Below are 72,089 nucleotides of genomic sequence, written 5' to 3'. Positions count from 1 at the left end.
CTAAGAAACGGGTAAGTGCACACGTAAAACATTTGCCTTTAATATTTTTAGACTTTCCTTTATCTGGGTATTAGTCTAATTCCCATGCATTTGGAACGGGGGTGATTAAATCCTGCACCAATGCAGAACTCACGGATTTCATCAACGTTACTACTAATTTCCATCCTGCACTCAAATTCACTTGGACTATCTCCGATATCCCCCTCCAGTTTCTTGATCTCAGCGTTTCCATCACAGGAGATAGACAATCGACTGACATCTATTATAAACCTACTGATTGCCACAGCTATCTAGACTACACTTTTTCCAACTTGCCTCCTGCAACTTGCCTCCCACTCCCAATTCGTCCGTCTATGGCGCATCTGCGCCTAAGATGAGCCTCGTCTGTGATGTCATTCATTAGGGATCGGAGGTTCCTCGCTTGCATTATAGATAATAATAATAATAATAATGCATTTTATTTATATAGCGCTTTTCATATACTCAAAGACGCTTTACAGAGATTTAGAGAACATAGGGAAATGAATAAATAGATAAATAAGTAAATAAGTAAATAAGTAAACGAACAGAGAAAGGAGACAGAAGGTGAGGTGACCTTCAGTGGTTGAAGGCAGTACTGAACAGGTGAGACTTCAGCGATGTTTTGAATGTGGTGAGTGTGGAGGAGTCTCTAACGGTTTGGGGTAGTGAGTTCCATAGGGTGGGAGCAGCGATGGAGAAAGCCCTGTCCCCCCAGGATCTGAGTTTGGTCCGGATGTGGGGGGATAGGAGATTGGCAGCAGCAGAGCGGAGGGTGCAGGTGGGAGTGTGCCTGTGGAGGAGGTCGGTCAGGTAGGATGGGGCCAGGTTATGGAGGGCTTTGTAGGTTATGAGGAGGATTTTGTACTGGATTCTCTGGGGGATGGGGAGCCAGTGGAGTTTGTAAAGGACGGGGGTGATATGGTCACGGATCGGGGTGTGGGTGAGTAGACGGGCAGCGGAGTTTTGAATGTATTGAAGTTTACTGATGATTTTTGAGGGTGCGCCATAGAGGAGTCTGTTGCAGTAGTCCAGACGGGAGGTGATGAAGGCGTGGATGAGGGTTTCTGCAGCTGTGGAGGAGAGGGATGAACGGGGACGGGCAATGTTTTTGAGGTGGAAGAAGGCTGTCTTTGTGATGTGTTTGATGTGTTTGTCGAAGGAGAGGGTTTGATCAAAGATGATTCCAAGATTCCGGATGTGAGGGGAGGTGGATACTGGGAGACCATCAATTTTGAGGATGAAGTTTTGGGTGGATTTGGTGAGCGTTTTTGGACCAATAATGATGATTTCAGATTTGTTGCAATTGAGTTTGAGGAAATTTGATTGAAGCCAAGATTTTATTTCAGTGATGCAGTTTGTCAGTGTAGAGTGTGTGGTGGGGGAGATTGACTTAGTGGAGATGAGGAGCTGGATATCATCGGCGAAGCAGTGGAAGTTGAGACCATGACGGCGGATTAATTGACCAAGGGTGAACAGGTAGAGGATGAAGAGGAGGGGGCCAAGGACAGAGCCTTGGGGGACACCTTGGGGGAGGGGAGCGGTGGGGGATTTACAGTTGTTAATGGAGATGAACTGGTGTCTGTCAGAGAGGTAAGATTTGAACCAGGATAGGGCTGTGCCGGTGATGTTAACGGAGGTTTCAAGTCGGGTGAGGAGAATGGAATGATTTATGGTGGTCAAAGGCGGCGCTGAGGTCAAGTAGGATGAGGATGTTGAGGTTGCCAGCGTCGGAGGAGAGGAGAATGTCGTTTGTGATTTTGAGGAGCGCAGTTTCAGTACAGTAGTTTGAGCGGAATCCGGATTGGAAAGTTTCATACAGGTTATTGGTAGAGAGGTGGTATTTGAATTGGGAAGCTACAGCACGTTCCAAAACTTTGGACAGAAAGGGTAGGTTGGAGATTGGTCTGAAGTTGTTTGGGGTGTCAGGGTTTAGACCAGGTTTTTTCAGAATGGGGGTGACAGCAGCGATTTTGAGGGATGGCGGGACGATGCCAGTGGACAGGGAGGAGTTTATAGTTGCAGTGATAAGTGGAGAGAGAGCAGGAAGGCAGGCCTTGACAAAGCTGGAGGGGATGGGGTCCAGAGAGCAGGTGGCAGTTTTTATTCCTGTGAAGAGGTCAGAGAGGTCGGTGGTGGAGATTGGGGAGAACTGAGGCAGGGGTTGACAGGATAAGGGGGGGCAGGTGGTTTGAGGGGGAGCAGGTGCGTTGGTGGTTAAGGTGCTGTAGATGTTGTCTATTTTGCTTTGGAAGAATGAAAGGAAAGTGGTGCATTTGTCAACTGTGAATGATTGGGAGCTGGTGTCCAGGGGGCTGAGGAGTTTGTTTATTGTAGAGAAGAGTGTTTTGGGGTTTCCGGAGCCAGAGTGAATTATTTGAGAGTAGTAGGTGGAGTGGGCGCGGGAGAGGGCATCTTTGTAGTGCTGCAGGTGGTCTTTGTAGGCTTGGGAGTGAATTGTGAGACCTGTTTTGTTGCGGAGTCTTTCAAGTTGGCGGGCATGAGTTTTCATCATGCGGAGTTCAGGGGTAAACCAGGGAGCAGAGTGGGTGAAGGAAACTGTTTTGGTTTTTATAGGTGCAAGCTGGTCGAGGCAGGAGGAGAGAGTGCGGTTGTAGTAGTCAGTGAGGTCAGAGGGGCTGTGGAGGTCAATGAAGGGAGAGGCGGACATTATTTCAGAGAGGGAGGATGAGAGCGAGGTAGGTGAAACAGAGTTCAGCGTACGGAAGTTGATTTTGCGTTTTTGCTTTGGAGCTGGGGTGGGAATGTTGACAGACATGGTGATGGCTAAGTGATCAGAGAGGGTGGGGTCGGAGCCAGAGAGGTGATGTGGATTTAGTCCAGTGGAGCAGACAAGGTCCAGAATGTGCCCACGGTTATGGGTGGGAAAATTGACGTGTTGAGTGAGGTTAAAGCAGTTGAGTATTTAAGTGAAGTCAGCGGTTATTGTGGAGTCAGTGGAGTCCATATGGATGTTGAAATCACCGAGGAGGAGGATTGAGGGGGAAAGAGAACCGAACTGGGTCAGAAAGTCAGAAAGGAATGATGGGTGTGGTTTGGGAGGGCGGTAGACAACTGCCATGACTAATTGCGTGTGGCCAGAGAGTTTGAAAGCCAGGTGTTCAAATGAAGGAGCAGGTGAGATGGAGATGAGGTTGATCTTGAAGTCCTGTCGGTGAATTACGGCAATCCCACCACCTCAGCCTTCCGAGCGTGGTTTATTGATGTAGGAGTATCCGTTGGGTGTAGTGAGGTTGAGTGGGAGGTAATCCAGAGGTTGTTGCCAGGTTTCTGTCAGACAGAGGAAGCCCAGTTTATTTTCCAGGATGAAATCATTCAGAATGTGGCTTTTATTGTTGAGGGACCGGATATTGAGCAGAGTGAGCTTCATGTTGCTTTGTGTGGTGTGGATGGACACGGGTGATTTAGCCAGGGCTTGTAGACAGGGGGCACGATCGTGTGCGTCGTTGTGATGACGTAATGGACGAGTGGAAGTCTGATCAGCTGACCAGAGTGCAGGGATGGAGTGACCGGTCTGGGAGTAGACAAACTTGTGACCGGAGCCTCTGTGGATGTATCTGGGTCGTCGTAGAAGTCCGTGGTTGATGATGGCAGAGATGCATGGCGGAGTGGAGTGGTTGTTGAGCTGGAGCAGCCTTACTGATGAGGCCCTTATTAGGGTTTCCTTGATATCCCGCAACTCTGCTCTTTGTCCTCGGTCCCCCCACCCACTGTCGCTACAGGGACAGAGTCCCCCAAGTCTGTACCTTTCACCCAATCAGCCTTCACGTATGGCAGATAATTCTCCGGCATTTTCGCCACCTTCAACGCCATCACACCATAAGCCACATCTTCCCATCTCCACCCCTTTACACTTTCCGCACAGGACGTTTCCTTCGCAACTTCCTGTGTAACTCGTCTCTTCCCACCCAAACGCCAGGTACTTTCCCCAGCAAATGCAGGAGATGCAACACCTGTCCCTATACATCCTCTCCCGACAACATCCAAGGACCACGACACTCTTTTCAGATAAGGCAGAGGTTCACTTCCTCCAACCTTATCGATTGTGTCATCTACTGACATCTGTGATGTCCTCCTATTACAGGTGTGGACTTCTATATATCAGCGAGCCCAAGCAGGTCTCGGCAGGCTCGGCCATCGTTTTGCAGGATACCTCCGCTCAGTCTGCCTAAACCTACCGGATCTCCCAGATGCTAAACACGTTAACATCCCCTCCTATCACTGCACTGACCTTTCTCTCCTGGGCCTATTCCATTGCCAAAGTGAAGGTAAGTGTAAATTGGAGGAATAGAGCCTCATATTTTGCTTGGGCAGCGTACACCCAGCGCTATGAATATTGATTTCACTATCTTCAAGTAACCCTTGCTTTCCCTCCCTCCATCTTTCCCCCTTCCCAGTTCTCTGACCAGTCTGGTGTACACAATTACATTTTATCTGTTTGCTTTGTTGTTACCTTCTCCTAGCTAACACTGATCTATTCTACATTTTCCTTGAGCTCAACCCTCTTTAATGACTCGTTCTCAGACCTGGCACAACCTTATCTCTGTATCACCCTCTCTCCTGACTCTCCGTCAGAAGAAGGGTCTTCACCCGAAACATCACCCATTCCTTCAATGCATAGCTGCCGCCTGTCCCGCTGAGTTACTCCAGCATTTTATGTCTATCTTCAATGTAAACCAGCTACCGCAGTTCCTTCCTGCACAATTCGTGGACTTCGTTCCTCGTGGACTTTGCAATGCAACAGTGGAAACAATGCGAGGGTTTGCAGGTGCATTGAATAAAAATGGACGCCAGCTCAGAATCATATTCAAACGGATTCGCTAAATTTAATGATGAACTGAACATATATTAATACCGGTCGTGCAAATACTGCTATTTACACTGAGCTGGAATCTGATTCATATCTGCTTTCAGAAATTCTAACCCTTAATGCGACTTTGCAAGAAAATGGTAAGAGAAAATATTGCTCAGATGATAGATCCAAAATTATGTTTGTACCAGAAGCTCGTAAAATATGCGAGGTAGAAACCCAACGCAGGAGATGTGATAGTTACTTTAATGGACTTCAATTCCAGGTCCACGCAGTAGTTTAAGTTTAGTTTAGAGATACAGTGTGGAAACAGGTCCCTTCGGCCCACCGGGTCCGCGCTGACCCCCTCACATTAACACTATCCTGTCTACACCCACTGGGGACAATTTTTATATTTACCCAAGCCAATTAACCTGCAAGCTCTTAACTAACTAACTTTACAATCTTTTATCAAGACATTCTGTGTAATGAAAATTCCCCTCATTTGGATAAATACAAAAAGATCCTTATACTTTCAGACTACAGAAACAAACCAGATCAGAAAAAAATAGCCGCGTATTTAGCTTCATCCACGATGCCCGATCAAATATCCCGGTAATTCCAATGAATAATGGATAATATGACTATATAAAAAAACATACACAAACCGATCCAAAAATTCTCTCCATTGACACTTGAGGATGGTGAGATGACCCAGCCGATTAATGCAACAATGTCGGGACACCTAAGTCCCAAGATTCTAGCTGATTATACTTGATGGTGACCTTTCCGAATGTTAAGGCAGATGTGGCAAATGTGTAATTTTATTTTTAGGGAATGCTTAATGTATTTAGAATGAAGTACTATTATTAGCATTAGTAATGTGTTAATGTATGATGGCCAACCACTGTTAATAATTCCAACACTGAAATATTTCTCGTTGTGATGTCAGCAGTAACAAATCCTGCTAATTAACATGTTTAATTTACTTTAGAAGATGATTGTGTAAAACAAAATTCATGTCAGTGGGAAAGAAAACATCAAGAAAAGAAAACGGAATTTAATGTGCGGTTGACATTTAATGCTCATAATATGAATGTTCTCAGTTTTAGCACCAATAACCAACTCGATTGGTACATGCTATATGCCTCGTTCATTAGCGAACTGAGACGGCTGTCGGTTGCAATTATTATTAAACTCACCTGCTGCTACCTGCTTAAAAACTACCTGCTGCTATGGCATTCACAGACAGCAGCGTTTGTCGTTGCCTCCTCCTCTGCAATTGCAACAAAAATGGGTCATTCCAACAGCTCAAATATGGGTATGAATTTTGTGACCCATCTGGAAGACGACAAAATTCGATCACGAACAAGATAGATCTGCAGCATATCCCTTATTTGAACATAATCAAGTAGCGAATGTTTCACCGGTAGTTTCGTTCAATTGCAGAAAAAATGTACGCGAAAGCATAATCTGCATTTTGTATCAGCGCAGTCTGATACTGCAAACTGCACAAGACAAAGTCCAAAGTAAACAAACCCAATGCAGCACCTCAAGATTCACGCTTCACTTTGTCTTCTTCAATCTTCGTGTTGCATCTTATTGCAAAGATCAGGAAAGAAATTTGCACTAGTTAGCATTAATGTGACCCGCCAGAAATGTGACCCGTGCGCTGTCAGAATATCAAAAGCGTCATTGATCATTTATTTTGGATATCGAGCTTTGTCGTGAGAATTACATCCACCTTTATTCGGAAATAAATAATTTGTATTATTTATATGCCAAAACGAAATAAATTGCTGAATCGATGTTATTCTGCTCAGTCTATTACACATTAGAATAATCACATTGTCACCTTGACCTTGGCAAGAAGTCAGTCGTTCATAACCTGGACCACCTTGTCCCCTCTTCCGCCGTGCAAAAGTGCAAAAGATACCGCTTACTAATTGCATATGTGTTTTTGAATTCCTAATGACTAGGTTGTAAATGAATGCATATTATTCCATTGATGAACAATCTTCATTATGATAATTAAATGCTTGCTCTTTCTGTCCTTCCTCGAAACTCAATGTGACTAAGAAACGGGTAAGTGCACAGCAATCTGTCCCCTGGAAAACATGTGCCATTAATAGTTTTGGACTTTCCTTTAACTGGGTATGCTATGCATTTGGAATGGGGATGAATAAACCCTGCACCTATGCAGAACTCACAGACTTCATCAACTTTACAACTAATTTCCATCCTGCTCTCAAATTCACTTGGACTATCTCCGACATCTCGCGACCGTTTCTTGGTTTCACCGTTTCCATCACAGGAGATAGATGTCCGTCGATATTCTATTAGAAGCGTACTCACTCCCGCAGTTATCTAGACTACTCTTCATCCAACTAGCCTCCTGCAAAAACTATCCCCGACTCCCAATTCCTCCGTCTACGCTGCGTTAGCGCCCAAGATGAGGTGTTCCATACTGGGATATCATCTAGGTCCTCATCTTTTAGGGAATGAAGGTTCCTCGCTTCCACTATAAATGAGGCCCTCACTAGGGTTTCCTTGATATCATGCAGTTCTGCTCTTTGTCTCTCACCCCCCACCCCCCCCCCTCCCCGTCGCTACAGGGACAGAGTCCCCCTCGTCCTAACCTTTCACCCAATCAGCCATCGAGTACAGCAGATAATTCTCCAGCATTTATGCCACCATCAACGGCATCCCACCCTTAGCCATATATTCCCATCTCCACCCCTTTCCACTTTCCGCAGGGACAGTTCCAATAGACAATAGGTGCAGGAGTAGGCCATTCGGCCTTTCTAGCCAGCACCACCATTCAATGTGATCTGGCTGATCATTATCAATCAGTACCCGGTTCCTGCCTTCTCCCCATACCCCCTGACTCCGCTATCCTTAAGAGCTCTATCTAGCTCTCTCTTGAAAGCATTCAGAGAACTGGCCTCCACTGCCCTCTGAGGCAGAGAATTCCACAGATTTACAACTCTCTGACTGAAAAGATTTTTCCTCATCTCTGTTCTAAATGGCCCACCCCTTATTCTTAAACTGTGGCCCCTGGTTATGGACTCCCCCAACATTGGGAACGTTTCCTGCCTCTAACATGTCCAACCCCTTAATAATTTTATGTTTCAATAAGATCCCCTCTCATCCTTCTAAATTCCAGTGTATACAAGCCTAGTCGCTCCAGTCTTTCAACATACGACAGTCCCGCCATTCTGGGAATTAACCTAGTAAACCTATGCTGCACGCCCTCAATAACAAGAATATCCTTCCTCAAATTTGGAGACCAAAACTACACACAATACTCCAGGTGCGGTCTCACTAGGGCCCTGTACAACTGTAGAAGGACCTCTTTGCTCCTATACTCAACTCCTCTTGTTATGAAGGCCAACATTCCATTGGCTTTCTTCACTGCTTGCTGTACCTGCATGCTTCCTTTCAGTGACGGATGCACTCGGACACCCAGATCTCGTTGTACGTCCCCTTTTCCTAACTTGACACCATTCAGATAATAATCTGCCTTCCTATTTTTACCACAAAAGTGGATAACCTGACACTTATCCACATTAAACTGCATCTGCCCACTCACAGACTGTCCAAGTCACCCTGCAACCTCATAGCAACTTCCTGGTTATCTGATCCCTTCCCACTCAAACCCCAGGTACTTTCACCAACAACTGCAGGGGATGCTATACCTGTCCCAATACATCCTCCCATTACACCGTCCATGGACCCCAACAGTCTTTTCATCTGAGGCAGAGTTTCACTTCCTCCAACCCCATTTACTGTATCCGCTGTTCCAGGTGTGGACTACAATATATTGGCGAGACCAAGCTCAGGCTCGGCCATCGTTTTGCAGGACACCTCTGCTCAGTCAGCCTAAACGTACCCGATCTCCCAGTTGCTAAACACATTAAACTCCCCTCCTATTCCCACGCTGTCCTTTCTGTCCTGGGACTAGTCCATTGTCAGAATGAAGCTCAGTGCAAATTGGAGGAACAGAGTCTCATATTTTGCTTGTGCAGCTTACACCCAGCGGTATGAATATTGATTTATCTATCTTCAAGTAATCCTTGCTTTCCCTCCCTCCATCTTTCCCCCTTCCCAGTTCTCTGCCCAGTCTGATGTCCCCAATAACATTTTATCTATTTGCTATGATGTTACCTTCTCCAAGCTAACAATGATCTGTTCTACATTTTCCTTGTACTCCACCCTCTTCGATGTCTCGTTCTTACACCTGGCACTTCCTTAGTCTCCCTCTCTCCTGACTCTGTCTGAAGAAGGGTCTTAGACAATAGACAATAGACAATAGGTGCAGGAGTAGGCCATTCAGCCCTTCGAGCCAGCACCGCCATTCAATGCAATCATGGCTGATCACTCTCAATCAGTACCCCGTTCCTGCCTTCTCCCCATACCCCCTCACTCCGCTATCCTTAAGAGCTCTATCCAGCTCTCTCTTGAAAGCATCCAACGAACTGGCCTCCACTGCCTTCTGAGGCAGAGAATTCCACACCTTCACCACCCTCTGACTGAAAAAGTTCTTGACCCGAAAAGTCACCCATTCCCTCTATGCAGAGATGCTGCCTAGAATTACTCCAACATTTTCTGTCTATTTTAGGATTGGATAGGGATAGTCAGCATGCCTTTGCATGTAGGAGATCAGCTGCAAACAATAATGTGGAGGAGCCAATATGTCACTTTCCCTGTGAGCAGGGTAGAATATGAATTAAATTAGTTTAAGCAGAAAATTACTGAAACTTGCACAAATAGAAATGGGTAGTATGCTAGAGTATTGCAATAACAAAACTTTTTTTTTTTTAGAAATGCAGAAGCTTAGGAAAGCTGTTCGTGACATGGGTAAGGCAGCATAAATTGGCACTTATACTACATTTTATTTCCAAGTAATTGCAGTAAATTGTTGTAATTAAGATAACATCAGATGCATTTCTATTACAATACATTTTTAATGTTAGTTTTTGTGAATATAATATTGTTGACTGTGAAAATTACCACGTATCCATTCTACATGCTTGGTTTTTAGTTTGTCATACGAAACGATTCATGTTCCATAGTTGCCATCTATTTCGTTGCAATCCATTCTTTAAAGTTTCAAATTATGTTGCCAACTCCCTGTCAATTGCTCTCACATCTTTAGTCTAAAGTAACCTGGTCGAATTAACCCTTACAAATTTAGACAAAAGGAATATCAGTGCAGTTTTAAATATTCTGCAGGCACATTGATGGTCAATCTTTCGTAGTAGGCGCTGCATATGAACAGAGAATAGAATTCCAAGTCCGATGAGTTTGTGGAATTTAGCACCACAGAAAGTTCTACAGTGGAAGTTCTGTGAATGCTTTGGAAGGAAACAGATTTCCAGTCATTGAAACCTTAGGGTAGTATCGGAGGTAGCGATGACATAAGTTGGGAATGAATAGCAGTTGAGTGGATGCTGGTCATTTTTCATTGGGAGAAAGATTGATGTTGAATAATGAATTTAACTAAGTACAAATGTACTAAAAAATTGATGAATTCCTTTGATTTTCATAACAGGGAGGAAACTGCGTCAGAGTGAATTTGGTACGTCCAAAAATATTTCACTGCTTTCTACCACCACGTTTGAAATGTTCATCGTTTGCCAGTGCCTGGTATTAGTGCTTTATCCATGAATTTTATTGTTTCAGAACTGGGAGTCAGTCAAGGCAGTGGTGAGTGATTGCGCGTGTTCCATCTCCTGAACATGCAGAGCGAGTTACATCTAGCTCTTAGAGCTAACAAAATCAATGGATTTGGGGAGAAAGCAGGAACGGGGCACTGATTCTGGATGATCAGCCATGATCATATTAAATGGAAGTGCTGGCTCGGAGGGCCGAAGGGCCTACTTCTGCCCCTACTTTCTATGTTTCTGTTTCCCATGCATTGAGTTACATTATGTTGATATCGATATACATAGTTTTGGATTTGCATGAGTCTTGTAACTGCATGCACCAAAAAATGATAAAAACTTTGGAACTATAAGAAACATAATTGTCATACTGATTAATAACTTTGCATCAACAATTCCAAACCTCGACAGATTGCTCTGCGAAATGTGATTTTTTTTTTTCAGATCTTAAGGAGATGGCAGATATCCGTGAAGAACTAGGTTAATTCTTAAATTCAATTCACCAAATATTTATTTTAAGTACCATAAATAACGGTGGTGCGTATTGCACACGTTGTTGATAGAACATTGGTCTTCAAGGACATCATAATTTGCATTTCATGTGAAAAAAATCAGAAATTAAAATTGTTTCTAAATTACTTTGTTTTCAACGTTATGTGACTAAACCGATAAGTTATGTGACTAAACCAATGTCCTTGGGGGAGTGTTTGCTAGCGCTGTCGGGGAGGATTTAAACTAATATGGCAGGGGGATGGGAACAAAAGCAGAGAGACAGAGGGGTATAAAATGAGGGTAGAAACAATAGTTAACAAGGTGAAAAGTAAAAACGGCAGGCAGACAAATCCAGGGCAAAAATCAAAAAGGACCACTTTGCAACATAATTATATAAGGGGCAAGAGTATTATAACAACAAGCCTGAAGTCTTTGTGTCTCAATGCAAGGAGTATACGCAATAAGGTGGATGAATTGAATGTGGAGATAGTTATTAATGATTATGATATAGTTGGGATTACGGAGACATGGCTCCAGGGTGACCAAGGCTGGGAGCTCAACATCCAGGGATATTCTATATTCAGGCGGGATAGACAGAAAGGAAAAGGAGGTGGGGTAGCGTTGCTGGTTAGAGAGGAGATTAACGCAGTGTAAAGGAAGGACATTAGCTCGGAGGATGTGGAATCGATATGGGTAGAGCTGCAAAACACTAAGGGGCAGAAAACGCTAGTGGGAGTTGTGTACAGGCCACCTAACAGCAGTAGTGAGGTTGGGGTGGCATCAAACAGGAAATTAGAAATGCGTGCACTAAAGGTGCAGCAGTTATAATGGGTGACTTCAATCTACATATAGATTGGGCGAACCAAATTGGCAGAGGTGCTGAGGTGCCAGTTCTTGGAATGTTTGCGAGATGGTTTTCTAAACCAACATGTCGAGGAACCAACGAGAGAGCAGGCCATTCTAAACTGGGTATTGAGTAATGAGGAAGGGTTAGTTAGCAGTTGGGTTGTGTGAGGCCCCTTGGGCAAAAGTGAGCATAATATGGTGGAGTTCTTCATTAGGATGGAGAGTGAAAAAGTCAATTCAGAAACAAGTGCTCTGAACTTAAAGAAAGGTAACTTTGAGGGTATGAGATGTGAATTGTCCAAGGCAGACTGGCAATTTATACTTAAAGGGTTGACGGTGGACATGCAATGGAAGGCATTTAAAGATTGCATGGATGAACTACAACAATTGTTCATCCCAGTTTGGCAAAAGAACAAACCAGAAAAGGTAGTGCATCCATGGCTAACAAGGGAAATCAAGGATAGTATTAAAACAAAAGATGAAGCATATAAATTAGCCAGAAAAAGTATCATACCAGAGGACTGGGGGAAATTCAGAGTCCAGCAGAGGAGGACAAAGGGCTTAATTAGGAAACGGAAAATAGATTATGAGAGAAAACTGGCAGGGAGCATAAAAACTGACTGCAAAAGCTTTTATAGATATGTGAAGAGAAAAAGACGATTGAAGACAAATGTAGGTCCCTTGCAGTCGGAAACAGGTGAATTGATCATAGGGAACAAGGAGATGGCAGACCAATTGAACAACTACTTTGTTTCTGTCTTCACTAGGGAAGACATTAAAAAATCTGCCGGAAACAGCAGGGGACCGGGGGTCTAACGAGATGGAGGAACTGAGGGTAATCCAGGTTAGTCGGGAAGTGGTGTTAGGTAAATTAAATGGATTAAAGGCCGATAAATCCCCAGGGCCAGATAGGCTGCATCCCAGAGTGCTTAAGGAAGTAGCCTCAGAAATAGTGGATGCATTAGTGATAATTTTTCAAAACTCTTTAGATTCAGGAGTAGTTCTTGAGGATTGGAGGGTAGCTAATGTAACCCCACTTTTTAAAAAGGGAGGGAGAGAGAAAACGGGGAATTATAGACCAGTTAGCCTAACATCGGTAGTGAGGAAAATGCTAGAGTCAGTTATTAAAGATGTGATAGCATCACATTTGGAAAGTGGTGAAATCATCGGACAAAGTCAGCATGGATTTATGAAAGGCAAATCATGCCTGACGAATCTTATAGAATTTTTCGAGGATGTAACTAGTAGAGTGGATAAGGGAGAACCAGTCGATGTGTTATATCTGGACTTTCAGAAGGCCCTCGACAAGGTACCACATTGGAGATTGGGGTACAAACATAAAGCACACGGTATTGGGGGTTCAGTGTTGAGGTGGATAGAGAATTGGTTGGCGGACAGGAAGCAAAGAGTAGGAATAAACGGGTCCTTTTTGGAATGGCAGGCAGTGACTAGTGGGGTACCGCAAGGCTCAGTGCTGGGACCCCAGTTATTTACAATATATATTAATGATTAGGACGAGGGAATTGAAAGCAACATCTCTAAGTTTGCGGATGACACGAAGCTGGGTGGCAGTGTTAGCTGCGAGGAAGATGCTAGGAGGCTGCAGAGTGACTTGGATAGATTAGGAGAGTGGGCAAATGCATGGCAGATGCAATATAATGTGGATAAATGTGAGGTTATCCACTTTGTCGGCAAGAACAGGAAAGCAGAGTATTACCTGAATGGTGGCCAATTAGGAAAAGGGGAGATGCAACGTGACCTGGGTGTCATGCTGCACCAGTCATTGAAAGCAAGCGTGCAGGTGCAGCAGGCAGTGAAGAAAGCGAATGGTATGTTAGCATTCATAGCAAGAGGATTTGAGTATAGGAGCAGGGATGTTCTGCTGCAGTTGGACAGGGCCTTGGTGAGACCGCACCTGGTATTGTGTATAGTTTTGGTCTCCTAATCTGAGGAAAGACATTCTAGCCTTAGAGGGAGTACAGAGAAGGTTCGCCAGATTGATCCCTGGGATGGCAGGACTTTCATATGAAGAAAGACTCGATAGACTAGGCTTATACTCGCTGGAATTTAGAAGACTGCGGGGGGATCTTATTGAAACATATAAAATTCTTAAGGGGTTGGAGAGGCTGGATGCGGGAAGATTGTTCCCGATGTTGGGGAAGTCCAGAACCAGGGGTCACAGCTTAAGGATAAGGGGAAGTCTTTTAGGACCGAGATGAGAAAACATTTCTTCACAGAGAGTGGTGAGTCTGTGGAATTCTCTGCCACAGAAGGTAGTTGAGGCCAGTTCATTGGCTATATTTAAGAGGGAGTTAGATGTGGCCCTTGTGGCTAAAGGGATCAGGAGGTATGGAGAGAAGGCAGGTACAGGTTACTGAGCTGGATGATCAGCCATGATCATATTGAATGGCGGTGCAGGCTCGAAGGGCCGAATGGCCTACTCCTGCACCTATTTTCTATGTTTCTATGATATTGATTGCATTATCAAAGGTTCAAAGGTCAGTTTATTGACACATGTACCAATTGAGGTACAGTGAAATTTTGAATTACCATACAGCCATACTAAAAAGAGCAATGACACACAACTACATAAAAGTTAACATAAACATCCACCACAGTGGATTCCCCATATTCCTCACTGTGATCGAAGGCAACAAACTCCACCCTTCTTCCTCTTTATTCTCCTGCAGTCAGAGCAGTCGAACCTTGCGCACTCGAGGCGATAAAAGCTCCCGGGGCCTGGAGCTCCCGAAGTCGGCCTCTAACCAGGGACCACAAGCTCCAAGACGATAAATCCACAGGCTCCCGTGCTCCAAAGTCAATCCCCAACAGGGATCGCAAGCTCCATCCACGATGTTAAGTCTCCAGGCTCCGCACTTGAAGCTACCGAAGTCAGTGTCCAGCAGAGGCCGCCAGCTCCTCAATGTTAGGCCTTAGTTTGGACAGATACGACACGGAACAAAAAAAACACCAAAAAAAAACAACAATTTTAATCGCATCTCCGTCAAGGCAACACTAAAAAAAGGTTTCCCCCCAACCCACCCCCCACATAAAACAAGCTAAAAAACACTAAAGCATACATTTAACACATACTAAAAAAACAAGTGAAGGGACACTGTTGGCGAGGCAGCCATTGCTGGCGCCACCCTGTGCAAACACTAAACATTTCACATAATTCACAAAGGCATTGACAAAGCACAATTCAGAATTGGATATTAATTTTCACAAGATGTTTACATGCTCAACTTGATGTAGTTGAAAATGCCCTAATTTCATCTCCACACCATATTTTATCATTCACTCTGGCTTAATGCTCAACTTCGTTTGTGCATTTTAATAACCCCCCCACAATCCCACTGAACAACCATTTTCAATAGTTGTTCATCCAGAGCATGTAATATCCTTGTTCATAGGTTTTGATATGACCTCATTTAAGGTAAAAAGGTAGGCTGTAATGGAAAGAATGAAACTTGTAGCTGAACAGCAGTGAAACACATTGATGGGTGGATGTGTTAGAGATGGAGGAAAACCAACGCATAGCTCTTAAAGGCAGAATTCTATGGTTATCTGTTAGATTACGATCTCTCAAAATCATCTTAACCATTCCTAACTTTAATTTTATCGTGTGTGCTATCATCTTCACTAACTTTCCGGTGACATTGATTGTGCACCAGAAACAATGTTTATTCCTCATAGAGGGAACACTATTTTAACTCTCAAGCCGACATGTATTACTTCAGAAAACCGATTAAATAGAAGCCTTATAATGAGCAGGAGTATTAGCAGTGAATTATATACAATATTTATCATAGGGAATTCAAATAGGTCTGAGTTTACACATTGGAATTTGTTTCTCTTAGAACTTTTTCAATGACAATTTTGAACATTTTACAAAGATTTGGTTACTTATGCTGTATATCAATTTTGTGCCTAATCATTTTGCACAGCCATGCTAATGATCAACATTTAATCTTTCATCAGAAGAAAAATTACGTGAAAAGGAGTCAGGTAATGTACTTAATCACAGTTGAATTATATTTTCAGTGGTATTTTATGCATTGAAAAGAGCACTAAAATTATTCTCAGATGAGAATTATGTCCTGGCTTCTACACTTAATGATCTGCAAATAACGTTGGAGATTTTTTGTCACTGTAAATCTAAGCAGCGCCGCATTCTTCGCGACGGATATAGTAACTGTTTGTAGGGAGAGCATAATGTATCTTTTTATTCTAAGTTCCAAGAGATAAGCATCAAAACCAGGATGCTTGGGTTCTAATACAGTTCATAATAAATTCATGAAAATCAAACGAAACGATTGCAAAACGGTTGGGGTTCTGGCGGAAATATGAAATCACAAAAAATGCTTTCCAATATGCCAAAATATTTGAAATCCAAAATCTTGCACTTGCAAAATGGCATGCGCAGTGGTGAGAGTTCAGTTTATTGCAGCTAAAGCATCTTGCCGTTCAAAACAAACTGCGTATGAAAATACAATCGAGACACGAGTATGTCAGCTAGTGCCATAGTTTAATACAGCATGGAAACAGGCCCTGTGACCGAACTAGTCTATACAGACCCAGATCCCACATCCAAGCGAAAGAAAAAATAAAGAAACTGCACAGCATAGTGTTGCAGTTACAGAGAACCTGCAAATGTCAACAAGTGCAAGGGCCATAATGGGGTACATCGGAAGATCGGGCATGCTTGAAATATCCTTGGCCTTCAAGACTCGACTAACAGCGGAGAAGATATTCCCTAATCTGCAGCTACGAGTTTTCAAACTTTGCCCTTCTTATGCCCGAGAGAAGAAGGGAGATGACAGATGGTCGGGTAGCATGTCTTAATACAGACATGAAGACTTGGAATAAATGAGGTTTCCCTAAATAATGACATTGATGAGGGAGTCTTGTTCTGCAGATAGACTGTGTAATTCGAACTCAATGCAGCAAACATCGTGTAACAGATTGGCAAAGCTATTTGAAAGTCTCAAAGGCTGGGGAGTAGATAGAATATCCTTTCTTTTGGTTGAGGGTTGAAGAGTGAATGCCAAAAGTGATACCCTCCAAATACACTGTAATTTATTGGACTTTGATAGTAACTTTAATGTGCGAATTGAAATGCAGCGCTCAAAAAGCTGGATAGTTATCCCTTAGTACATCTTTCTCAGGGTAATGAAGTGGCTGAATGGGTCTATCAGTATTTTACATACATAGAGCAAGCTTGAACTCAACAATCCAAATAGCCTCCGATAATGCCGTAACCCTTGTGGTCCTCTTCATTCAGCTTACAAATAAAAACCAGATCAATTATTACAAGTTTTACATTTGCATTAAACACAGGACAAAATCATGTCACAAATTATTTGAAAAATCTCCAGGTCATTCATCTCTGCCATATTTATCTTTAGAGCTGAATTATCTTCGTGCTATTTGCAGTAAGTAACAAGTCTTATTTTCTGATTACATGTTTACATATCGAAGACTGTAAAGTTGCAATGTTCTCAGTCACATCTGATTTTAGTAAAACATAAAGATATATAGTTCCGCGCTTCGCACTTTTTTAACTTGTCGGTTGAAATGCAAGACTGACCTCAAAGTCCTGCATAGGTAGAATTGTAATGCACCCGAGCAGAGCGTAATGTAGAGTTTATCAGAATAACTGCAAATTAATGTTTTTTGGAACAGAAATTTACTTTGGCTGATATGAAGTCTGTAATAATTTGATTGGCGATCCAATAAAAAGAGGGGTGGTCTCAAAATCTGAGATTAAACTGAAAGTATAAATGTGATGAACGATGGGCTGTTTCAAGGGTGTGGGAATAGTGAATATGATTTGGAAATCACGTAGCCAATTCCACATAGAAAATTATTCCAACTGGTTGTCTTGCATGCAAGTAAAAACAGGAACGTGCCAGGGAGTCAACAAATCAGACATCATTTTGAGAGACAGAGTCAACGTCCGACAGCCAGGTTTTATTTGTCACCAAAGATAAACTTTGCACAGGGCTGTGCAGCGAACGTATTGGTGTAGATGGCAGTTACATTGCACTCAACCAGAGTTGAACAGTACATCAGGCGATCGGTAAACACACAGGGAAGGCACTGCCAGACATGATTAATTACCCACGTTCGCCGTGCCAGTCAGGATGCAGTCCTCTGCTCCATGTCTAAGTCCCCAAAGCGTTCATGTGGCTCTGTACATTCTGCCCAACACCAACCTTCCTGTGCTCATTCATCCACAGATATATTGGCAACTATCTCAGTCTCGTGCGTTGCAATGTGTGGATATGGAGATGAGACGATCTGATCCATAAGCGGATGTAGCCAGAAGTTTTCTATGAAGTTCCTGTTCAAGATATGCAATATGCAACCTAGTAAAACATAACAAGGAAGCAATCATAGATGCAGTCGCTACCATCTTCTTAATGCCATAGATTGCACTAATGTATACATCACATACATTTGATAACATAAATGTCAAATGTGTTCTCATCCTCATATTTCACACAGAAACACGACTCTGCCATTTGATAATACTGACAAGTGCAACAGCAAAATAGTGCTGAGCACGGAATCTCGGATTTCATTTTGCCTAATCAGTTAAATGATAATTTTTGTTTTTCAGGAAAAGGCGAGGATATAAAAAGTAAGACTGATGCATTTTCTACCTACAATTATATTTTCTCTCCATATAACTCACAAAATCAATTTGTAGTTTTGAGATGAGTTTATTAATTCCCTTATTTCCAGTACTATCGACATCATTGCGATTGATCCTTTTGGGAAACTTTACAAATCAAAATATGTTGAAATATTCCGGGAATTCAAAGTTTCCAAGTTTTCACACTCAGAGCAACAGCGTGGATAAATGAGTTATTCTGTTCTTAAATATATACGCTTCGAGCGTGTTTCAAATCATGCCTATTGTTGACAGGTTTATTTGATATGGTGTGTAGTTAGCATGCTGCAATCATAAAACAGTTTTCACTGATAAAATTCGACGAATTTCATAGCGTCAGCAAGTCATCGAAAAAAAAATACGACTCGACACTCGGAGACTATTCAGACCATCGTTTTTCTATCAGTTTTCCAGATAGGAAGTTCACTTCTTACCACTCTATTGGCATTTATTTTCTGTCATGCCACTCAAAGTCATGCTATCCTTTATGTTACCTTCTCAATATTTCACATGATTTGCATGCCAGTCCCAGAAGAGGACCTACAATCATCCACTCTTAAAATTGTTCCACTCTTTTAATTCTCTTTTCTACTTGCAAATCTCAGAACATTAGGTTGTACTCTAACTGTTGTACTTGTGCATGGATTGCTTGTATTCATGTCTCGTATTATCTGATTTGATTGGATAGCATGCAAAAATATATATTTTTCCAATGTATCTCGGCATACGTTTACAATAATTAACTGACATCGATACCAATACCAGTTATACCTCCCACCATTACTTTTTTGGATTAAAATCAATTTGCCATACTCTGCTCACTGTTCAAGCCATACACACCTTTTTCACAGTATTATGCTTTCCACTGCATGGTCAATTAATCTCCTCAGCCATCTACGTGCCAGCATCAACCAACCAAAAACATAAGCACGCACACACACACACGTTCCACAATAGAGAAAACGATAGTTATCTTGAATCTTTCCATCAATGTACAGCAGATCAACCGGAATCAGGCATTTATAAATTTTGCTTCCTTTACTGCTCTTGCGTCATATAGCTCGGAAACAGATCATTCGCCCCAACTTCCCTATGCCAACTAAGATGCTCCATCTACGCCTGTCCCACCTGCCTGCGTTAGAGAGCTAACCTGCCCAAACACTTCCTATAGCAACATCTTGTAAACACGTTTTCAATCTTTCCAGTTTAACAACATCCTTCCCAGAACAGGGTAATCAACACCGAACACACCCGAAACACGCTCAGACCAACGCTTTGTGCAACTGCAATATAACATTCCAACTTCTATATTCAATGCCCTGGCTGACAAAGGCAAATATACCAAAAGCTTTCTAGAGCACACTATCTACCTGTGATGCCACCCTCAAGCCTGCACTCCTAGATCCTATACTCTACCAAACAATGGGTAAAGACATTTCACATGGTTAACCAATCATATGTTTTGCTGTACCTTGACTTAACTAAACAATAGGTCATTTTAACTGTGCCTGAGAAATAAGTTAATTTGTGAAAAACTATTCATGACAATAACCTGTACAATCTCTATTTTTCAGAAACAATTGAAGATACAGAGACATGAAAAATTACCTGATTAAAAAAAATCTATCTCTGCATCTTTCTTTCAACTGCAATTGACTTGCTTGGCATCGGGATTTTTTTTCTGCGTATTAAATTTGCGATTAACATAGTTATCTGCTATTTCTTAACCTGAGGGAATATTCAACATAGCAGTGGAAAATATAGGTGATTTCTCCAGCAAAACTATATTTGTAATAATATCTCTGTCATAGCAGCGTGAAGATTTCTCATGGTTAATCTTGCTGGTTATCCACACTAGAAATGCTTGATATTCTGTTACAATTACTGGAATGTATTTAAATAGTAAGATTTCACAGCGTTTAACTAATGCCGGCACAGATTTCATACTGTTTTATTTACTCACTGGTGTTAATAATAACAATTGTTATTATCATGTTTGCAAGCCAGCAGATCCATTCGATATTGTTATCAAGTCAAGTCAATTTTATTTGTATAGCACACTTAAAAACAACCCACGTTGACCAAAGTGCTGTACATCTGATTAGGTACTAAGGAAAAAATGAAACATACAGTAGCATACAAACACAACAGCACATACAAAACAGTTCACAGCGCCTCCTCAATGAGTCTCAAACGCTAGGGAGTAGAAATAGGTTGGGTAACCATGTAATACATTATATTAATCATCATGGACTGAATAATGCAGAGGTGCTTCAATGTCATGTGCCAGTGGTACAAAAGGTTAACATTCCAAAGAGTGATCACTGAAAATCTCTTGATTATCTAATGTGACCAAGTAACCATGTCAAATGAATGATATGGAAGTCAGTATCCAATGTACATGCTTAGTGCAACTAATTTCAATTGAAAATTATGTAACCTCAATTGGTAGTGCAATTATTTCATTTAACACAAAGGGCAGTATAACTGACAGATAAACAGACAGACAATATTCATTAGTTCGAACTCCATACATGAAGTACTCAAAATACGAAGAAATAAGGTCATGAAATTCACATTATTTACTTTCACCGAATATCATGCACATGGTCACAAAAGGTGGATATTTACAGCTTATCTCCTAGTCTACTTTCCTGTTTATTGAGCAAAAACAACATTAATTACACCCATTTGGTAAACACCTCTGCCAGTGTAATTAGATAGTTTTCAAAACGTCCTTGGTCACATTAGATAATCAAGAGATTTTCAGTGACCACTCTCGGGAATAATCCCCAATTAAAAATTTAACATTTTATAAACTCTCTAAATTTGCGGATGACACGAAGCTGGGTGGCAGTGTTAGCTGCGAGGAGGATGCTAGGAGGCTGCAGAGTGACTTGGATAGATTAGGCGAGTGGGCAAATGCATGGCAGATGCAATATAATGTGGATAAATGTGAGGTTATCCACTTTGGCGGCAAGAACAGGAAAGCAGAGTATTACCTGAATGGTGGCCAATTAGGAAAAGGGGAGATGCAACGTGACCTGGGTGCCATGGTGCACCAGTCATTGAAAGCAAGCGTGCAGGTGCAGCAGGCAGTGAAGAAAGCGAATGGTATGTTAGCATTCATAGCAAGAGGATTTGAGTATAGGAGCAGGGAGGTTCTGCTGCAGTTGTACAGGGCCTTGGTGAGATCGCACCTGGAGTATTGTGTACAGTTTTGGTCTCCTAATCTGAGGAAAGACATTCTAGCCTTAGAGGGAGTACAGAGAAGGTTCACCAGATTGATCCCTGGGATGGTAGGACTTTCATATGAAGACTGGATAGACTAAGCTTATACTCGCTGGAATTTAGAAGACTGAGGGGGGATCTTACAGAAACATATAAAATTCTTAAGGGGTTGGACAGGCTAGATGCGGGAAGATTGTTCCCGATGTTGGGGAAGTCCAGAACCAGGGGTCACAGCTTAAGGATAAGGGGGAATTCTTTTAGGACTGAGATGAGAAAACATTTCTTCACACAGAGAGTGGTGAGTCTGTGGAATTCCTTGCCACAGAAGGTAGTTGAGGCCAGTTCATTGGCTATATTTAAGAGGGAGTTAGATGTGGCCCTTGTGGCTAAAGGGATCAGGGGGTATGGAGAGAAGGCAGGTACAGGTTACTGAGCCGATCAGCCATGATCATATTGAATGGCGGTGCAGGCTCGAAGGGCCGAATGGCCTACTCCTGCACCTATTTTCTATGTTTCTATGTACCAGTGGCACATGACATTGAGGCATCTCTGCATTTTACAGTCCATGATGATTAATATAACGTATTACATTGTAAGTAGTAAAATGAAAGATGTATTTACTCCCGGCAAAGTACTTAATAAAATCATTCCTCCAATCGAGTCTTCATTCAGATTCCTTGGGAATACCTGAATGTTTGCGTGCGTAAAGGACGTCATGCTCATAACATATAGCTGCGACTTCACACAAATAATATGGGGGACCTTCTAGAGAAAGTCAATGAACATTTTGCTGGCCTGTCGCCATCTTTCTCTCATGTGCTCAACACGTCCCTTTCGTTCCACCCAACACACACACATATATCTGGGTGCCATTTTCTCCTTGGCTTCACTTTGCAACATAACCACACCGCAGTGATTTTAGTGTTCAAAGCTGAGCATCGGGTGAATGCTCAATATTACTTATTTCTTATCGATCTGATTAATGTTGACTTGGTTTATCAAAAGTGTGCATCTGCCGTGCACTCTGTCGTGCACGAAGCATGAAAAGAGATTACCAGTTTGCTTAAATTGGTCTGTGCTTTTGGCAATTAAAAATGCTTATTTCTCTGAACATCGCATTGTTTGTTGTATGGAAGATTAACTGATGTTAACAAGAAAGTAAAGAAATTTGGGGTGGGGTCTCTCATTTCAGCATCTGGGTATTTAGCTGAACAAAATATTTTAATTCCTGTGTATGCAACACATTAACCTACAAGATTTGCATGCGTAGTGTGCAGTCAAACGTTCAAGGAATGCAGCAAGCAAGTAATGCCGCAGATAAGACACAAAATGGTGAAGTAACTCAGCGGGTCTGGCATCAATGACATTCTTTAACCATCGCTTGGTCTAAACCAGTGGTGTCCAAACTTTTTTCAAAGAGGGCCAGATTTGATAATGTGAAAATACCCGAGGGCCAATGGCCCCCCACCCCCCGAACCTTTAATTAATGCGCTCCCCCCCCCCGGACCTTTAACTCATGCGCCCCCCCCGGTCCTTGCGTCTGACAATCCGCAGATGGGGCAGCGCTGACTGCCGGGAGGTGTAGTCGCCGTCGCCTCTCCCGCTGGGGGGGGGATGCGGCACCCGCCCGACTGACAGGATCGCCTGCCAATGAGCGTGCGGGGTGAGGAGAGCTCAGCTGCTGCTCTTCCCCCCCCCCCCCCAACCCCGGGAAGTGTAGTCGCCATCGCCTCTCCCGCTCGGGGCGGGGGGGTCGGGTAGCGCTGACCGCCGGGAGGTGTAGTCGTCTTCTCCCCTCCCCCTCGCCCTACCTTCATTCTGTTAGTCAGTGCTGGCGGGCCATAAATAATACATTTTAAGACGGAAGCTGCGGGCCGTATAAAATCTGACCTCAGGCCGCGATTGGTCCCCGGGCCAGACTTTGGACATGTCTGGTCTAAACCATGAAATTCCTTACCTACCAGCATACTGGGAGAACCTTCATCTAAAGCACTGCTGAAACTCCCGGCAGATGCTCACCACCATTTCCTCAAGAACAGTTAGAGAAGAGCTTTAAATGCTGGCATTGCCAGTGATACCCATGTCCTGCAAGAGAATGAAAAAAATTGCATCAAGCAAATACTTTATGAAACAATTAAAAAATGAGTATCAAGTTGCAGCACAGAGGCGTAGATCCGGGTTTGAGCCTTACTATGGATCTTTGCCTGTACAAAGTTTGTCTGTTCTCCCCCTGACCTGTGTGGATTTTCGCCGAGATCTTTAGTTTCCTCCCACACTGCAAAGACGTACAGGTTTGTTGGTTAATTGGCTTGGTGTAAATGTAAAATTGTTCCTTGTGTGTGTGCAGAGCAGTGTTAATGTGCGGCAATCGCTGGTCGGTGCAGACTCGGTGGGCCGAAGAGCCTGTTTCCATGCTGTGCCCCTAAACTATACTAAAAGCGGCTGGAAGTGAGGAACACTGCAGTGTCACAGACCCTGGAGTGTTTAATTGGACATGCTGATGTTACGGCCAAACAGAACAAGAGTTTGCATCTGCTAAATATCTAGTGAAACATGAGATATTGAAATGTGATACCTGAAATTACCACATTTTCCCTATTTCTATCAAGCATACTTGCCTGCAATGCTAAAACTAAGGCTCAGATTAAAAGGGAAATACGATACGATAGTAGCTATGCGGTGAGAGGATAAAAAGTTTAACGGAGATGTGCAGGACAACCTTTTTTACACTACACACGGAGTGTAAAAGGGGCCTGGAATACATTATCAGGGGTGATGGTGGAGACAGATGCAATAGTGGTGTTTAAGAGGCTTTTAGATAGGCACATGGAACTGCAGGGAATATAGGGATCCGGATTAGGCAGATGAGATCAGTTTAACTTCGCATCATGTTCAGCACAAACATTGGGGGCCAAAGGGCCCATTCCTGAGCTGCACTGTTGTACGCTCCAACATTGCACAGATCCAATAAACAATTTTCACACCCTTTGGTGGTTTTCCACTTCCTTGAAATGGTGAAGCAAGCTATTTTCCCCCTTGCTCCTATTCAAATGCATCTATTCTTCAAAACAATCACTCAAGCAGGTGTTCATGGTATCACAGGGCAAGATGTAGCCAACACCCAAGTTAAGCCAAAGTGATTTACAAACAGGCCACAGTCTAATGCTTGTGACTGTGAAAAGGGATTGGAAGAAATTAGTTGTTCTTCTCATAAAGCTATTAATCAAATTCAAATTACCAACAACCACTCTGAAAATTATGCATTTCTCACCTATGCTTAACTTGAGGTGCCTGGTTATTAGGTCAGTGCAGTTGTCTATTAATGATGCAAGTTGATAATTAATCCCCAATTGTTCTAAATTAAACAATAGCATATTAAACTCCATTTTACCGCCAATGAAAAGCAAATCTCAGATGCAAAGCAAATATTTTGCTTACCAGAAAACTATGGATATTCCTTAGCTTGCAAGAACTGCCAGCAGAAACCAATTTTAACTGTGTGTGCTGGGCCCAGCAAGAAAGAACCCGGATGACAACCTTGAAAGAGATAACAATCGAAAATTAGCCATGATTAATATTGATCACTTTGGCCAGCTGGCCTATTTCGCTGTTCCATCATTCCAGGTTGCTTGCCTGATTTCTTGAAAAAACAGAGAAAAATCACTAAAATGTAAAGGAGCTACACTATGATTATTTAATGCAAAGATATATTTTGATTTTATTATATCTTGTGTTTAGACTTCTTAGATGGGTGAGAAAATATTTTTTTGCATGGCTGTTTCATGCAAGCCAAGCATCTTTTGCAGTCAAGTTACAAGAGCTATAACGGCTTTGGGTTTTACTATATTGAAATGGTTTACTTCACCAAAACCCAGCTGCAAGTTACCTGTGTGATGGAATAGTCTGCACTTATTTAATGTCCTCAGAGAGAAACACGTGTGGCTCGCATCATCCCAGGACAGCATGGTTTGCCTCACTTATATGTAATCCAGTAGCTTAACTGTTCACCCATCCCTTACTGCACAACATGTATGCCGCGTTTAGTATCTACAGGATTAACTGACGCAACTTGCGAAAATTCAATCCGCAGGACCTTCCAAACCTTAGTGGGCACAACATGGAAGGACATCGGAGCTGATGTATAAGAACACCCATCGTGTCCACATTCATCTCCATGTCATGTGCCACTCTGACTTGGAACAACATTTCAATTTGCTTTCACACTGGTGGATAAAAGTTTGGAACCCCATTACTGTAGTGATTGTAGCTAGAAGAAAGCAAGTTTAAATGTCACTCTCAGAACCTACTATTTGAGTTTAGTTTTTTTTTAAAAGTTTTTAGAGATACAGAGCAGAAGCAGGCCCTTCAGCCCACCGAGTCAGTGCCGACCCCACACATTAACACAAGACTACACACACTAGGGACAATTCACACTTATACGAAGTATACAAACTCAAGCCAATTAACCTATACATCTTTGGAGTGTGGGGAGAAACCGAAGAACCCGGAGAAACCCACGCGGTCACAGGGAGAACGTACAAACTCCATACAGACAGCACCTGTCGTTGGGATCAAACACGGGTCACTGGCGCTGCAAGGTAGCAACTGTACCGCTGCGCCACCATGCCACCCCTTATTTATTACAATAGTTTATTATCAGAAAGAATCTAGAAATAATCACTGACAAAGTGTCAAGCAAAGTGTTGGCCTTTCAGAAAGGAACCTTACTGTCAGCACTGCATTAACGAATGGTACAGTGGCAAGGCAGAAACCTAAAATTATCCTCAATAGGCACTCAGAAAGCAAGCCCATGATGCGTGAAGGACACTGAACCCATGACAAAAGTTTTTTTTTTAACATAAAGCAAACTAATTTGCCCAGAAAACGATTGAGAGTGGAAAACGCATGTAAAATGTGCAACAATAAAACTCAGTTAGTTGCAACAGTTCAGTCACTAGATTGACTGATGGAGAAATTACCCAAATCAAAGCTGGGAAATTACTTATCACTATCGCATCCTTTCAATCAAAACAAACTGCACCATTGAGATAAGTAAAAGCACCGTCCTTACCCATCTTGGGCTAGAATGACTCCGATGATGCAATGTGGTTGACTCCTAAATCTTCCCGAAAAATCAAACAGAAGATCCGCAACCTACTCAAGAGAATCTAGGATTGGACATGAAGTTTAAGCTTTGCTTTTAACAACGCATACAGACAACAACAAAGTTTCAGCAACATTGCGAGAGCACTTTCAGAGCAGGCTGACGAGGGTCCCAGCCTGAAACGTCACCTATCCGTGTGCTCCAGAGGTGCTGCCTAACCCACTGAGTTACTCCGGCACCTCGTGTCTTTTTTTTGTAAACCAGCATCTGCAGCTCCTTGTGTCTCCACTTTCACCCGTAGATTTTAGCAGATCAAACATGTGTTTAGCCTCCTTCACTTTCAGCAGAAATTAGTTGGAGGTGATATATGCAGCTTTGCTCGATGTCAAAAAATATATGTCAAATTATTTTCGGCAGAATAATTATCAAAAAGAAACAAAAACACATTTGGACAGGTGTTTAGTTTAGTTTATGTTCATTGTGTTGCTTGTTCACCAGTACATGGACAAGAAAGGTTTAGCGGGATGGATATGAGCCAAACTGGGACAAGTGCGACTCGTGTAGATAGAGCAGCTTGTCAGCATGGACAAGTTGGGCCGAAGAGCTTGTTTCCATGCTGTATGACTATGATTCGAATTAATTTACCTTGTTTTTAAGTATGATATCTGGAACATCACCAGACATCATTTACCTTGGTTTTAAAGTACGATATCCAGAACATTACCCCTGCTTATCTGCTGCAAAAATGGTCATCGGTTCCATTATTACTTCAAGCTTGATATTTCCCTTAAAACTCTACTCAGCTATCTGCCATGCTTTGAGCATGAACACTGTCCATATTACAACTTGTACAAAATGTACTTAATCTCTCTCCTCTGCATTCATCAACTTCCACTGGTTCCCAAGTCACGATCACCTTGACTTAAAATTCTAGATTTTCAAATTTTAGTCAAGGCGGATACCACTTATGGAGACTAAAGTTAAGTTAGCAGACCTGTTGGATCTTCCTGTTTCTACCATTTTAATTTCCCTTCCCACATCAACCTTTCTCCACTGGGCCTCTTCCATTTCCACAGTGAGGCCACAGCAAACTGGAGGTACAACACCTCATATTCCCCTTGGGTAGCTTAGAACCCAACATTACAAACATTGAATTCTCCAATTTTCGTACAGGGAGAACGTACAAACTCCGTACAGTCGGTACCCATAGTCAGGATCGAACCTGGGTCTCTGGCGCCATAAGTCCGCAACTCCACCGCTGCGCCACCCTAATTGGAGGTATGCACCTAACTTACCAAACTATCCAATTAACAGGAAAGACAGAAATAAAAATTCACTTTGAAAAAATAAATCCACACAATGGAAAATCTTAGTTTAGTTTAAGAGATACTGCACGGAAACAGGCCCTTCGGCCCACCGGGTCGGCACCGACCAGCGATCCTATCACATTAACACTATCCTACACCCGCTAGGGACAATTATTTACATTTACCAAGTCAATTAACCTACAAACCTGCACGTCTTTGGAGTGTGGGAGGAAAGCAAAGTTCTCGGAGAAAACCCACGCAGTTCACGGGGAGAACGTATAAACTCTGTACAGACAGCGCCCGTAGTCGGGATCGAACCCGGGTTTCTGGCGCTGCATTCGCTGTAAGGCAGCAACTCTACCGCTGTGCCACTGTGCCGCCTCAAAATAAATAGTGCCAATTCCTCCCATTGAGCACTGAAAGACTTTGGACCTTGCACATTTGTTATCTGTCAAGTGTGAACTCCCTTCCTGATTTGGTTGAGCAGCCTTGTTTTTATTTGAAATTTCCAGAAACTGTCATATTTTGCTTTAAACAACCTTAACAAAGCCTTAATTGGAATCTCAGGAATCATCCAGTGAAGTGCCCTATTGTATCAGTGATGAACAGCCACACTAAAAATGAGCAACAACAAAATTGCACTGTCCTCTCCTCATTTTCCAAGCTGGAGTCCATCTTGCATATCTGTCTACCCATTCTTCACGAGGCAAACAGGCACCCACACGCTCAAGATTACAGCCTAGTGATGAGTAGGAACTACAGCAAATTATTCTGAAATCTGTTAAAGCAGACAACAGTTCAACGGGTACATGTTGCTGAGCGCAAAGGGTTGGAAAGGTGCAGCAAGCGGCAGAATTAACTATAACAGACATCGTCTTCGACTTTACTTAGAAAAATCTGACAATAGACAGCAAGCCACCATAGAAGTTGATCGCAAACCCCTGCCTCGATGGTAGGCCCCAATGTACAAACCATTAGATGAGACTGTGCATTAATAAATCTAACAAAGATACTACTGAATACCTTTACAGGTCGGTTTTAAAGATTAACACGGACGCAACACGCTCAGGCTGAATACTGATTGTTTATTGTAAATCGTATTACAGAAAATCCAAATGCTTCAGATTTAAATTCTTGACAATTATGCGAGTCATTGCTGCTGAACACAAAAAGAAACCCAGAGAGAAAAATTAAAACCAAAAAGATTTTTAAAAATAACTTGCTCACAATTTGGTGAGTAGACGAGTCAGCAGCTAATTAACACCGATATTTTAAGAGTTAGTGTCGCACTAACATTTGTCCACGCTAAAACCAACAAGCAAAACATATGACCCGAGTTTCTGCACGTACCAAGGGGACCCGCGGCTCTCGTCACGATGCAAAGCAAACCTGCGAAAGAAGGGACAGTGCAGATTGATTAAAAACAGGGCTTTCAACTCGCCGCCACACAGGTGCATACCACTGAGAATGTGTTACTAAGAGTAGGAGTCTATTCCTGATCTCGACCTGCCAACAAGTCTATTCTGAACCTGATGATACCCAAACAGCAACTGCAAGTGGGACACAACCACATCTTGATTCTCGTTACCGATATTTGATCAGTCATGCTGTACACATACAACACTTTTCAGTCACGGCCAGGAAGCAGCCCGAATACCAGCTATCCAAGGCTCAAGAGCTGCGTAGCACATTAATGATCACCCCTCTCAGTGTCTGGAAAATGGACATTCCTTGCTGTTAATAGAGCAAAGCGCCTCACTACTTGGAACTTCGACTTAACGGTTCAGTAAATAGCAAAAAAAAGTTATTGACAAACACATTTTTTTTACAAGACTTAACCTAGGGTAGTGGGTGCATTGTCATAAGTCAGTACAACGAAAGACAATATCGAATCTCCCCCTTTTAGGTTATCAAAATCCGGATAGAAGTACACCAGATAACCAAAGGAAAAAAAAATGCAGCCACTGAAGCAGGATTTATTTATCTAGCAAATAAAAATGACTTTACGACCAAGGCAGTGGTTCGATCTGTGTGGATTTAGCAGATTTTCGCAGGTACCAGAGGCTCTTCAAATTTTGTGCACTAGGTTAATTCCCGGAATGGCGGGACTATCATATGTTGAAAGACTGGAGCGACTAAGCTTGTATACACTGGAATTTAGAAAGATGAGAGGAGATCTTATCGAAACGTATAAGATTATTAAGGGGTTGGACACGTTAGAGGCAGGAAACATGTTCCCAATGTTGGGGGAGTCCAGAACAAGGGGCCACAGTTTAAGAATAAGGGGTAGGCCATTTAGAACTGAGATGAGGAAAAACTTTTTCAGTCAGAGAGTTGTGAATCTGTGGAATTCTCTGCCTCAGAAGGCAGTGGAGGCCAATTCTCTGAATGCATTCAAGAGAGAGCTGGATAGAGCTCTTAAGGATAGCAGAGTCAGGGGGTATGGGGAGAAGGCAGGAACGGGGTACTGATTGAGAATGATCAGCCATGATCACATTGAATGGCGGTGCTGGCTCGAAGGGCCGAATGGCCTCCTCCTGCACCTATTGTCTATTGTCTACCACTTCTATACACTCAAATTTGGAGTAACTATCACATCATCTACCGATATATGAAATTAAAACCCACTTAATCAGCAGAGAGTCCTCACAGCACTGTATGAAAAAAAGTGAACACTCATTCTGTTACCTGATACATGTGGCCTCTGGGACACATTTCTTGTCCAAGCCCAGAACACAGAGCCCCTGAATACAAAGAGTGGAAGTGCTGACAATATGCTCAATGGATTGAACAGTAGCAACATCTGTCAGATGCACCTTCCAGGGCTTATTCTTTGATGCCACCACCACCTTTGTACCAGGTAACAAATTGGGATGACATATTACAGTGTGTATCCCATGCAGCCTAATGAATGCTAATCGACTATTGATTTCCTGATCAGCTTCTCATAGGAGTCTAAAAGTACATGTCCACACAAAATGTGACTACAGCATGCACCCAACTGCCTCTCTATAATGAATACAACTTAATAGGAATGCTGGATTGAAACGGTGGTACAAGGGTGTCTCCTTTCTCAGAAGGTTATTTACATTATGACTAGTTAAGATCAACCACAAAAACAAAAATGACAAATTCCATTTCAAATTTCCAGAAAACTGTGTTTGTGTCTTGATCTTAATTAACTAATGATTGTGACGCACTCAATTTGTTGAAATTTAGTAAGATTCTTTTGCTTCATTGAGATGCAAGAAACTGCCTGGGAAAACAGTTGACCTATACTTCATTACCTTACCCACCCCACACCAAAGGTTTCCTTAGCTCTCTTTAATATTCTCACGAATGACCAACTAGTTTATTGCAGCATGGAACTGGACAGATATGGGAAGTGTCAGATTTCACGCTGCTAGTTAACCTCATCCCGAGGAATATCAGGCATGACAACTGAGTATGGAACATCTCTGCTAGTGATGGAAGAAAAAGAATTAAACAATACACCCAATCATATTCCCGAACCATTGGAATGAGTTTCAGTTGCGATAAAGATGTACAATATATTAATTGGCGTTTTTTCGGCTATCCTTCACAAGAGTCAGAAAAAGTGCCACGAATTGCCGCGACAGATTAGTGACACAGAGCACCGTTTACTTAAAACTCAATGGGATTTGCCGAAGTCGTGCAAAATGCTCTGCTCCTATTCTCAGATCCTAACTTGTGTTTGGCCTCCCCGCTCCTGCTTCTCTTGTGCACTCTCCATCTTTTCCTCGGTTTATATCAGGCTGGATCCTCTCCTCCTATCAATCCCTTCTCTCCCACAGCTCAGTTCTGAGCTCAGAGCTTACCCCAGTCTACCACTGCCAGATTTTCCTCACATACTCTTACATGTTCTAACCTAATAGCTTCATGCACAATGAGGCAATGTGCTTTTTTTTTTCTTGTCAAGACAAAAAAATAAAACGTGGTGCATGGATTTGGGACGGGACCAAAAAAAAGCTCACTGTGGCTGTATGGATTACAAGACTTCCAGAATGTATTTGGCATCAAATATCTGTTAATGCATGCAGTGCTTACCAGAGCCAAGTATAACCAATCAGATCTGTAATTTTAAACACAGACCAGTGGGAAGAAAATAATGTGGTAATCCATATTACAGCAAATTAAGGTCCACCAACATTTCTGTGGACATATGGGATCTCAATCACCAGCTCAACATTCTGCTTATAGGCCTGAACTTGTTAGGAAAAAAAAAGTGAGGATTCTACACCAGGCCAGCCAAAACCATAACCGTGCAGACTTGTCAACAGTCCATGCGCAATGATGGCAGCCTTTGCAAGGGTCATAATATGTAAACCTAGAGTCTGTGACACGCTAACATAGTGACTGTGTCCACCGATGCTTTGTAATTCATGTTCATAGAGTACCAGAGGAGGCTGACGTTCCATAGCTTTATAAAACATAGGAGCAGAATTAGGCCATTCGGCCTATCGCACCTACACCATTCAATTATGGCGAACCTCTTTCCCTCTCAATCCCATTCCCCTTTTTTCTCGCTGTAACCTTTGACACTCTTACTAATTAAGAACCTATCAATCTCCACTTTAAGTCATTAAGAGACTTGGCCTCCACAGCCATCAGTGGCAATGAATTCCAAGATTCACCACTGACACGCTAAGAAATTCCACCCAATCTTTCCAAAAGTACGTCCTTTTATTTCAAGGCTGTGCTCGCCGGTTCCAGAATCTCCCACTAGTGGAAACATCCTCACTGCATCTACTCAACCCAGGCCTTTCATTATTCGGTAGTTTTCGATGCCATTCCCTCTCATCCTCTGAAATCTAGCAAATACAGGCTCAGAGCCACCAAACGCTCATCATACGTAACCCATTCATCCCCAGCATCATTCTCGTAAACCTCCTCTGGACCCTCTCCAACACCAGCCAATGAGAATACAAATGCATTACCAATGTTAAACAATCCTCACCTTAAGTTAGTATGTGGGGTACTGAGCACGAGGGTACTGAGCAGCAGCAGAGTACTGCGCAGCAGAGTACTGAGCAGCCGAGTACTGGGCGGCAGAGTATTGAGCAGCAGAATATTGCGCGGCAGTGTACTGTGCAGCTGAGTACTGGGCTGCAGAGTACTGAGCGGTAGCGTACGGATCCCTCGCGTCAGTATGTGTATGGTCATACGCAGATGTAGCAACCGCACCGTGCTCGAACCCATATTCGCTGCCCACAGCAGACATGGACGCTTGGCGTCGTATAGGGCTCCTGTCGCGACCGTAATAGGAAGTGGAAGTTGCCAATGGCCGCCGCTCGTATGGCTTTACCGCACCGGGGATACGATCTCGCAGGGAAGTGCCAAGAGACGTATATTGCGCCGTTTGTCCATAAGGATCTCCAACTGCTCCGTAGGATCCTGCCCGATACTTTTCGTAGTAGTCGGAGGCCCCGTATCGCTCATCGTATAGAGGGCGATCTCCATACCCAGCTATGGGGCGCGCGGTCATCGAAAAGGGATCTAGATAATCGCGTGAGAAGTTGCCTTCAAAACTGCTTTCGAGACCACCTTGATCTTTGGGACACTCTTTAGACCAGTGGCCTTCTTTACCACACCGGAAACAGCCGTTTTTTTCGCCCATCCCAGGTTGCATCCGCAGCCGACTCTTGGACAGTTCAACTTGCAGCCGTTTGCCTTGAAAAGGAGATGCAATACAATATCAGTAAGAAGAACATTAACCAGATGCACTGGCTGACACATCAGCATAAGTGAGGATCTTTGCTTCGCTTGTCAAACAATACAAAGAAATCACATCTTAACTAACAACACAGGACAAATTCACTGTATATCTGAACCAGGCCCGAAAGTGCAAAGCTCATTTCTTGAACAGTGATGACTTGGTTTACATCAGCCACAGCTGTTCCACAAGGTTACTGACTTCCGTGATATGGAATGCAAAAATCAGAATTAAAGTGTGGAAAACATACTTGCTCATTGGGAAATAACGTTGGAATATATGATCCAAATACAATTATGTTGAGTTATCAATGAACAATGGGTTCCGAGCTAACTTTTTGCAAAACAGCCAAGCACAAATAAAAAGTAACCAATGCTTGTTACAAAAGATACAGAATATGAAATCAGTTATCAGTAATGCAATTATAGAGTGTTAGTTGGATTTAATATAGCTCACTGTTTTTTTGTTAACTACAATAAAGTTTATTACCAAGTAAGGAAACTTTCTGCCCAGACTTCATTGTTGTTGACATAATTATTGTGGATTAGAAGGTAACCCAAAGGAATATTCTTGGCAGTTTTAATCACTTTCGCGGCATTTTGGATCTTTAATACGAATTAAAGGTAGTAGTGGCACAGATCGTAGAGCTGCTGCCACCGAAAGCTACAAACGTAGGTTGAATCCCGACTTCAGATGCTGTTGGTGGGGGAAGATGTATTCTCCTTGTGTCTGCGTGGGTTTTCTCCAATTTCTCTGGCTTCCACCCAGATCCCCAAGACATGTCAGTTGGTAGGTAGGTTGGCTACAGTAAATTACCCAAAGAGAGCAAGTGAGTGATAGAATCTGGGGAAATTTTATGAGAATGCAAGGACAGTAAAACTAGTCATTAATCTAAGATTACTGTAAATGGGTGATTGATGATTGCCATGGAATCAGTGGGTCAAATGACCCACTTCTGAGCTGCATGACTACATAAACTCAATGTCTGGAAACTATTGTAGAGTTGTTCACTTATTTCGCCAGGCAATTGCACCAAGAAACACATTACTTTACACAATGACAATACAGACAGGGGAAAATTGAAGGTGTCGACATGCATTGTTTCTTTGCAGAAACAGTCATCCACCAACTCAGGGTAGGAAGGAACTGCAGATGTTGGTTTAAACTGAAGATTTATTTTTCATTGTACTCTTGTCCAGCTAAGCTCTTTGTTCAGGAGATAACTAGAGACGGATGATAAATAGTACCAAGAATTCGTGAACACAAGAACCCAAGATTGAACAAAAAGTCTGTGTGTCATGGCACTCTTGCAGGAGAGCCACTGATAATATATTGACATCACCCATTCCTTTTATCCAGAGATGCTGCCTGTCCCGCTGAGTTACTCCAGCATTTTTTGTCTAACTCAGGGTATATCAGAGTAAAGCTGCTAGACTAATATCCAAAGGCCCGGACTTTCAGGTAGACAGTCAGAACCAAATGTGCAACACTAGAGAGCAAATCTATAAGACCAAGAGGTTTAATGGAAAGGTGCGGGAAACAAGATTTTTCTTTAAACAATGGTGGGGGCCTGGAATGCACTGCAGATGAATGCAGATACAATAAGGCATATGAGGTGCTTTCAGATAGGCACATGGAAATGCAGGGAATAGAGCGAGATGGATCATGTACAGGCAGATGAGATCTGTTTAACTTGGCATCATGCTCAGCACAATCATTGTGGTCCGTTCCTGTGTTGTACTGTTCTACGTTCTATGGACTGTTGATGCAGAGGGGCAACATCAAATCACGTCGTGATAGATAAATAAATCATTGCTGCCACAAAATACAAGACTGTTATTAAACAAAAAGCAATTCACAAATATCTTCCAGGAAAGGAACATGTGTCTACATAGACATTTTGCAATATCGGTCGCTGGAGAATGCAATTTATTTTTCATTGTACTCTTGTCCAGCTAAGCTCTTTGTTCAGGAGTTAACTAGAGACGGATGATAAATAGTACCAAGAATTCGTGAACACAAGAACCCAAGATTGAACAAAAAGTCTGTGTGTCATGGCACTCTTGCAGGAGAGCCACTGATAATATATTGACATTAGAACTAAGGAAGAATTAGGTTGCTCCATTGATGTCACAGCTAACGATCGTATTGAGTAAACTCTAATTTCCTTTTTAGAGTAGGTCATTTTTATAACACTAGTCATCTTGCTCAACCAACATAGGCAACCCAAATCAATGGTAGAAAGCCTGTGTACTCAATAGTATTCCCCACAAAAGCAATAGTGTTTCGGCAAGGAAAATGAACACAGAAATCAATGAACAATCAAAATTAGTGCACAGACAGTAAATGGTTTAAGGTGGTTGGAGAGAGATGCAATCAGCAATATGAACTGTTCTAGCAATACCCAGGTACACATCTGATCATATTGCAGTCATCCATCAAACATAGAAACTAGCTTTATATAGCATATCCATTTAGATACTAAAGCATCAGCAAACAGAATTCTGGCCTCTGTTATTCCAAATATGAGATACACCCAAGAAGAATTTGAACAAGGAGCATGCATGGTGGATGCAATTGAAAGGGTTACATGAGGAGAGAATACCAGGCCATTTCCCTCATCCAACATCAACGGCTAGCTTCAGAATGTTCTCCGTTCTACTGCCAATCCACTAAGATCACCTGCTGCATGGTCACTTTATAATGTTCATCAGTGAGTTTATCCCCCGGAAACACCCCAGATGTTCCCAGACCAATTAATTCCCTGCCATCAACATCCTTTATTTTCCAAATCTCAAAAATACATCACAAATGAATCTCACAATCAAGGGATCAGTGCAAAGAGCCACCATCTTTCACATTTAATCATTAATTGAGGACAATGAAACAGTTAATAGGGAGGTGGCTCCAGGCATATTCCTAATCTGAGGTGGACACAAAATGCTGGAGTAACTCAGTGGGACAGGCAGCATTTCTGGACAGAAGGAATGGGTGACATTTCGGGTCGAGACCCTTCTTCAGACTGATGTCAGGGGAGTGGGCGGGACAGAGATAGAATGTAGTCGGAGACAGTGAGAGTGGTGGGAGAACTGGGAAGGGGAGGGGATAGAGAGCAAGGGATATTTTAAGTTAGAGAAGTCAATGTTCATACCACTGGGGTGTAAGCTACCCAAGCGAAATATGAGGTGCTGTTTCTCCAATTTGCGCTGGGCCTCACTCTGACAATGGAGGAGGCCCAGGACAGAAAGGTCAGATTGGGATATCGTGGATCCCGCAGCTCCGTTCTTGCTCCCCCTTACCCCATTCACAACTAGAACAGAGTCCCCCTTGTCCTCACCTTCCACCCCATCAACCGTCGCTTTCAGCAGATAATCCTCCAACACCTTTGCCACCTCCAACAGGATCCCACTACAGGCCATGACTTCACATCTCCACCACTTTCTGCTTTCCGTAGACCGTTACCTCCGCAACTCCCTCGTCAACTCGTCCCTTCCCACCCAAACCACCCCCTCCCCAAGCACTTTCCCCTGCAACTGCAGGAGATGCAACACCTGTCCCTTTACCTCCCCCCTTGACTCCATCCAAGGACCCAGACAGTTTTTTCAGGTGAGGCAGAGGTTCACTTGCACCTCCTCCAACCTCATCTACTGTAACTGCTGTTCCAGGTGTCAGCTTCTGTACATTGGTGAGCCCAAGTGCAGATTCAGCAATCATTTCGCTGAACACCTCCGCTCAGTCCACCTTCACCTACCTGATCTCCCGGTTACTCAGCACTTTAACTTCCCCTCCCATTCCCAATTTGACCTTTCTGTCCTGGGCCTCCTCCATTGTCAGAGTGAGGCCCAGCGCAAATTGGAGGAACAGCACCTCATATTTCGTTTGGGTAGCTCACACCTCAGCGGTATGAACATTGACTTCTCCAACTTCAAATAGCCCTTGCGTTCCCTCTTTCTCCATCCCCTTCCAGTCCCAGTTCTCCCATCAGTTTTACTGTCTCCGACTACATTCTGTCACTGTCCCACCCACTCCCCTGACATCAGTCTGAAGAAGGGCCTCGACCCAAAACATCACCCCTTCCTTCTCTCCAGAGATGCTGCCTGTCCCACTGAGTTACTCTAGCATTTTGTGTTTACCTTCGATTTAAACCAGCATCTGCAGTTCTTTCCTACACATATTCCTAACCTAGCCAGACGTACGGTTCTGAACACGTGTTAAAGGCAAAAAAATAAACACTGTAGGAAGGAATTGCACATGCTGGTTTATACTGATAGACACAAAATGCTGGAGTAACACAGGCCGTATCTCTGGAGAAAGGAATGTGACATTTCTGGTCGAGACCCTTCTTCAGGCAGGAAAAGGGCTTCAACTAGAAACATTACCCTTTCCTTCTCTCCAAAATTACACTGATGTGTTGCAACATACTTCAGTTAGAAATATCAAGAGGATGATCCACCAAGACTACCTTCTGGAATCTTTGCCAGATAAATCAATCTGCATATAAATCAATTCATTCCAAAGCATGTCTGGAAATGGCAGAGAGCAGTGGAGAAAGCGTAAGCTTGGGCACTGGACCATCTGTGATGACGTGATTGTAGAGGACCAAATTATATCGTGGCAGCAACTCTGACATACAGTTTATACACGGTCTGTTAATGGGGAGAGGAGACAAGACCACCAGTGCTTAAGGAATAGCTTATGGAACAGTCTGAAGGGTCTCAACCTGAAAATTCCTTCTCTCCAGTTACTCCAGCATTTTGTGTCTATCTGCAATTTAAACCAGAATCTGCAGTCCTTTTCTACGCAGTGCCTACGGAATGTTTTTTGCACTCGAAACCTCAGAAAATGTTTAGACAAGCCGAGTCAATAGCTGTTTCTCAATAAATACCATGAAAACAAATTACATGGACACTACACCCCTACTGCTTTTTAAGTTTACTGTGTTGAAATTGGCTACCCACTTCCGACAACACTCTTCAAATTGCTTGCAGGGTATTTTGTGAAATCCTGAAGCTATGAGAAACATTATCTGAATGTGAGTCCTTCTAAAATCGATAGCACTATTTATGAATCAGGACAATACCAAGACTATCCTCAGGCAATGATCCCCAGGGTCTTGGGGCAAAGGGCTTCCAAATGCATCAATTCTTGCGCCAAGGAACCCCAAAATTATTTCCATCCAATGAATCAGAAATATCATCAACTTGAACTCAGGGTTGAGCTTGGGTTATGAAAGAATTGGATAGTACCTCCACTTGATCTTGAAGAGCTGTTAATGAGGGTGAAAACAATGCACAACTGCAAGATTTTGTAACTCTAATCACAAAAGAAAAATTCAAAAACAAATAATGACTTGGAGATAGCGCTGACACAATGATATAGGCAAATTACATAACAGCTTACACACAACAGAATGTTATAATTCAGGGGCAATAAAAGACCCTTATATTAGAATAAAAACAAAGACACAAACATAAAACATGAAGCAGCAATTGAGATCAAGGACAATGCTGCAGTGTTACCAGAGGCAGAGAAACACGAGGATTTGTAAATAAAACAGATGCAATTCACTGTGAAAGTGACACAAAGCCTGGCACTTTCAGGGTAAAATAAAGTAAAATTTTGCTGCATTTAGCACTTTCACAAAGGTTTTATTTCAGTATGCATGGTAATTGTTTTACTTTCAATTTTAGCTTCAACTGGGCCATTGCAGATGAAGTACAATTTGCCCAAGTGAGCTAACATTATCAGACTAAACCAGTTGTAAACAACATTCACCAAATTAACAGTCTCACTGAAGGAGGTAATGTTGAGCCAGAATTGAGAAAATGAAAACTTTGATTTTCAAGGTGATACACAATTACTGATATGGAGATAAAGGAATATTGGTGTGTGCATGCATGTCCACGGATCTTTTAAGAACTGTAGGGCAGGGTAAATAAAGGTGGTTAAAAGGGCGCACCAGATGCTCTCCTTTGTTAGTCATGCCATAAAATGCAATAGCAGGGGAAACTTTTGTTTGAAATATATACATCATTATTAGACCACCACTGAAAGAGTGCTGGGCACGACATAAGATATAATTGCTTCAAGACTGTACAATGTAAATTTAAAAGAATGAAAATCTTGATATCTGCAGATCCTGGAATTTTAAATGTAAAAAGTGGTAGAAACAGTCAGCTGGCCAGACAGCAACTGTGGAACACAAAACGGAATTAACTTTTCTTTTCCGAGACTCGTTATCAGTTTCTGACATTGGCTTTCCTAAATGAAAGCTTTTCTCTTTCCACAAATAACCTACTGAGATTTATAAAGATTTTGCTCGATGGTAAAGAGTCTGAAGAAGGGTCTCGACCCGAAACATCACCATCGCTGAATTACTCTAGCATAGACAAAATAAATATCTTCACCTAGATGTTGGTATGGTCTGGAACTCATTGTCCACAGAAGAAACTGGGCACATTTAATTAGTATATGGATGTGCATTTTGTGCCACATTTAAAGAGTTAAAGCTGTTGGAAGATAGGAAAAAGCTGCGGACCAATTTTGTTTCTTGTTGCTGCCTAACACGCAGAGCTCTTCCGACAGACCCAGGCAAAATTCCATCAGGAATTCAGGGGACTCATCTCATCCTTTTTTCTTGTTGATAACATGTTCATCTCGGATTGCAATCTCAAATTCTTCTCAGTGCTGACAATATTTGTGATACATCTTTCCTGGCTTTTATGGCTAACTTTAAGGAACAGTGCACAAATCCAAAAAAGACAGCCATAAAGCACATATGCCTCACTCTACATGCATTTTGCAAGAGGGCTCTATAATGGTGCTAATTCTTCAAATAATCACAATCTGATTTCAAGAAGCCATAGCTATTAGTCCAATGGTCATATATCTGGTGTGGAACGAGTGATATAAATGCCACAAACATTTGTGCGGATTAGGCATCAACTAAAGAAATGCCTGTCAATTTCTACATCCGTGCATTGATGTATCCTTTCGAAAGAGCTAGATCAAACCCATTCATTTGGAATCATTGGCGGGCAGACATTTTATTCCTGAGCAAATTCACAACATAACTTAATCACATGTGCTCTTTGGCATTGATAATGATTTGAAATGGAAAGTGCAGCACTCCTTAACAGCAACATTTCCTATTCTGACAAACAAAAGCACATTCCAATAGCACTTGGGTACCTGATGAAAAAGTTTCCTTTCAGTAAACTGGAAAAAAGCAAAGACATGGCTGACTCTCACTCTAGTGATACATGAGACCTCCATTCTTATGGATCTTAAGTTATTTCTTCATGATGAAACTATTACATTTGTCACGGGCATCATGAGGCAGATCCTCTCGCGTGTCCATGGGCAAGACTAGAATATAATTACAACCAGTTACCTAAACTTTACAAAGTGTCTTTTCAAGTGTTCACATACATGATCCAAATGAACAGAAAAGATGGGAAAGAAAAATAAACATCATAGGAAAGGTTAATAAAAATAATTCAATACAGATGCTCCATGAATTACGTCCCGCGGACCCTTGTGCAAGTCAGATGTTACGTTAATTGGTAACAGCAATTTTATTGCGCACATGTAAATATGTTATCCAACACGTTGACCACATGGGAGCCCGACACGTGGGCGTCAGTGGGCTTAAAGAATCTGCCAACGGTTTGTCATTTCTTTGGTATTTTTAGTCTGTTGTTAAATGTATGTTTTAGTGTACCTTCAGTTGTGTATTTTGTGGGGGGTGTGGGGAAACTTTGTTATCTCTTTCCTCGACGGTGATGTGAACTTTTTTTCGTATCGTATCTCCGCCCGCATTGCGGCCTAACATTGTGGAGCTGGCGACCTTTGCTGGGGATCGACCTCGGGAGCTCCAACCACACGAGCCCGCGGACTTAACAACGTGAATTTTGCGGTCCCTGGTTAGAGACTAACTTCGGTAGTTCCATCCTACAGGAGTTTTGATCGCCCCGACTGCAGATGGTTCAACTGCCCCGACCGCAGATGGTTCGACTGCCCTGACCGCGGGAGAAAAATAATAACACTCCAACTTGCTCTCAATTGTGTTGGACCGGAAGTGGCTGCGGCTCGCCGGCAGTCTGTTTGTCTTTTTTTGTCTATGTGTTAGTGTTAGATGTGTGTAGTAGTCTATTTTTAGCTGTGTATATGTGGGGGGTGGTGGGGGGATGGGGGAAACCTTTCTTTTTTAAATCTCTTCCTCGACGGATGCGACCCTTTTCCGAGTCGTATCTCCGTCGCGCTGCGGCCCAACACCGTGGAATGGGCGGCCTCCAGCTGGGATAGATCCTGAGGGTTCCAGTAGCAGGGCCAGGACTTACCATCTCGGACCTGGCCGACTTTTGGAGGCTGCAGCTTTACCTCCGGAGGCTCGGCCACGGGCCCTGCGGACTGCAACATCGGGAGCTCGCAGGTCCCTGGCTGGCGACCGGCTCCAGCCGTAGCGGCTTCGACCACCCCGTCCGAGGGCTTGATCGACCCGCTTGCAGGACCGTGGCCCGGCGCGGCCGCGGGGCCTTCCATCGCCCGGCGCGGCTCGGCCGCGGTACTTTTCATCGCCCGGCTTGACTCGGCAGCGGGACCTTCCATCTCCGCGACTCGGGAGCTTCGGTAGAGGTCGAACTATCTGTCCGTGGGAGAAGCATGGGGGAAGAGAAGAATTTTCTTGCCTTCCATCACAGTGAGGGGGTGCCTGGAGGAGTCACTGTGATGGATGTGTGTGTTAAAATTGTGTGTCTTGTGTCTTTTACTCTGTACTCTTATGGCTGCTTGGCAAATAATTTCCGTTCAATTCATTTTGAATGACAATAAAGGCATAAAAAAATATATATATCCACATGCACTACATTTACAAAATAACAAACTTGCAGCAGGCGCTGAGCTGGCATCATCTAACAAGATAGTGGGGAAACTAAGCCAACTATTTGGCCAAATCGCTGGATGTTTTCAAGAGTGTTAGATTTAACTGAGGGCTAAACAAATCAAGTGATAAGGGAAAAAAGCAGGAATGGGTACTGATTTTAGATGATCAGCTATGATCATATTGAATGGAGGTGCCGGCTCGAAGGGCCAAATGGCCTACTCCTGCACCTATTTTTCCATGCTTCTAACTAATGCACGATGCATATTTTCCCAGAGATACTATGTAGATTTATCGAAAGGCTCAGCAGTGCTCTATTGCTGTGACATTTCATGATATGTGTCACATTTAAATTGACTAGCAGTAGCCTGTTTCCCACTGGACATCCTGACAATGATTCCTTCTGACTTAGATGCTACTAAGTCAAGGCAAGGACTTAGATGCTACTGAAACAAGTTCCAGAGAGCGAGAACTCAGTAACTTTAAAATATTCCAAAGTCCGTAGTTCTGATTTAAATTTATGTTAACCATGCAAGTATTCCCACTTGATAAGCACTGAAGACAAAAATTGAAAGCCCTCATATATTAATGAAAATTAGATTGTTGCTCTACGTGGAAGCAAAGAGACTGAGCATTAGTCAAAGCTTAATATCACTGCAGACAATGCAGAGCTCAAAAGAACATGACGCAGATATTATGCAGAGTATTTGGACAGAATTAAGCAGCATTGAAGAGTGCATGCATATGCACCAAATTGGTGCATCACCATAAACACAAAGCATTTTGAATAAGCCACTTCCAGGGATTTTACCTTTGAATTCTGTGCCATTAAGTCCCCTGATGGCTTCCATGGCATCCTCACTCCTCTCCAAATGCACAAAGGCGTAGTCCTTAACGATATCGCACTCCAGGACCGGCCCATACTCCTCGAACTTGGCCTGCAGTTCCTGACCGGTGCAACCATTCGCTATGTTACCCACGTGAAGTTTGGTGGATGACTTGGACCCACCCTTGCTGATTTCGACATTGATGCAGGCACCATGCAGCTTGTAGTGATGCAGGTTCTCAATTGCCTCCTTTGCTGCCTCCCGGTCCTTCATGTGCACAAAGCCATAATTCTGTTGAAGGACAAAGACACTGAGGTTACAAATCAAATTAAATCTCTTCCTCCTATACACAAGCAATAGCACATGCATTTGCATTTTACATCTTGGGAAAACAACGACATAATGGAGTAGGCCATTCGGCCCTTCGAGCCAACACCGCCACTCAAAACAATCATGGCTGATCATCCATAATCAGCGCCCTGTTCCTGCTTTCTCCCCATATCCCTTGATCCCTTTAACCCGAAGAGCTGCATCTAACTCTCTCTTGAATATATCCAGTGAATTGGCCTCCACTGCCTTCTGTGGCAGAGAATTCCAGATTCACAACTCTCTGGCTGAAAAAGGTTCTCCTCATCTCAGTCCTAAATGGCCTGCCCCTTATTCTCAAACTGACCCATGGTTCTGGTCTCCCCCAACACCGGGAGTATTTTTCCTGCATCTAGCCTGTCCAATCCTTCAAGAATTTTATGTTTCTGTAAGATCCCACTCATCCTTCTAAATTCCAGTGAAAACAAGCCCAGTCAACCTATTGTTTCATCAAATGCCAGTCTCACCATCCCGGAAATTAACCTGGTGAACCTATGCTGCATTCCCTCAATAGCAATAATATCCTTCCTCAAATTAGTAGACCAAAATTGCACACAGTAGTCCACGTGCGGTCTCACCAGGGCCCTGCACAACTGCAGTAGGACCTCCTTACTCGTAAACTCACATCCTCTCACAATGAATGCCAACATTCCATTAGCTTTCTTCACTTCCTGCTGTACCTGCATGCTTACTTTCAGTGACTGATGTACAAACGCACCCAGGTCTCGTTGCACCTCCCCTTTTTCCTAATCTAACAACATTCAGATAACAATCTGCCTTCCTGTTCTTGCCACAAAAGTGAATAACCTCACATTTATCCACATTATATTGCATCTGCCCACTCGCCCAGCACCCTCACAGCATCCTCCTCGCAGCTCACACTGCTACCCATCCTTCTGACATCCACAAACTTGGAGATGTTACATTTAATCCCCTCGTCTAAATTGTTAATAAATATTGTAAATATCTGGGGTTCCCGCACCGAGCCTTGCGGCACCCCACTAGTCACTGCCTGCCATACTGAAAAGGGCCCATTAATACCTACACTTTCCTTCCTGTCTGCCAACCAGTTCTCTATCCATGTCAATACCCTACCACCAAGACCACGTGCTATAATTTTGCACACTGTTCTCATGTGTGGGACTTTGTCAAAGGCTTTTTGAAAGTCCAGATACATATCCACTAACTCTCCCTTATCCATTCTACCTGTTAAACCCTCAAAAATCTCCAGATGATTAGTCAAGCATGACTTTCCCTTCATAAATCCATGCTGACTTTGACCGATCCGGTCACTGCTTTCCAAATGCGCTGTTATTGCAAGCTTGTGCACGACCAATAGTTTTCCTCATTCACCAGTACCCTGCAACATTGGACAAAAGCCTGGTGTGTCCACACTTGCCACAGAAAACAAGAGTTCAAGGAAGTTCAAGATGAGTTTGTGCAAATGAAAAGCAAAAGTTTTTGAAATGATCAGAATTAGCAATCTCTTAAACAAGTGTGGATTGCTTAGGAAATGACAGTAGTGACTTGTTAAAAGCAAACTATGTCCATCTGACTTGATTTTTTTTTGGTGTAACAGTTGTTTAGGGAATGTTGACTTCCTCGGGCATTTGATTGGCAGAAACAAGCCTAATCACGTAGATTAAATTCATGGTATTTAACGAAATATAGCCAAGCGAAAAAAATTGAATATTAGAAAACAGTAGTTTAAAAGACTGAAGGAAAGCAAAGAGTAAAATTTGGCCTGGTGGTAGAATTTGGCCTGGTGGAATGTTTTTTAAGATTAGAGGCTTGTGAGCAGCAGGATTGGTGTTGCGAAATTAGCTGTTTGTCATAGGTATTAATGAGTTAGAATATTAAAGACACGTTCCTAAATTTGCAGATGGTTTGCAGATGGTTATAATGGACAGTGAAGGTATCTAAGGCTATAAGAGGAGAAAGATCAACTGAGAAATTGAGTAAGGGAATGGCATATGGAATTTAACTAGGACAATTAGAAATTAACACATTTTGGGAAATTCAACTAGGGCAGGACAAAGATGGCAATTGTTGGCACCTGGGCAGTGAGAGCTAGATTGGCATGATAGTCCACAGACAGTGTCAAAGTGTCTGCTTTTGTACTGCACAACACTGTGACTCTTATAAAGTGAATGGCAAAAGAAGCACAAAAGGAGCACAAGGATATATTTTAAAAGAAAGGAAGTGTCTAGGTTGAACTGCCAGGGCCAAAATGAAAGCAGATTTAATAACAAAATTCAAAAGAAAGCCGGATGTGTTTCTGAAAGGAATTTGCAAATCTCTGGGTTTTGAAGAGTCAGGAAATGAGACTAGTTCGAATACTCTCGGCAAGTTCAAATAGCCTCCCAAACATGGCTATTCTGTAATCAACCCCTTTTTACTAGTCCTGTACACAATAGAGGCCTCTCTACCGTCAACTATCCTCTGTTTCAAGGTCTCTGAACCATCAGGCTGACCCCGCATGTGCTCCCCCTTATCAGCTAGGCGCCACCCACACCCTCCCTCAACACAACTTCTACTCGGGATCCCACTGCCCCGGGGCTACACCGGCCCGAATCCCCTTCCCCGTCCCCACCTTGATCAGGTCGCACTCGTTGACCGGTCCGTACTTCTCGAACAGGGCGCGGACCTCCTCGACGGTGGTGGGCCGCGACAGGTTGCCCACGAAAATCTTCACCATCTTCCTTGTTTTTTTAGAGCGTTTGGAGATGGAGATGGATAATGGATAAAGCAGGAGAGGGAAAATGCGGACACTAAGCGAAAACGCGAGTTAAAAACAACAAACGCCGCCTGCTCCTGCTCGACTCTCTGCCAACGAGGGCGAAGAAAATGGCGGCGCTCGTCTCCCCGCTTCCTCCTTTAGTCCCGCCTTCTCCTCGCACCATGCCTCTGATTTGGCAAGGATTATGTCATTCATCACTTACGGTGTGCTGATTGGCTGCCACTCAGCGGATCTGTGTTTTGATTGGGCGAACCGCCGTCGATCATCGCGGTAGACTCGCCCCTTCATGGCTTGCTCGCGCCGGAACCAATCAACGGGGGAGATGATTGGGTGGGTGGAAAGTGTGGGTGGAAAGAATTAATGCAACAATCACATGTTAAAACTATCTTTTGTGGAGGAAGGAACAGCAGATGCTGGTTTAAACCGTCCGAGGATAGACACAAAATGCTGGAGTAATTCAGCGGGACGGGCAGCATCCCTGGAGAGCGGGAATGGGTGATGTTTCGGGTCGAGACCCTTCTTCAGACTCTCTTTTGTCCAGTTTGATCCCACATAAAGGGTCACCCATGTATAATGTTGAGGAATTTCGTGCCACGGAAGATTATGAATCTCTGGAATTCGCTGCTCTATTTCAAGTTCAACTTCACTGTAACAACATTGTGTGGGACTCGTGCAGAACTATTAGAAACAGTGTTTGTTAGCAGCCAATTATGAGCAGGTGCATTACTGCGAGAGACTTAATGCAAACAGATGCCTATACCTTAGCAGAGATGCATATAGTCTTCCTCTTGGGGAGTCCCTTGGGAATGAGGCATATTTGCTTTCCCTCCAGTTTATGTGATTTTGAGATGGCTGGAATAGCCTACATCGGCACTCTAGATTCATCCATGGATGTGGAAGGTGGTGGATGATCCGGTGTGAGTGATTTAATCCTTCCAGTCCTTACACAGGGTTCTAATGTGTTCACAGCACACAACCTTGGCATTCTCAAAGCTCGCGACAGGGAACTGTAGATGCTGGTTTGAAAAATAAGATGCAGACTGCTGGAGTAGCTCAGCGGGTCAGGCAGCATTTCAGGAGTATATGGGTAGGCAACTTTTGGGGTCTGGACACTTCCAATTGTTTCTTTAGGCTGATTGTGTATGGTAGGGGGAGTGTTGGTGGAGAAGAAAGCTGGGAAGGTGGAAGGGCTGGACAAAGCTTGAGAGAACCGTTCCCTCTGCAACTCACTGGTTAACTCATTCCCTCCCACCCAAACCTTCCCCTCCCCGGGTGCTTTCCCCTGCAGATGTAGGAGATGCAACACCTGTCCCTACAGCTCCCTCCTTGTCTACATTCATGGACCCCAGCAGTCTTTTCAGGTGAGGCAGAGGTTTATTGGTACATCTTCCAACCTCATAACAGGATCTGCTGTTCCAGGTGTGGACTCTTGTATATTTTGGCGGCACTAAGCACAGTCTCATCGATCTGAGCACCTCCACCCATTTCACCTAAATCTACCTGATCTCCCGGTTGCTAAACATTTTAACTCCCCCTCCCATTCCCGCACTGACCTTTCTGTCCTGGGCCTCTTCCATTGTCAGAGTGAGGCCCAGTGCAAATTGGAAGAACAACAACACCTCATATTTTGCCTGGACAGCTTACACCGTAGCCGTATGAATATTGACTTTTCTAACTCCAAGTAACCCCTGCCTTCCCCCTCTCTCCATACCTCCCCCCTTCCCAGTTCTCCGACTAGATTCTGTTCTTGTTTGCTTTGGTGTTACCTTTTCCAAGCTAACAATGATCTATTCTACATTTTACTTGATCTCTGCATCCCTTTATCTCATTTTCACATCTTACACTTCCTTTTCTCTGTATCTCCCTCCCCTCTGACTCAGTCTGAAGAAAGGTCTTGACCTGAAACGTCACCCATTCCTTCTGCCCAGCGATGCGGCCTGTCCCGTTGAGTTACTCCAGCATTTTGTGTCTCTCTCAGGTAAAAGGCTGACACAGGTACAGGTTCAGGCATATTCAAATTTCTTGCTGTACCTCTGGAAATTTCATTAATATAGTTAATTAAATAATTCAATATATTAAGGTTAAGAAGATTTTTGAATTTTGATCTGTTGTGAAATCATTGGGCTGCGGGGAATAGGCAAGAGAAAGGAAATGAGAATGTCGACCTATTATCTGCCACGCTTTGTCCTGCTGACCTCCTTTTCCAGCTTTCTCCCTCCTCCCCTCAACTGACAAAGAGGCTGAAGAGGGTCTTGACCCGAAAAGTCACCTATCTATGTTCTCCAGAGATGCTGCCTGACCCGCTGAGTTACTCCAACACTGTGTGTCCTTTTGTGTATTAACCAGCATCGGCAGCTCTTTGTTTCAACAATTCAATTAACTTTCTTTGTTCATTTTTTACCTTGGGGCATGGTCTGCTACCAGAAAATGAGGGAGGGTTGTCATCCGAGTGGAAGCCGAGGGGCTGTGTAGAACCTTTTGTTCTCAATAATAATGGAACATCATTAAAAAGCGTTAACAACGATTGAGGTGGAGAGCAAAAAAAAGGCAGATGCTAGAAGTTTTGATTTTTTTTAAAACACAACAATTATTAAATAGGTCAGCCTGCATTGGTGTAGGAAAATGCCAACTTGTTAAACTTTGATCAGTTCTAATATCTGTGCATATTTAGGTGAAGTTCCTGCAAGATTATCAAACATTTCTCCACTTATATCAATTGATATGAGAGTGTCTCAGTGTTCATGTTGTTCAGTATCTGTTGTTTTTGAACTTGTATGGTGTATACAACTGAACAGAATCGACAAATAATTCACGGGGCTCTATAAAATATCAATTAGCAAGGAGTGAATTAAATGTGCTTATGTAACAGTAGAACGACTTTGTCAAAGTGGTTGGATGTAACAGAGACAAAGTGATCGATTAAATGATAGGTCACAAATTGCTCGAGTAACTCAGCGGGTCAGGCAGCATCTCCGGAGAACAAGGGTGTTGTGAGGCAAATGAAAATTCCAATTTACTTAAACTTTATTTAAGCTTTAAGCAACTCATTTCCGCAATACATATCTTCAAGCGTCTGTAAATTATCACTGATTCCGCAGGCCTCGCCCGCCCGAGAGTCCCGCACATGCGCACACTTCATTCTCCCCTCCTATTTATAAGTTGAGACGGTCAGGGGGTTTAGTATGTCTTGATGACCACCGCAGCACTGGAGCATCAGGAGATAATGGTGTTTCAATAGCTGGTAGTACATATATTGCTTGGTCATCAACTTCACTCATATTGTTATTTACATTTTCAATATTAGAATTACTTATAGAAGTTTTCATAGGGGATGATGGGAGTGTTGAAGGAAGTTCTCGATTAATATTATCAAGGAGTGATGGAGCTGATGGAGAAGATGGACATGGTGCAAGGTCACGAAGTGAGACGGTTGACTGACGTCCATCCTGATACTTGATAGTCGCATAAGAAGGGTTGACATCAGACAGTTCAACTTCATCAACAAAAGGCTCATTCTTATTTGATCGGACATATCGACGAAGCAACACAGGCCCAAGGCTAGTCAACCATGATGGCAGAGAAGTACCACTAGAAGAACGCCGTTTGAAGTTAAAGAACCGCTCATGTGGAGTAGTATTGGTAGCAGTTGACAGTAGAGATCTGATGGAGTGTAATGCATCTGGTAGAACACATTCCCATTGCCGATCTGGTATGTCGTTTGACTTTAAAGCCAGTTTCACTGCTTTCCAAATGATTCCGTTATACCTCTCAACCTGACCATTTCCAATAGGATGATATGGTGTTGTTTTACTTGTTGCAATTCCTCTATTAGAAAGGTAGTCCTTTAAATCTTTTGACATGAATGAGGTGCCCCTCTCAGAATGTATGTAACTTGGAAATCCACAGAATGAAAACAGTTGATCTAAACATTTGATAACCGTAGCAGCTGACATATTTGGACAAGGAAAGGCAAATGGAAACCTCGAATATTCATCAACTATGGTAAGTATATAAACATTTTGAGAGGAGGATGGTAAAGGCCCTTTGAAGTCAATACTCAAACGTTCCATAGGTTGAGTAGCTTTGATCAATCTTCCTTCTTCAGGACGGAAAAACCTTGGTTTTAATTCAGCAGAGATTCTACATGAAGCACACGTCATCTTCACATCTTCTGTAGAGAAAGGCAAGTTTTTGGAACGAACATAGTGTAACATACGAGTGACTCCATGATGACACAGCCCATTGTGAAAATCAGTGAGGGCAGAAAAATAAACAGAGGCACAAAATGCTCGAGTTAATGCATCCGGAGCAACATTATCCTTACCAGGGCGGTACACAATTGAATAACTATATGCAGATAATTCAATCCTCCATTCATGAATTTTACTGTTTTTAACCTTCATTCGCTTCTGATTATCTAGCATAAAAGCTACTGAATGCTGATCTGTTATCAAAGTGAAGTGCTGGCAAGCAAGGAAATGACTCAATTATCTCACTGCTTCAATAATTGCTGTAGCTTCCTTTTGGACGGGTGGGTAATGCAATTCACTACCTTGGAGAGTACGAGACATGAAAACCACTGGTTGTCCTCCTTGATTTAATGTTGCTGATACTGCTAAATCAGAGGCATCACATTCAACAACAAAGGGGAGATCCTCATCGATGGCGTGTAATGTCGCAGATTCTAATTGTTTCTTTAAAAAAGTAAAGGCACCAATTGCTGTAGAGTCAAGGGGGAAAGATTTTGCTCTAATCAAAGGTTGAATTTTATCAGAGAAATTTGGTATCCATTTAGCATAATATGCAAACATGCCAAGAACTCTTCGTAGAGAGTTTAATGTAGCTGGAACAGGTATCTCTTGGAGTGGGCAGAGTCTTTCTGGATCAGGCTTGATCATATCATTTCCAACACAATAACCAAGAATATTAATTGATGATACTGATATTATTGACTTAGCCTCATTTAATGTTAGATTTTTAGAATGTTCAACTTTTAAAAACCGTTGTACATTTTTGTCATGTTCAGCTTGGTCTTTTCTTGCAATAGTTATATTATCAAGATAAGGGAAAGTATCTTTAAGGTTTTCCTGTTCAACAAGTTTGTTCATCTCTCTCTGAACAACTGCCACACCATTAGTTACACCAAAAGGAACTCTGCAGTAGTGGTATCATTTTCCATTTGCTTCAAACACGGTGTATTTCTTTTCTGATTCTTTCAAAGGAATTTGGTAGTAATCACTTTTTAGGTCAAAAGTAGAGAATACCTTATACTTAGCTAATGTATTGATAATATCTTCTATACAAGGTAATGGATATGCGTCAAGCTCCATGAACTGGTTTATAGTTTGAGAGTAATCAATGCAGTCTCTTTCTATGTCTCTCCAAGGGGTCCTTAACCACGACAACTTGTGCCCTCCAAGGGAAAGAGCTGGGCTCTATGATCCCTTCTCGTAAAAGATTAGTTACTTCTGTGGTGATAAAGTTTTTGTCATCCTTACTAAAATGTCTTGTTTTTGTAGCAATTAGCTTGCACTTAGAGGATAAATTAGTGAATAATGAAGGACATTCAACCGATGCAGCAGAAAAAACACACAATACTGGTGGCTTTGACAATACAAGATCAGGCATAGTTCCTTCATACATTATTTGAAGTGATCTGTGCTGTTTCTGAAAATCTTGACCTAGAATTACATCGCTACACAAATTTTCCAAAATACCAAGACATTTGGATTTATAACTAGTTTTGTTCAGAATAAAGTCTACAAGATCCAATAATTTGAGCATTGAGAGATGTCAGAGCCATTGAGATTTCTCTATTTGAAGGAATTATAGTTAGATTTAATCGAGACACAACTTGTTCATTCATAAAACCTTCTGAACTGCCAGAATCAAGTAGTACATTAAGTGTATGGCCATTGATGGATACCGTTGTAGCTGCGTGAGACAAGCTCTGAGGAAATGCAGCTGTAATTGCACATAGAGAAGGCATATACATGGCAGCAGTCACACTTTTAGTAGTTGCTTTGAACTTGCATACTCTGGAATAATGTCCCTTCTTGCCACAACTATTACAAGTTGCCTCTTGAGCAGGACATATCCCTCTATTATGAATATTACCCCTGCAAAAGTAACACTTCCTTTTTAGATAAGTATATGCTGCAGCAAGGGCACATGTATCAGTAGAAATTGTTTCGGCTTGCTCCATGTTAGTACTTGGGTGAGACTCTTTTGTAGTAGTTGCAGCAGAATTTCTCTGAGCCAAGTCTAATGAGTAAGCTTGATTGTAAGCTGACTATAAATCCAAGGTTTTGTTTTCTAATAGTCTCTGTCGTATTAAAGGCGATGCCAAACTATTGATAAACGAGTCTCGAATAAGTTCCTGTCGATATTGATCAGCTGTAACTGCTTTGAAGACACAGTTTTTACTAAGTCTTTGAAGTTCTTGTAAAAACTCATCAAGTGACTCACCAGGTTTTTGTTTACGAGTAGCAAGGAGGTGTCGAGCAAATATTACATTGGGTGTCTTAACGAAGAGTCTGCTTAGTACATCAATAGCAGAATCATAAGTTGTACATTCCTCTATGTAATCATATACATCATAAGAGACAGAGCTTATTAATGTCCTGAATTTGTCTGGTACACTCATCAAATAAGTTATTTCGTGTACGAAGCCAGTGCTTCCATTCCTTTGCTGCAGGAGGTGAGTTGGGATCCAGATCCAAGCGTTGTGGTTTCAATAGTTTCTCCATCTTGACGCCACACTGCTTAACTTCTGAGATTCAGTTGCTTAAATTGTTGTGAGGCAAATGAAAATTCTAATTTACAAACTTTATTTAAGCTTTAAGCAACTCATCTCGTAATACATATCTTCAAGCGTCTGTAAATTATCGCTGATTCCGCAGGCCTCGCCCGCCCGAGAGTCCCGCACATGCGCACACTTCAATGGGTAAGTGACGTTTCGGGTCGGGACTATCCATGTTCTCCAGAGATGCTGCATAGCCCACAGAATTACTTCAGAAATGTGTGTCCTTTTGTGTAAAGCAGCATCTGTGGGTCCATGTTTCTACTGATAGATTAATCCTTGACTATATAGCCTTTCTTTAAGAAGTCTAATAAAGGGTCTCGACCGGAAATGTCCATCTTTTCCCTCCCGAGATGCTGACTAATCCGCGGAGTTCCTCTGGCACTTTGTGTTTTAAATACTTGGGTTGTGTTTGTGTGTTTTTTTTAAATGTGTTTATTAGTACAAACGTTACTGTGGCTCCAATGGACAAAGGGTACGAAAATACGATTGAAAGAACGGGGGAGAGACTGGAAATTGACAATGGGGGCTGTATTTTCCTTTTGCAATGTGGCCGCTCGAGAAAGATGGTAACCGAATAAATCACATCGCCATTCTGTGACAAATCAGAATTAGTTTGAGAGAGGAAAGGGCTGCCAACAAAAAATCTGCAGAGTCAGCACCTTCAAGATGCGCTCAATGCCTGTTAAAATGTATCATCTTACTGAAAAGATTCCAGTTTTCACGTCGTTTTTTTTTTACTGTCAAGTCTCAAATTTAACACAGTAAGCAACTCCATTGTTGAATTAATTTGGAAAATCTTGACATCATTTATCCAATGGATTTCAGATATTAGCTGCCAATATTTTTGAAAATTCTTCACAGGTAGGCTTACTTATTATTTTCTCGAAGTAGCGTTCTTCAATTTTAAGCGTAATGAATAGACATTATCTCCACTGGAGTACTGGAGTATTTTAAAGGTATCTAAACAAAATCCCAAGCGATTTGTTGACACTTCTGCACCTATGTGCAGTTCTATTTCCTCCCAAATCGGCGCACCTTGTGTCAAATTCATGAGAGCGACCATTTTCAGAAAATGCAACCGGGTTATTTGACCGCTGTCCATTGGTAGTAAAGCTTAGCGCGAATGTCCAAGTGCAACAGAGCGGACGTTGTGAGTGATGCAACCAATATTGAGAGAGAGAAAAAAGAGGAGGTGACAGAGGGAGGTGAGAGTAAGCGCCGAGGGAAGGGGTTTAATCATCCTCGACGGAGAAATGTAAGCAAGGAGCCGGGATCTCCTCGTCCGAGAGGTTGACGATTCAGAGCCGACGACGTCTGGGTGTTCAACACATAACTCCGTTAAGCCACAGAGGCAAAGGCCCATTTGCTGATGTGCACTGTGGATCGTGCCGACGCTTGGATTCGAAAAAAAAGAGAATCGTGTTTGAAGGCTCCAAGAAGGAGTAAAGGAGTCGAAAAAAAAGGTCAGTTATTCGATGTAACACTCGCCTATATTTTGCGCGAAGTTTACAGCGAATGCAACTCTTTCCTTTTTGTAACATAGAATTGAAACATCACTTCCTGCCATTTGACCTTGGCATTTCTGTGCGGGAATGCTGCTGGTGGAAGTTGCAAACGGGTTGACTGGGCCAATTGCAGGCGTATCCACTGGGATAGATTCCACGACCTATCAGCGTTATGTCACGGGCCTGTCAGCGTGGTGTAAATAGATTAGATGTTTTTGTTTACTGATGAAGCGAATTTGGAACGAAAAGCCTAAGTTATCAGTTCTTGAAATACTATTATTTTGTTGTCGCTAATTCAGTTGGCGACCCACGTAATGGAAAATTATCACGTTGCCTCCTCAGATAATTGTCTAAAAGAATATACCAGCGACATCTAAATGCGTTTTACTTTTTTATATTGAGAATATAAAAGGGTGTGAAGAAGGGTTCCGACCCTGCCCTGAACACCATCTATCCACGTTCTCCAGTGATGCTGCCTGATCGGTGGAGTTACTCCTGCACCTGGTGTTTTTTTTTGTTGTAAACCGGCATCTTCGGCTCCTCATTTATTAATTTATCTAAGCGTTTTCCGTTGTCAGGTACTTCCAACGGCGACAGGCCTGACAGCGCAATAATTAAGCTGCGATACTGCCGTATATTCAACATGCAAGTGAATTTTCTACGAGAGTACAGAAGCAGAACAATCGACCGAAGTGATCCATGCGGTATTAGCGTAGCACAAAGAAGCCTCATTGCCTCATATAAACCTATGAATGCAATTCTTATTTCATTCATGGGCGCATGTAGGTTGCTGGTAAACGTATCGATATAATTCAACTCAACTGCGCACACGCTGATTTGCATTTTTGGGAAAAGGTTTCGCTGAATTATTGACGATATAGAATGGCTATAAATGGGTCCTGACTCTGGAGTCTTATCTTCTTATCACGCTTCTATACGCTCCAGGGATGTTGCCTGACCTCTTGTGTGACACCAGCAGTTTGTGTAAACCAGCATCTGCAGTTTATTCATGCACAAATAATAATTGTGTTCGGAATGGGGAAGTCAGGAAACTCCGCGCCAGTTTTCATTGGTGCGTCCGTGCCGGAGAGCGTTCAGATCCCTTTGTTTTTAAATATCAGATGTTATGTTCTGGTCTCGGCACATAGATAGTATCAGAAGAGAGCGCGCTCATGCCTCTATTTTCTTGGAGGTTCCAAAAGATTCAACAGGGCACTGAATATTCTAACAAACGGCGACAGATGCACTGTCGAAACAATTCTGACTGAGCGCATCATTTACTTGTACAGTAATTCGAGGAAAGCAAGTTCATACATCATAGGAGCAGCATTATGCTGTTCGGCCTATCGTGTCTACTCCGCCATTCAAATCATGGCTGACCTACGATTCCCTTTCAACCCCATTCTCCTGCTTTCTCCCCATAACCCCTGACACCCGTAGTAATCAAGAATCTATCAATCTCTGTCGTTCAAATATCCTGGAAGACACTGCAGAGGGTGGTGGACTCTGCCCAGCCCATTACAGGCACAGCCCTCCTCACCATGGAAAGCATCTCCAAGAGACGCAGCCACAAGGTGGTGGTATCTATTATCAAAGACTGCGTCATGCAACCTCCTCGCTACTACCATCGACCAGGGAGTAAACCGTTAGTTTCCGGAACAGTTAATTTCCCTCAAACATCAGACTCTTGAATTGAGCTGCTCAACCATAATCCGACCTTGGCAATGGAACACTACTAACCACATCTTGCACCACCATGGACTTGTTTATCTAGTTGTGCTTTGCACAAATGACTTATAGACAATAGACAATAGACAATAGGTGCAGGAGTAGGCCATTCAGCCCTTCGAGCCAGCACCGCCATTCAATGCGATCATGGCTGATCACTCTCAATCAGTACCCCGTTCCTGCCTTCTCCCCATACCCCCTCACTCCGCTATCCTTAAGAGCTCTATCCAGCTCTCCCTTGAAAGCATCCAACGAACTGGCCTCCACTGTCTTCTGAGGCAGAGAATTCCACACCTTCACCACTCTCTGACTGAAAAAGTTCTTCCTCATCTCCGTTCTAAATGGCCTATCCCTTATTCTTAAACTGTGGCCCCTTGTTCTGGACTCCCCCAACATTGGGAACATGTTTCCTGCCTCTAATGTGTCCAATCCCCTAATTATCTTATATGTTTCAATAAGATCCCCCCTCATCCTTCTAAATTCCAGTGTATACAAGCCTAATTGCTCCAGCCTTTCAACATATTGTATTTGCAGTCGTTTTCCTTTCAATGGGCCGTATACGTTACCTATAATGCAAGTGTTCTATGAATGTATGTGGCCGTGATGCTGCTGCAAGCAAGATTTCCATTGCACCTGTACCTCACTCTAATGACAATGAACTCAATTTGGGTTAACGTGATTGGGTGTGGGATGTTCACTTCAGGGATACTGTCATGGATAAATGCAGCAGGAACAGCAGATCGAGCAGCAAAGTCCAGAGAAATCTCCCACGCCTTATTTATCCACTTGTCGCATCCTTCAACCCCTATTCAGTAATAATGGCAGCACGTCTCACTCACCTTGATGCATAATGATAATTATATCTTCAGTCGTTATGCTATATCTCGAAGTGTTAATCCCCACTGCTCATTTGACCTGCTGCATTTTCTGTTTTCTTTTTCCATTTTCCGTTGTAAACAGCCATAGAGAGAGATTCTTCAATCGTTCAATATATTCAATCATAAAATGTATAGATTTATACATTTATACATTTATATCATAGATCTTTAGATGTATGATATAATTGTATAGATTTTAGGGGGGGAGTGAAGCGCATGATTAGTCCTGATAATGAGTGCTGAAACATCTGAAAGGGACATGGAGTATTCTGCACCTTTCTAATTACTTATAGATTCAACGTATGGACAATCACATACCATCTGTGTTTTAGTTTGAAGACTTTACATCTGCTTTAAATCCTCACCGAATAAACAATAAGAGTGCTATAAGACTGCAGGAGCTGGAGTCTTGACAAAAAAACAGAAAATAAATCAAACATACCTATTATTAATAGTGATGTCATTCGACGGGGCTCATTATTTTTTTCATTTCAGAACAAAAGCAAAAGTAAAGACAAAATATGTCGGGTAACTATTTTGACATGTTGCGGTTTGACTCAGCAGTACGCTTGGAGATTACTTCATGCCAAAATAATCATTGTTCAGAATAAGAATACCTAGAAAACAATATTTGTGTGAAAACTCTTCATACATTCTCAGTGTCTATACATTCAACAGTGACATATTCACTAGTGTTCGCACCTATCAGAATAAAATATATATATGAAACAATATTTGTGGGGAAACTTTTCATACATTCTCGGTGTCTATACATTCAATATTATCAAGGTCAGTAGTGTTCGAAACTATCTTCAGCCAAAATACCCTTGCCACTTATGTGACCCCCTGAGGTGATTGATATCCTTTGTTTGAAGAGTGTCCATATCACGCTCTACCCCTCAATGTCCAGCAGCGGAAGGACCCTAGAGCACGGTCCACCCCCGCGGTGCCTTGGCGTTGACTGCATCCTACTGTCTGGACAACCAGATTCCTGCCTCAATATGTCGGCCTTGGAGAGGTGATGAATGCTGGCTGCTCAACGCACAGATCCACCTGTGATCTAGATATTAAAGGATAGTCAGGAGTTCACAAGCAGAACACCCATATTATTGAATACCCATAAATTGAGTGTGCAGATGACAGTGAAATAATACGATTTAATTATCAGACACAAAATAAATTATTCGCTAATTTATTTCACATACTAATCAATTAAAGAGGCGCATGGCATGTGACGACCTTCTGATTGTGCTGGATTAAAGATTTACAGGCTTCTGGAATCTTCATTTCATTCCATGGCAGAAGAATCGCTTCGCGTGGAATTGGGTAACGTATGAATTTGTTTCATGTCTTCAGCAAACTGGGAATAATTTGCTACAGTATTTTCGGTAGAGCGAGTGATGCTGTTTGCCTTTCATTCGACAGATAACTTTGAATGATCCATCTTCAGAACTGTACTTACCCAAGTCAAGAAAAATCTAAGGGGACACTTACAAAATTCACAAATTTCTGTAAGTTTGAGAAAAGTCAGAAAACACTTGACAGGACACAAGTTTGTGGCTGGAAGAACGAACAAAAATTCACGTCAATGATATTCACACACCACCAGAAATACACCGTCCTGAAACAATATATCTATATTCCTACTGCAGTTGTAAAAGGGGCCTGGTGAGACCATACCTGGAGTATTGTGTGCAGTTTTGTTCTCATAATTTGAGGAAGGACATTCTTACTATTGAGGGAGTGAAACAGGTTCACCGGGTTAACTCCCGGGATGGCAGCACTGACAGATGATGAAAGAATGGATCGACTGGGTTTATAATCACTGGAATTTAGAAGAATGAGAGGGGATCTTACAGAAACACACAACGTTCTTAAGGGATTGGACAGGCTTGATGCAGGAAAATGTTCACGATGTCCAGAACCAGGGGTCACAATTTAGCAATAAGGGGTAAGCTATTTAGGACTGAGACGAGGACAAAAGTTTTTCACCTAGAGATTTGAGAATCTGTGGAATTCTCTGCCACATAAGGCAGTGGATGCCAATTCACTGGATGTTTTCAAGAGAGAGTTAGATATAGCTGTTTGGGGAACGGATTCAAGGGATATTCGGAGAAAGCAGGAAGGCGGTAGTGATTTAGGATGATCAGCCATGATCATATTGAATGGCGGTGCTGGCTGGAAAGGCGAATGGCCTACTCCTGCACGTATTGTCTCCGTTTCTGTGTTTACATGGGCACAGGGTAGCCTGCTGCATACTTCCAACACAGGTCGAAATTAGGTTTTCTCTGATCTACGAAATTTTATTCGTCATCTTCAAAGAACCGGTCCGGCCAGCTCACTTTATCGTATCCCATCATTCCGTGTTGCGGTACCAATAAAAAATCAGCGCCGAACATCCCTGAAACTATATGATGCCACTGTTTCATAGTCTTTCTTTAACTCTCAATGTATAGAAACTTATTAGTCCATTGTTTTAACCTATTTCTTTCCAATTAGTTACGAGGATCGCGAGAGTAAAAGGTAAACTAACATCCGATGTTTTTACTTATTTCAAATTACTATTACATTCTGGTCTCTGAATAACTGACACAAACAGCTACGACAGAATTCGAAGTGCACAATGCAACGGTTCCATTAAAATGCTGCATTGACACATTTTTATTGAAATCCGGCTACATCGATGCTTTTAATTCTTCCTGGGTAGGCTACAACATGATATCATATAGAATCTGGGAGGTCATGCTGCTGTTGAGTAAGTCGTTGGTGAGGCCGCATTTAGAGTATTGTATTCAGATCTAAGCACCAAGTTATGGGGGAGATTATGTGAAGCTGGAAAGAGTACAAAGAACATTTACAAGGATTTTGCCATGCCAACAGTGTCTGGTCTATAGGGAGAGGTTGAGTTGGCTGGGACTCTATTCCAGGAGGATGAGTGATAATCTGATTGAGGTGTATAAAGCCATGAGACGAATAGATGGGGTAGATACATAGAGTCTCTTGCCCAGAGTAGGTGAATCGAGGACTAGAGGACATGGATTTAAGGTGAAGGGGAAAAGATATAATAAGAATCTGAGGGGTAACATTTTCCTCACAAGGGATAGTGGGTGTATGGGACTATAGAACAAGCTGCCAAATTAGGTAGTTGAGGCAGCGACAATTCCAACGTTTAAGAAACAGTCGGAAAGGTACATAGATGGGACAGGTTTGGAGGGATATGGACCAAACGCGGGCAGGTGCACCTGGGGCATGTTGGCCGGTGTGAGCAAGTTGGGCCCAATTCTATGTGTTCGCGCTGTATTACTCTATAACTATTACTTTATCTTAGGTTGTGGGTAACTCCCAAAGCCCCCCCCCCCCCCGCCTCCTTCCGCGTCTCTCTGTCTTGGCAGGAATACGTTGTTACCTTTCAAGTTAAAGCAGTGCCCTTTTCTGTTAGACATCGACAATCTGTTATCCTGCTAATAAGTTGGGCAATAAGATGTTGTGGAAAACCAAAATGTCCTGATACAATGATGAAGAACAGTCGATGCTGGACTAGAGAAAGTTGAGACAGATAGCTGAATTTTGTTTTAAAGATCTGTCACTGGCATCAATTGGGTAAATATGAAATGTAGGTTTGGAGAGCCTATCACCATCGTGCAGCCAGGGAAAAGTCACCAAACTGAAGGAATGATGGATGGCAGGCAACATTTCTTTCAAGATAAATTCCCATCAAAGTTTGTTTTCATTTTTCTCCAGGAAAACTTGTGTCAAAATCATTTCACCTAGTAACGGAATTGTCGATAAATATGAGCGAGACTTTTAGTGTTTTTAAATGAAAGACCCATCACATTCACGCGAAGGCAGATAGACTACGGAAGAGTTAAACAGAAGGAAAAAAATAATTACAGCATGTTTCCATATTTCCGCTATCTACGAGCCCAGGAATAACCAAGGAGTAAAACAGAGGAAATTACTTACCTGATATTCTTAATTTTACATTGAGTCCAGAAGACTGCAACATGCCCAGATGGTTTGAGATGAGATGAGGCCCTGTTCCTCAGCACACCATTCTCCGACAATTCTACCATCTCCATGGTGATCACACCATCAGTCGCATTTTCCCATCTCCACGGCTTTTTACTTTCCACGGAGACCGCTCATTTCACAAATCGACGATTCATTCATTCCTTCCCACCCAAACCATCCCCTCCCCAGGTACTTTCCACTGCAACCGCAGCGGATGTAACACCTGACCGTATACCTCACGTCCTTCCAGCGATCTCAGCAGCACTTCCATGTTTGAGAGAGGTTCACATCCACGTCCTCTTACCTCATCTGCTGCATCCTATTATCCAGATATGGCTCCCTTTCCATCGGCTTCACCATGCTTAGATAAAAGAATATTCCTCCGAACATTTGCTCTCGGTGTGCTGGATCTCCTGATGGCTGAACACTGCCGTTTCCCTTCGCATACTGACGTTATTGTCCTGGGGCTTCTCCTTCGCCAGAATGAGGCTACACTACGTGGAGGAACAATACCTCATTTTCCGCTTGGGTAGCTCACAACCAAACGATGTGATCATTGAATTATCCACTTTTAGGTGACTAGCCTAAAAGTAAACCATTTGTCCCTTTTGCTTTGATGGAGATGGAAGTGGACGAGAGAGTCGAGAAGTGATGATTCTTCAGAATGCTGAAACTGGAGATTAGAGGAATATGCAGCGGGTGAGGGCATTGTCAGGGGCCTTGGCATGAACTGTGCACAAAGGGAAAATGTGAGTGAGGTTTAAATCGGGGGAAAAAAATATCCTGATGGTACAATGGTTCATTAAAGGAATATTAAATATTTGACGGACTGCAATTAAATTAACTGTGACATCAATCGTGTTTTAATTTGTGAATTTTATCGCGTAAGAACTACATAGGGCAGGGGAGGCATTGTCTGATTGCACAGAGAGATTAGCAATATCAGAAACATAAAGGGACGCGTCCGGTTGAATATAAGTAACATCGTGGGTCAAAATCCTTCTCAGCAGACCCATACTAGGTCGCCTGACGGTTATGCAATCTTTCCATAAATCTGCTTCATTTATTTGGATGAAATAAATCGAAGACCGGAGGTAAAACGGTAGCCGACTGGATAGCGCCCACTTTGTAAGTTTTCTGCAGCTATTTTTCTAGCCTTTAACCTACAGGTAATGATCATTCCTCTAATATTTGTGACCGTTTTAATCGTGCGAACGAGAAAGTGAGATTTGTGCACGCAATGAATTTACGCATGCTCCTTTAAATTAAACTTGCTGATAGCGAATTCTATTTTCCCGAGACTCACAAAGTTATGAAAATATAAAATGCATCAATGCATTCCAATATAATACAAGTTTTATTGTGTTAACATTTATTTTTCTTGTTCACCCCCCCCCCCAGAATTAGAGAAAGAACTCAATACGGCAAGTGAGTAACAGAAGATAAATAACACGAGCTCACTAAACCAAGCCGGGGCACACAGTGCTGGAGAAACTTAACAGGTCAGGCAGCATCTCTGGAGAACAGAGAGCCATGGAGTGAAAGAGCGGTACAGTGTGGACACGGGCCCTTCAGCCCAACTTGCCCACACCGGCGAACATGTCCCAGCTACAATAGTCCCACCTGCTCGCGTTTGGTCCATATCCCTTCAAAACCTGACCCGAAACGTGGCCTATTCACGTTCTCCAGAGATGCTGCCTGTTCTGCTGGGTTACTCCAGCACTTTGTGCCCTTTTGTGTATTAACCCGCATCTGCAGTTCATTGTTTCTACTAAATCAGGACACCATCTCTAACACGCCTCCCCTGGACGCCCCTTTGCTGCAGCGAACTTTAGTTGACACGTGCCTCCAAACGTCCTGGAAGTATCACTACCTCGGCGATCACCCAGCGAGGAGAAGTTGTTTTGCTACAAAGTGGCTCCAATGAAAGGATCAGAAGCCGCGCCACGGACATCTAGCGCCCAAAACGCCTCATGGTGGCGGGGACCTTCCTACAGTCTTTCAATGTATGTGATAATCAGAGACATTACCATGCAGCTAAAGTGCATTAAACAGATCATTTTGGTGCATTAACGTGCATTAAACAAACAAACTATTTTACAAACATATATATATAAAGTGTTATTAAAGTAACTTCAATGAAATTGATTGAACTTAATTAAGTTAATTACATAAATTAAAATGTAATAACCCGAAACAACTTTTATTGACTGTTGGTGACGTCGTCTTTCAACTTAGTATCACCAAGTTAAATCCGTTGGTGCACGTGTGGGGATTATAGACAATAGACGATAGACAATAGGTGCAGGAGCAGGCCATTCAGCCCTTCGAGCCAGCACCGCCATTCAATGTGATTTTGGCTGATCATTCGCAATCAGTACACCGTTCCTGCCTTCTCCCGCTATCTTTAAGAACCCTATCTAGCTCTCTCTTGAAAGCATCTAGAGAATTGGCCTCCACTGCCTTCTGAGGCAGAGAATTCCAGAGATTTACAACTCTCTGACTGAAAACGTTTTTCCTCATCTCCGTTCTAAATGGCTTACCCGTTATTCTTAAAATGTGATCCCTGGTTCTGGACTCCCCCAACATTGGGGAAATGTTTCCTGCCTCTAACGTGTCTAATCCCTTAATAATCTTATATGTTTCAATAAGATCCCCTCTCATCCTTCTAAATTCCAGCGTATACAAGCATAGTCGCTTTCAACCCGAAATATCGGCCATACCACTTCCCTCCGCAGATGCTGCATGAACCGCTGAATTTCTTCAGCAATGAATTGTCTTATGTTCAAGACACTTCAGCTGTTGTTAGCATAGAGCTGTGGGGCCAGATTCAATTTTTTTTGTTTAGTTTATTCTCACGTGCACCGAGGTACAGTGAAACGTTTTTTTGTTGTTGATGCATGCTATCCCATCAGCGGAAGGACGATAGATGATAACAATTAAGGCGCCCATAGTATACGGATGCAGGACAAAGGGAATGACGTTTAGTGCAAGACCAAGACCAGGACAGTCCGATTAAAGATAGTGCGGGGGGTCTCCGTTGAGTTAGGTGGTAGCTCAGGATCGCTCTGCAGTTGGTTAGAGGATGGTTCAGTTGCTTGATAACAGCTAAGAAAAAAAACTCCCTGAATCTAGAGATGTGAGTTTTTACATTTCTATACCTCTTGTCTGATGGGAGAGGGGAGAAGATGGAGTGACCAGGATGAGACTCGTCCTTGATAATGCTGGTGACCTTGCCGAGGCAGCGTGAAGTGTAGATGGAGTCAAAGGATGGGCGGTCGATTTGCGTGATGGTCTGGGTTGTATCCACAATTCTCACAGATGTATTCGACACCCGCGGCTGCTTTTCACTATGAACCGCCGCTGTCTCCATTGCCGTGTGCAGCGAGGAAGCGAGAGGTTCCTTGCGCCGTTATATGATCTCCAGCCTGTTTGCTGCTTCCGCACGAGAGTCTGGGGAAAAAACAAAACCGCTAAAAGATATTAGCGGGTCAAATAGCTTGTATTGAACCAAAAGGGATCAGAAACGCAAAATATAAAAATGTCCTTATGCAGAATTTTGATCGGAGACGGCGACATATCCATTTTGTTTCCATAGACGATTAATGACAAGTTAAGTCAATTTCATTTGTACAGCACATTTAAACACAGCCCACGTTGACCAAAGTGCTGTACATCTGTGCAGGTACTAAAAAAGAACATACAATAGCACACAAACCTAACAACACATACATAAACAGTTTACAGTTTACAGCGCCCCACCAGAGGGCCTTAAACGCTAGGGAATAAAAATAGGTTTTGAGCCTGGACTCAGAGGAGTACATGGAGGGGGCAGTTCTGATGGGGAGAGAGATGCTGTTCCACAGTCTAGGTGCTGCAACCGCAAAATGAGTCCTTCTAGGCTATTGTTTGCTCTGTGTTCCGGAACTTGCAACGACTTGTTCCACTGAAGTCGCTAAAGCACTGCCCGGGAACAACCAGGAGGAGCTGGATCGATATTCATTCTCTCAATCTGTGCAAACCACCATTTTTAAACTTCCGGCACCCAATAATGGTAGGGTTCACAGCCAATTCGCTTATCAACATGTATTTAGGATGTGGGAGGAAACCTGAACATCAGGGAAAACCCACACAGTTACATGGAGGACATGCAACTGATGCACCGAAAGTCTGTGTGAACAATGCGTGCAGGGTAATGCATATAAAAAATTGCTTCGCGTTTGAATTGCAGAAGCACAGTTACAAGGCAAAGAAAGGGGTAAGATCAAAGCACAAGGACAAATCATTCTGCAGGGATTCGCAACATTGCCTCCTTTCCCCGGGAAATTAATGCCAATTTTTTGTTGATGCTCAGAGAAAGCGAATCAAGTTAATAAACGGACGTACAGATAATTCGTATTCGAAAATTCGTAGGTACTCCCGTGAGTATAGTTATCTGGTTGTCTCCAACCGATGCCTCAGGTGGGTTGGCTATCTTTCTGACGACTTGTTAATATATTTAGCAGCCCCTCCGTTTATGAACTGGGAGCAGTGATAAGAACTGTTAGAAGAGTAATTTGCAACGTTTACGGCTTCGATGAGAATGGTAGGGAATAGGCTTGCAGAACCTGGTCAGAAGGAGAGCAAAGTTCAAAATTAATTGACGAGAGAAGGAAGAAGACCTCAAAGAGCATGGTCGAAACCAAAACCCTATTACCGAAAGAGGAACAGTGAGCTGAAGTTGTTAAAATATGTAACGATAAAATCCATTACAGGCCTCAGAGGTCACAGAGCGATCTTGACTTCCTTTTCCCCTAAAATGACTCTATTCTATTTCGTATAATTTCGTTTAATTAAGCGATATAACGTGGAAACAGGCTCAATGGGCCACGCCGACCACTGATCTCTCGTTCTCTCAAGTTCCATGTCCAACACTCCAGGGGCAATTTACACAAGCCAATCAACCTACCAAATCTGCACGCCTTTGGAGTGTGAGAGGAAACGGGAGCACCCGGAGAAAATGCATGCACTCACGGGGAGAACGTATCTGCCATCATGACCAATGTTGTGTGAGTTCAGCTATGCTTTTTATTTTTTACACTGACGACTGTCGTACAGATAAACCAAATCAATACATTCTAAAGTATTCTGATGATACAGTTTTAATATCTCTTTTGAGTAAATCCGACAAACCTGAGCTGCACCAACAAAGTGGTCAAGTGGAGTGATAAATACTGCTCTTGAGATTAATACAAAGAAATACAAAGAAAATGGAAGAGATAATATTTGATTCACCATCTGACTCTCATGTAATTCCTATTATTATCCATAATGAAAAAATCAAGCAGGCGTGTTAATTTAAATACTTGGGTGTGATGATATACCACCTGCTATCATGGAAAGACCATTTTGAATCTGTCTGCAAAAGGACAGAAAATATATATATATTTTCTCCGCCGCCTTAGGTCCTTTGGGGCGAGTAGACAACTTCTTCTTTTGTCCCATACTTCTGTGATTATGAGTGTTCTTCAGTATCGTAAAACTACATGGTACAATTGTTTGTCCACCACTTCAAAGTCAAAACTGCTCCACCAAATGAAAATATGCCCAAAAATCGTCGATTAACACCTTGAGAAACTCTATGAATCAGCCTACCACAATGACATGCTAAGGTTGGCCATCAACATTGTCTCTGACCCCGACCATAACCTGAACAGTGAATACGAATGGTTACCATCACATCGGAGATACAGGGTACCAAGATTTAATAAGGTTAGACTGAAGCACTCTTTTGTGCACCAGTCAATCCTGAAACTAAGCATAGAACCCAATCCCAGATCAAATGTACTTTGAAGGGTCTTGAATGTGTCGTCATTTTGTGATTGTTATGGTCAGGCAGCATTTCTTGAGGACAGGGATAATTATCTCCGTGGAAAAGAAAATGTCCAATATGTCTGGCAGCATCTACCGCGGGGAGGCACAAGCAGAGTTATCCTATCCCAAAATGCTGACAAAGTGGCAAAGCGGACGTTAACCTGTCATTGATCGTAACATTGAGAGGTATTCAATTTTAGCCAATTTTAAACTCTCTTTTGTCGTGTTTTCCAGAATTACAGTCAATGAGCAAATTGCTGCAAGCGTCAGGTAACAAGTTAAGAACGGTTGGAAACACTAATATATTTCAATCGCTGAGCTCATGGTGTCGGTATTGCTTTATTTTCTTATTGCCTTTGCCAAAAAAAACACATTTAAACAGCATTATTTGTGTTTGACAGACCGAATGTTAGCTCAGAAAGAAAATGGTAAATGCGTGAGCAATTTTAACCACTTTTTATTTAATATTCAATGTCAACTATTTGATATTGCACCTGATTTTATTCTAAGGTGTCGATCTGAACAATCGTTCCATAATATTGAAAAACACTGTTCCATGTTTAGAACTAGACGAGAAATGTAAAAGCAATGGTGAGTAAAAATCTTGTTTTACAAACGTGCATGGTGAAAATTCCTGCTCTTCTTTAGAATCGAGATTTTGGTTGGGTAATGTTTGCTTTCCTTTCGTGTACTGTACAACCATTTGGGTTTCCCAACTGAGCAAGGATTTGCCTACCTTTCCATCATTGCAGCCTAGATCCACTGAAGATCCCTCTCATCATAGTTATGTACATGAGGATGTAATTAAGCTAGAAAAGTGCAGAAAATAATCACATGGATGTTGCTGGGACTGACGGGCTTGTGGGGAGAGACTGAATAGGCTGCGACTGTTTTCCCTGGAACAAAGGAGGCTGAGCATGATTTATAAACACACGAGTGGCATAGATAAGATGGATTGCCATTGTCATTTTCTCCGTGTACTGGAGTCTAAAGCTAAAATACATACCTTTTGTTTGAGATGACAGCGCTTTGAAGGGGACACGAGGGGCAATTTTTTCACACACTACATGGATGTATTTGAAACAATCAGCCATGGTACGTACAGAGCTGAGTACAGTTACAAAGTTTGAACGACGTTTGGACAAATACCCGAATAGGGCAGGTTCAAGCGGCTATTTCATCAGTTCCTTCGTTTTAGGAGCATCATTTCCACTCCACCGTTCAATAGGGGGTGGTCTATGTTTCCCTCTCAACCCCATTCTCCTGCCTTCTACCCAGAAGCCCTGATACCCTCATGAATTAAGAATCTGCAATCTCTTCCTTAAAAAATATCCATTAGCTCGGTATCCACAGCCGTCTGTGGCAATGAATTCCACAGATTCACCATCCACTGACTAAAGAAATTCCTCTCATGACCTTTCAAAGGTGGGCACTTTTATTCGGTCCTAGATTCTCACACGGGTGGATACGTCCTCTCCGTATCTAATGAATCCATGTCTTTCATTATTGAATAACTTTCGGCTAGTATGGGCGGTTTTGAGCAAAATAGATTTTAAAGTGCGCTATATCTCTGTGACTCGATAAAGAGAGTTTGGGGTTGTGAGGCCTACATTCATCAAAATTAAACGATAAAGGTTATCCTATTACGGGCGTCAGTGGTTATGGGTAGAGGACAGGAGAATGGGGTTAGGAGGGAAAGATAATTTAGCCACGATTTAATGGAGGAGTAGACTTGATGGGCCGAATGGCCTTATTCTGCTCATATTGCTTAGGAACTTATTAAAAGATATATAATTCCTATGATTTGCCGCAATAGATGACTAGAGGATACGGAGATGGATCAGAATAATCAGATAACGTGCACACGATATCGGAGAATGGAAATGGGAAATTTCCACACACGGGGTGTTGTAAAATTTCGGAATCCTTTCACACTCGTTGTGTTTCTTCACGGTTTCGCTGGATAGATGTCAGTACATAAGGGCATTAAAAATGTGAATCGACAATGAGGTTGAAGTGGACGCACTGGGTAGATTTGATGTCGATAAGTGGAAGAGCCGTCCGGAGGGGCGGTGTGCAATACTTTCGTTTCTATTCGTAGAAATCAGAAACTGCAGGTGCTGGTTAACAAAAATAAATAACCTTCTTACGTCTTAGTGTGAAGATGGATCCCGACTCGAACGTCAGCTCTCTATGCTACACGGATATTCTGCCTCTCCCGATACGTTACTCCAGAACGTTTGTCTCTATTTTTCCTCTCCATTTCGTTTGTTCACCTGCGGACTTACTTCACGGATGTAAGTGGAGTTACCTCTTATTTATGTCGTGAACTTTGGGGGGTTGTCTGAAATACATCGAGATACTAAAACTCTCGTTTGTTTGTTCGGTGTTCCTCAACTACAGCCAAAACGGTGCACGATAGCGCGACATCCTTAGGCCCACCTTACTCACCGTCGTCCCTTTGGAGCTAATGGAAGAGGTTTCTTTGAAATTGGTGCTATATTTCTAAAGTTATTCACATTTTAGAGTTTAAATCTATCTTCTAGGGAGGGAGGGGGTGGGAGGAAGGGGAGGAGGGAGGGAGGAGGGAGGGAGGGGGAGGAGGGAGAATACGGGGGTTGAAGGGGATGGACTGGAGGGGAGGGGAAAGGGGAGGGGAAGAAGGAAAGTAACGGGTGAGGGCTAGGGGGGAAGGGAAGGGGAGGGGTGCGGGGAGGAGGGCGGGGGAGGAGGGAGGGGAGAGTGGGAGGAGGGAGTCGGGGGGGGAGCGGATGGGGGGTAGAAGGGAGGGGAGGAGTGGTGGGGGAAGAGGGGGAGGGGGCGGGTGAGGGGAGGCGGAGGGGGGGAGGAGAGGGTCCTCCACCAATGCAGGAGAGGTTTGGGCCCATCGGGTCTACTTGGTCTAGTACAAACTAAACGAAGAACTAGCGAGCTGCCAATTACTCAGGATACAAATATGCATTGAACGCATTTTCGCTTCCCTGGGTGGACCACGATAAAATGCCATAGAATACTGGTGGGGAAAATATTTGAAAGATTTGGATCAATTTCAGCCAGTACGTCATGTGATCAAATAATTCGTAAAGTCACAATTCTAATAGAAAATAGAAAACTACAAAGACTGAGACAGGAAAATGAAAATAGAGATGCATTTGTTGGTAGTGGTCTCAGTCTCCTACTTTTGCATATTTCCAGTTTACCCGGTTCCATTTACCTCTCATCCAAGAGTAACAAATGAAGTGCTGCCATTGCGTGCATAATAATGTTAAGTGAAGACGTTTGTGATTTGACCATGTATTCTAACTTCCGCAGATGATAGATTGGCTCAACTGAGATCAGGTATGGAAATAGTTTGTGAATCAAAGTTTACCAAAACACAATTGCGGGATTTATTGAAAAAATAGATTAATTGGGATGTTTCCTGTACGGTGGCGCAGCGGTAGAGTTGCTGCCTTACAGCGAATGCAGCGCCTGAGACTCGGGTTCGATTCTGACTACGGGCGCCGTCTGTACGGAGTTTGTACGTTCTCCCCGCGACCTGCGTGGGGTTTCTCCGAGATCTTCGGTTTCCTCCCACACTCCAAAGACGTACAGGTATGTCGGTTAATTGACTGGGTAAAATGTAAAAATTGTCCCTAGTGTGTGTAGGATAGTGTTAATGTGCGGGGATCGCTGGGCGGAGCGGACTCGGTGGGACGACGGGCCTGTTTCCGCGCTGTATCTCTAAATCTAAAAAAAAATAACCGGCAGCATCTCCTGAATAACACCAACTGCAACAACAACAGCAACAACAACATAAATCATAACAATAATTATTACAATTTCAGAGCTTCAGGATCTCCGCAAAAGCACACGTGGGTAACAAAAGAGCCGATATGTTGTCTTTGAATCATGTCTGAAGTTTGATTACCGGATGTTAATATGAAACAGAACAAATGTGTTTTGATGTTCATGCTAAAATTACAATAAGTCATCTGAAATCAAGTGACTGTGGAAATAATATGCCAAATTATGTTGACTATTGCCAGTGTCAAGTTAACGGTATGTTTGGCCAGATAATGAACACAAAGTGATTGAATAGGCTCGGTTGTCCTTTATAATCTGTGTAAAATATTCATTCTGTAAGCGAGTAAGAAAAGACAACCATTGGCTCCTCGGAGGACAGTGGTTCACAAAAAAAGACCTTGCGATGACTGCGAGATTTCCCGAAAGATAAACGAATGGTCGTGAGATTTTAAAGACTAAAATGAATGGCCGGGAGACGGGCAGATTTAATCGGGGGATTTAGTAAAGAGTGGTTCGACTTTACTAACAGAGAAACATAGAAATATAGAAAATAGGTGCAGGAGGAGGCTATTCGGCCCTTCGAGCCAGCACCGCAATTCATTCTGATCATGGCTGATCATCCACAATCTGTAACCCGTGCCTGCCTTCTCCCCATATTCCTTGATTCCGCTAGCCCCGAGAGCTCTATCTAACTCTCTTCAAAATGCATCCAGTTAATTGGCCTTCTGTGTCAGAGAATTCCACAAATCCACAACTCACTGGGTGAAAAAGTTTTCCTCATCTCCGTTTTCAATAGCTTCCCCTTTATTCTTAGACTGTGGC

The 72,089-nt window shown here is 42.7% G+C and overlaps 1 protein-coding gene across 7 annotated transcripts; it reads right to left on the bottom strand.

Annotated features, from left to right (window-relative positions):
- Positions 1-14,303: 14,303 nt before the first annotated feature.
- LOC144590084 (RNA-binding protein 4B-like) lies at positions 14,304-46,815 on the bottom strand. 7 transcript variants are annotated; one of them, XR_013546165.1, is made up of 6 exons: positions 46,555-46,815; positions 43,580-43,886; positions 25,181-25,279; positions 23,700-23,827; positions 20,475-20,619; positions 18,065-18,203 (listed from the first exon to the last, which is right to left on the bottom strand). XR_013546165.1 is itself a non-coding variant. In XM_078394950.1 (4 exons), the coding sequence occupies exons 1-3, from the start codon at positions 46,657-46,659 to the stop codon at positions 33,138-33,140; spliced, it is 1,119 nt and encodes a 372-aa protein (XP_078251076.1). In that variant the 5' UTR covers positions 46,660-46,815; the 3' UTR covers positions 29,131-29,542; positions 33,132-33,137. The 7 variants fall into 7 exon arrangements, 2 of the variants coding, with proteins under 2 accessions (XP_078251077.1, XP_078251076.1); XR_013546164.1 differs by having other exon boundaries at positions 23,704-23,827; XR_013546167.1 differs by lacking the exon at positions 20,475-20,619 and having other exon boundaries at positions 18,080-18,203.
- Between the last annotated feature and the right edge of the window lie 25,274 nt (positions 46,816-72,089).

Source organism: Rhinoraja longicauda, unplaced genomic scaffold, assembly GCF_053455715.1.
Source record: "Rhinoraja longicauda isolate Sanriku21f unplaced genomic scaffold, sRhiLon1.1 Scf000122, whole genome shotgun sequence".
Lineage (NCBI taxonomy): Eukaryota > Metazoa > Chordata > Chondrichthyes > Rajiformes > Arhynchobatidae > Rhinoraja > Rhinoraja longicauda.
This window is presented reverse-complemented; position numbering and strand designations above follow the sequence as displayed.

Excerpts from the sequence above, each read along its gene's own strand:
- LOC144590084 (XM_078394950.1), bottom strand. The coding sequence starts at position 46,659 with ATGGTGAAGATTTTCGTGGGCAACCTGTCGCGGCCCACCACCGTCGAG. Across the intron at positions 43,887-46,554 it reads ACGAGTGCGACCTGATCAAG|AATTATGGCTTTGTGCACAT; the intron begins GTGGGGACGGGG and ends GTCCTTCAACAG. Across the intron at positions 33,845-43,579 it reads TAATGGCACAGAATTCAAAG|GCAAACGGCTGCAAGTTGAA; the intron begins GTAAAATCCCTG and ends CTCCTTTTCAAG.